This window comes from Solanum stenotomum, chromosome 5, assembly GCF_019186545.1.
Source record: "Solanum stenotomum isolate F172 chromosome 5, ASM1918654v1, whole genome shotgun sequence".
In the NCBI taxonomy this organism is placed as follows: domain Eukaryota; kingdom Viridiplantae; phylum Streptophyta; class Magnoliopsida; order Solanales; family Solanaceae; genus Solanum; species Solanum stenotomum.
Window position 1 is genome coordinate 25627576 of NC_064286.1, and position 72089 is coordinate 25699664.

General features: G+C 36.3%; 1 protein-coding gene across 1 annotated transcript; it reads right to left on the reverse strand.

The window, feature by feature from the left end:
• Nucleotides 1-7265: 7265 nt before the first annotated feature.
• On the reverse strand, nt 7266-40966 carry LOC125864894 (histone acetyltransferase GCN5). Its single transcript, XM_049544992.1, has 13 exons — nt 40290-40966; nt 38234-38298; nt 38065-38145; nt 34595-34666; nt 24567-24735; nt 22708-22751; nt 22359-22458; nt 21461-21529; nt 13409-13463; nt 13117-13223; nt 12716-12809; nt 7840-7981; nt 7266-7755 (listed from the first exon to the last, which is right to left on the reverse strand). Exons 1-13 carry the CDS (start codon nt 40860-40862, stop codon nt 7692-7694), a joined length of 1635 nt encoding a protein of 544 aa, XP_049400949.1. The 5' UTR covers nt 40863-40966; the 3' UTR covers nt 7266-7691.
• Nucleotides 40967-72089: the final 31123 nt, after the last annotated feature.

Below are 72089 nucleotides of genomic sequence, written 5' to 3' on the forward strand. Positions count from 1 at the left end.
ATTTGATTGGGCACGTAACGCTTTTTGAAAAAAAAAAAGATTTTGAAATTTATAGCCATGTTATGTTATTATGAAATATTATCATTATTAATAAAAATAAGACGTTAAAATTAAATTCATTTCAAATTTAGAAAAATAAATATTTTCGAAATAAAATAGAAAGAATGTGCTCGTGGAATAAATTTGAAAGAATGTGCTTGTGGCATTAAAAGACATTTTTATTTTTTCGAATGAGTGATTTTGAAAAATGTCATTTTCTTTTATTAAATTACTAAGAATCATAACAGGGGCGGCTCAACGTAATTGGGGCCTAAAGCGAAATTTCAATTCACGGCCTAAAATATAAATACACTTCATATACGTATTTATTCAAAAAAAAAAAATTACACTATTAAGATGAAAACTATTAGTACTTAATATTGTTTTTTGAGTTACTAGTTTTAGGTAAGATTTTATCAATACAACATTGAAAAACATCCTTTAAGTGAGACAATTATTATATGCATTGTTAACATAATGATATAAGTAATAAGTTGATAAATATTAAATAAAGATAAGAGTTAGAAGTTTAGAATCATAGAATTTGACTCAAAAAGTTGATGACTTGGTATTATCTCATTTTAATATGCTTAGAGTAATGCTTGAAACTAAAATTTAAAAAGAAATAAAAAAGAATTCGTAATTCACTTTGTTCAACACTTTTCACTGTTAATTATTATTTTTAACAAAGTACAAAAGATGTTAAAGTGGATAAAATAATTTATTTTTAAAAAAATTATACTTTTTATCATAAATAATTAATTTTTCTATAAAAATTTTAACACATAATTTATTCTTGACAAAAATTTGGGGCCCCCAAAATTTGGGGCCTAAGGCAAAGGCCTTATTTTTGCAAGCATAGAGCCGGCCTTGAATCATAAGAGATTATTTCGACAGAAGAAAAGTTACATGGTCCTCCTCATAAACAAAAAGTTACTACTTTGATTTCCGCATCAATTATTAAAGTAAATGCCATAGTGGATAAATAGGTTGAGGATGGTTGGATTTTCAAATAAAGCAAAAGGTTAGTTGATCTAACATCAATTGCAAATGGTATCCTATGACTTTTTATGTTTCCCATCTTTTTCTTCTATTTGGATCTGCTCCAGCAATCTGTCCTAATTTAACATATTAATATACATGATCTCTCATGCATATTTAATTTTTGAGAAAAGACATTAAGTGACACCTAAAGTTGTTTCGAATTTTTAAAAAGACACTTTAATTATGCGAGTGTCTTATTACCCCATAAAACTTTTAAATACCTTTGTAAATAGACTATTTTGATCCATTTTCTCCCTATGTTTGTTTTCACGCAAATGAAGCGCGTGAATGAAAAAATTTTACTTCCAAAAATGAATTAAAAAACGCCAAGTGTCAAATTTTTCTATATTATTTAGTTACTTCATCTTTAAATACATCATCTTCACCAATTCTATCTCTTTTTATTCTTTATGTGGCTTAACACTGCCTATGTATTTCTGCAGGTGAGGGGCATCAGCAAACAACAATCCCAATGAGCTCACAAAAAGTTGATGATGAAGTTTTACTTCTACTATAGGTAGATGCATTGTTTTCCGCTCATTCACACGTTTTATTGATGGATGAGTAGCCTTAAGCTCCTAAGGATGATGAAATGTATCCCTTACTAAATTCTTTAATTTTGTACCAAAAACTTATCAAATAAAACAAGTTCCCCACGTCCTAACATACCTAATAGTAAAAGCTCACTCAAAATGGACGAAGGAACCATAATCGGAGAGAATACCGATGATGGAGCTCCGATGAAATCTCCAAGCGATGAGCAATGCTAAAATGAGCACCATAATTAACTTAACACAACACAAAAAAAACCCCAATCGATATGCTTCCTAACAATTCGAATTTGCAAATTAGGGTTAAGAATAAGCAAATTGGGGAAGTCCTAGGTGAAGAAATTCAAATTTAATTTTTGGATAATTCTCAAAAATTGTCCAATCGAAGTTTGAATCAAGTTCATACTATTGAAGTTGCAAGCTCAATATTTCGGGTTGGGTTAAACCCGCATTTTATTAATAGTAAATTAGAATAATTAATTAAAGAGAGTGTGCATCACACACATATTCAAAATTTGAAATTGATGAGAAAATCAGGCAAACTGGTCTATTTATAAAGGTATTTAAAAGTTTTGTGGGTAATAGGACACTCGCATAGTTAAAATGTCTTTTTGAAAATTTTAGACAACTTTAAGTGTCACTTTATGTCTTTTTCTCTTAATTTTTTATACTAATTTAGTGTATGTCCTTTGCATGTGTACATTACATCCATTAATACAAATTTATAAAAAGAACAATATATTTTCAAAAGCTATTAATGTTATAATAAATACAATATTTGTTTAGCTAGTGAAAATGAATGCTACTCCCTCTATCTCTAATTATTTGTCCATATTTCTTTTTTTAGTTGTCCCTAATTACTTGTTCATTTTGACAAATTAAGAAAGGACAATTTTTTTTACCTATTATACCCTCAATTAATTACTTTGAAAAAGATAGAACTTCTTGAAAAAATTAAGTTTTTAATTCATCCACTTCATAATTAATAGGGGTAAAATGGTAAACTCACTATGTCAATTATTGATTTCTTGTCAATTCAAAAGTGGACAAGTAATTAAGGACAGAGAGAGTATTATATTGATACAATGATTGAATTTAATGTTTTTGAACGTGAAAATATAATGGATTTAGGTTGATCATTAATAAATATTTGAAGGTTTCTGTGTTATACTCAGAAACATGTTCAAAAGCAGAGTTTTGAGAAAGAGTATCACTTCTATAATGATCCGTTAGATCATTTTGAGTACTAAAACTACTTCAATCTTTTTCGTAAATTTTATATGAGAATCTTGAACTATTTGTGTAGCTACAGTTTTTTTAGTTGGTGAATATTTATTAAATAATTAATTTTTAGTTGATTGTAAATGGGTCAAGTCTGAAATTTTTTTAATTACCTTATGTCATTTGGCCATGTATAAAAACTGAATTTAAGTTAAAAAGGAGTTGAATATTTGTAAATCATTACGAGGAACAAAAGTAACTTCCCGAAAAGAAGACTATGGTACGACACAACCTAGAGGCGACAATTGCTTCAGGTAAAGGATGCTTTTATATATATATATATATATATATATATATATATATAAAGTTTCAATTCTGTGATGATTTCTAGTATGTAGGGGTGAGAATTATCATTATTACCAGTGAATTTGGTCGCGCTTCGTGCGATTTTTTTGTGAAATAAAGTATTAATAAATTTATGCTCTAATATTTTAGTTAAAATTAATTTGAGAGATAAAAGATGAAGAATCGTGATAATTATTAATATCAACAATAAAAATATGTCTATTAATACCATAATAATAATAATAAAAAAAAAAAAATTAGGCTAGTTGGATGAAAAAATATGAACCTGTTAGCTAGATCATTTTTGTATCCGTAAGATTTTAAATTTTCTTTTTAAATGTTTTTTCTAATAATATAGGTTTAAATTAAATAATACCATTATTATATGTGTTCAATGTAGATTTTCATAAAATTGTATTATAAACTATGATACAAATAGAATATAAAATGTCAAAAAATGCATGAGAATAAGATATTTTATCAATTCCCTGAATGGTCACCCAAGTTTAAGGAATTGCCTTGAAATATCATTTATGTTTCATTTAGGACTAATATCACTCAAGTATCCCTATTTTCCTTCAAATATACTTGACACTTCAAAAGTTTCACTCTCTCCTAGTTGGCATGCCATGTCATTGAAGCTTCTTTTATTTTTTAAGAATAGACTTATTTAATTCATCAAACTCATTTAACTAAAATAATGATCATATTATTTTTTAAAAAGTATATATATTAGTTTATTAAGAATAAATCTTCATACTTAAGAATCTCTTATTATAATTAAACTTTTTATTTTTGTATGTTATGAAGAATAGGTTTTTAAAACGTACTATAATATCATCAATTTTGAATAGTTATAAACATATACATTCAAAAAAAAAATCGATATACATATTACTTATAAATGCTAACTTACATCAATTAATCATAAATTTTACAATAAATCAATAATATTAAATGTCAATTAACTATTACAATAAAATTAATTGTGTATATATTTTGAAATTCATGCTTACAATATTTTTTTCTTGAAAAAAAGTAGAAAGTGAATAATATTATTATTGTTTTTTATCCAAAATAAATAAATACTCTCCTTCTATTTTAGTTGATATGTCATGTTATTAAATCATTATTTTAAAAAATAATAATCCTATTTAATTCATCAAACTTATGTCTCTACAAGGCAAATATATAAATTACATGAGAATTTATGAAGATCATAAAAAAAATTAAAAAAACTAATTCCTTTATATATTTTTTACCAAACAAAATTCAATGAAAAACTTTGTATGCAATTATTACTTGGTAATTTTTAAAATCTGTAAGTAAATTATTTAAAAAATTTAAGCAATATTTTTTTTATAAAAGTATTCAAATAAATTTGTAAGGTTGACAAAAAAGTTGGTAAGAAAGAGAAAATTATTTCTTTTTTGATTTAATTTTTTATTCTTATTCTTGCTATATTATATTATATTATATTTTAACTTATCATAGAATTATACACCAATACATATTTTCATCCCAAATTCATAAAATACAAGTAATAATTAATTGAATTACCTATTTTAATTCAATAATATACATATTATATGAGATTAATATACGGATAAATAAAGATCAAAATTTTATTCTCTAATATAAATATTATACACTTTCTATTTTCTTTTCAAAAAAAGATCTTGTAAGTATGATGGATTTCAAAGTACCCAATTAATTATTTTTAATAGTTAATTGACCTTTAATATTATTGATCCATTATATAATATATGATTAATTGATGTAAATTGACATTCATGAGTGATTTATATATCAATATTTTTTGAATATATGTGTTTATAAGTATTCAAAATTGGTGACATTATAGTAAGTTTTAAAAAACTATTCTTCATAGCATAAAAAAATAAAAAGTAATTATGATAAAAGATTCTTAAGCATAAATATTTCTTCTTAATGAACTAATATATACTTTTTAGAAAATAATAAGATCATTATTTTAGTTAAATGAGTTTGATGAATTAAATAAGTCTATTCTTAAAAAAAAATTAAAAGTTTCAATGACATTACATGCCAACTAGGAGAGAGTGAAGCTTTTGAAGTGTCAAGTATATTTGGAGGAAAATATGGATAGTTGAGTGATATTATGGTCCTAAATGAAACATAAATGATATTTCAAGGCAATTTCCTAAACTTGGATGACCATTTAGGGAATTGGCTCTTATCTTCTTTCTCCACGAGGTAGTGTCAAGGTCTGCGTACACTCTACCCTCCCCAGACCCCACATAGTGGGATTTCACTGGGTATGTTGTTGTTGTTGTTGCTCTTATCTTCTTTGTAATTCACTCACTCCACAGTTCTAATCACAAAAAATAAATAAAAAATCTTCACAACAAAACAAAATCAACTAAAATTAGCATGGAATCACTCAAAAGTTTTTCCCTTCACATTATTTAGGTACAAAAGAAAATAAATTTTAAAAACTATTAAATAAAAATAATCGACCTTCATTCATTCTATAGTCGTTTTCATTATACATGATTTACACAAAAAGTTAAGTAAAAACAAATAAGACAATATAAAATTAGCTAACCTCTATTTCGTTTTCACATGAAATAATTTTGTAGTAATTTTTTTCAATCAAACTTCATGCAAACCGTAATGATGTATGAATTCGATTTTTTATGATAGGCTTCAATGATAATAATTACTACAACAAATATCAATTCAACTTAACAGTAATCTCATATATAAAATAATTCAAGTACAACAAACACACACATTAATCAACCTGCACGACAAAAGAAAAACACAATAAAAAATAATAAAATTAAAAAAAGAAGAAAGGAAACATCATAAATTTATGGACAAATTACTTAACTACACTCCTTTACTTACCTTAATATCCATTTATCCCTACTTATTTCAAAATTTTCAAAAATCCCTTATTTACCTATGTATCCCGCATGTATCCAGTGCACAAGCTATGTATCTCGTTATGTGGAATGTATCAAACGCTATGTATCCCGTGCACAACGCTATGTATCCCGCTAAGTGAAATGTATCAAACCTAATGTATCCCATGCACAACGCTATGTATCTCGCTATGTGGAATGTATCAAATCTAATGTATCCCGTGCACAACGCTATGTATCCCGCAAACATCATTTTTAAGGGGTTTTTGGTAAATAGAAAACTAGAAGAGATAGGATGTTATTTAGTACTTATAATATGTGGTTCCTATAATTTATACTAAATTTATTACTCGTTAATCATAATTCAAGCAATTGAAGCCGAAAAAAGGCTTCAAATATAGTTCAAAAGCATAACCATTCAATTATGAAATCATTTTCAATGAAAAGTAGAAAAGAAATTAAGTAACAATAATAATTGGCACTATAATTTTTAGTTTTTCCAACTGAAAAGGGATTAAATATATACTACAAAAATTCATTATGATTTACTTTATATTTTATGTTTGGATATCTATAATTGATATACTTTTAACTATTGTGTTTTACATTTTACTTGTTATATATTCAAGTTGCTATTATAACTTTGATCATGTTTCTAATTATTGACATAACCGAATCGTTCCGATTGGGTTACACTTTTTCAAAATCAAAAATCGAAAAACCAAATGCACACCCCTAAAATATACAAACGGGCAAACAAAATTTACAAACTGTAGCTTCCATAACACAAAATTTACAAACTATAGCTTCCATAACACAGAACTATAGCTATAGAGCGCAATTATCGAAACTATGTTATAGAGTCTTATTATGTCTATTATCATTGCTATTTATGAAGCTTTCTAAAAAATAAAAGCATATCACTCAACTTGTAACGACATCACAAAAAAAAGAAAAAATTAAGAAAATCACTCAACAAAGAGCAACTTCAAAATAAAATAAAAATCTATAGATGACGACTGTCTACAGACCGTTAATATTATTTGGTTAAATAAAAAAAGTAAACCATTGTATATTTCCATTAAAAAAAATGGTCCTTTTTGACTCCAGAATTCTTTCTACATTACCTTGACCTTCACGTATTTTCACATTTCAATTTAAAGAGCTAAGTGCATATCTGATGCTTCGACTTCATAAGTCAAGTCGGATACAACAGTTGCTAACCAAACAAGTCATACAACCCTAATTGGTTGCATAATTTAACACTAACATAAGAATGCGTCAGTGACAGCTTTTTACAGAATAAACATGTACCACCTTGGGGTTACATATAAGATTACTTTGTGTACCACCAGCCACTGGGACACAACTGGTGTAAAACTCACCACCAGTCTCTGACGCAATGTAACACTGAAGTAACAACTTCTCAATACAATAAATTAACTATTGTACATCTACTTAGTATACAAATTATACAAATACTCTCATAAAACCCCGGGGTCGGATGATATGAAAAGGCACCAATTATGACGGGATTCACTTGAACCAGAATCAACTTCATAAATAGCTAATAATGAACTTCCTACTGAATCTTGATGCTAGACTGTAGACCAGCTTGAACTTTGTTTGAGAAATGTGATTCAAGCCTGTAAGTGGATGCATAAAATGATATAATTAAAAAAATTAAACATGGAAAAAAAGAAGAGAGCATTAAAGAGCAATACACTTGCCTGGTTGAACATTTGTAGTAAATGGTCTCAGGAGAGTTATAGGTGCGAGCATTAGCAAACATCCTTCTCACATCCGCCAAAAACATATCAAATGTCACATAATATAACTCCGACTCAACCCGCTTTGACATTGTTTTTAAATCTGCATTGTACATAACCATAACAAAAAATCACAAATTAATTATCAATGAAACTAAAAGAAGGGTCCAAAGGGGAAAAGAGCATTTAGATTTGAATCTTGATGTAGATCAGCAAAAGTTGCATGGGACAAAGCAGACTCCAAAATCAAAATCAAAGGAACAGTAGTTCATGGACTCTCCATACATGTATTATATCAACACCCCCCCCCCCCNCCCCCCCCCCCCCCCCCCAAACAAGAAAAAAAGAGAGGATGTTTTTTTCATCTCTTAAAAGTTCCAAAGTCTGATTTGGTCTTACCTCTCACATGGTAAAGTACAGAGAAAGAAAAATAGAAAAAGTCATACAGGAAATATCCATTCATAACATGTGTGTATGTGCTGAAGGAATGAAAATAAACTTAGACACAATTGTGTGTCTGACATTTGTCCCCAAGAACCTCCACTGTTATAGGACCTTTTGGAAATCTGTCCATGCTTTAGCAACAACAGAAAGTGTTCAAATTCTTACAAATATTCTAGAATATACATAAATATAATAAGTGGCTTAATTTACTCGTATTGTAATTAGATAGTAACTTTCTTTCCTTTTTAGCACATGCAAATATAGTTATTTAAACCCCAATAATTAGGGTGAATAATCAAGGTTGAATTCTCACTTATTTTCTCTTCCGCTTCACATATCAGATTTTTTGAGGAACGTATCAAGAGAATACAAGGATTTAGCAAGGTACAAAATGTATCGTCAATATTCAATATGATTTCATAACAAATTCTAGCCAACTAAAAGGATCTTATGATCAATCCAGAGATCATTTGGATTCCATTAGTAATGAGGATTCGGAATATCCCACATTGATTAATCAAAGAAAGATTCAACAACGAAAAGAAAGATCGATTGTTCCTTCCTTTCTTCAAACAGAACGAAAAGAGATAGAATCGGACCAATTCACAAAATGCCTAACTGGATACTCCTTAATGTCCCATCTATTCCAGGAACGTGAGAAGCAGATGATTAATCATCTAAATTTGGAAGAAACCTAAGCAAGATCCGTTCTTTCTTTTTTCTCTGATAGATGGTCAGAATTTCATTTGGGTTCGAATCCTATTAAGTGGTCCACTAGAGATCAGAAATTGCTGAAAAAACAACAAAATATTTCTTTTGTCCCTTCCAGCCTTGTTAAGGTCACCAATATATTGGAAGAGAATTTTGTATGAAAATTTTTCAGCAACTTTCACGGCCGTATTAGAATAGGATTGTATCCCGACATGGAAGAGGATTGTAATATGTGGTCTATAAATAAAGCTCAGTGTAATAATTAGTTTACGCATCTTATTAATTAATATGTCTTGAGACTTTATTTCTCACTTGGTAGCAGAGCTACCGTGAGAAATCCCGAGGACAAAAAAGCCAATCACTGCATATTTTTCCGATGACTTTTGGATATGCCCTGTGTCATCTCTCTTGTCGCCAGTATTTTACGATAAGTAACACAACCAAAAGGTGCAGCAACGTCTAGCGACCAAACCCCAAAAAAATCTCCGGCAGAAACCCAGCAATGCACCCTCACGCGCTTGTTAGATATACGACATCGGCGACAAATCTGAAACACACACCGGCGCGTGAGCAGTTTCTGACCACTTTCTAGATCAGTTCTTTTTCCTGTTGGATTCGCCCATTGATTCCAAGCCGAACCGTACTAATTTCTTCCAAGTTCCAACCAATTTTTATTTTTGTGACATGTCCAATAGCTTCTCGGGACAGATCTTGTTACTTGGAAGGTAGCCAATAGCTTCCCGCAGTAGATCTGGTTCCTTGAAGTGTTTCAAGCCAGATTTGCCAGCTTGTAAACTAACGGGGATCAGAACCCTAATCTGGCGACTCCATTGGCCTTCTTCAAGCAATCTCTCTAATTTGTGTCATCTCTACCTAGGTGAACACACTCGTTAAGTATACGATTCTCTGCTACCTAGGTGTAGTTCTTGTAATAGGTTTAGACACACTCGTGCATTATACGATTCTCTACATGGTCGACCACCTAAGAATTCTCATGTTGCTCAGACTAACAATGCAGGTGAATTTATTTATCTGAAGGGTAATATAATGAGTTCCTTTAGTATTGAGCAAGTACACATACATCTCCACAAGTAGCCTCAGTAGCTCAGCATGATACTTCTGTTGATGGTAATTTTTTTGCTTCATAGTCTAATACCCTTGTACCGTGGGTCAAGGATTCCGATGCTTCTGATCATGTTTTTGGTGATAAGAGACTACTCACGTTTGTCAGATAACGTTTATTCACAATCTCTTCTCATTGTTACATAAGCCAATGGGCCCAAAATATAGCAAAGGGAGTTGGACAAGCTAACCCCCTATTCTCAGTCACTCTAAACATTGTTCTTTAGGTTTCAGGTTGTCCTTTAAATAGTGCATCTGTTAGCCGTTTAATGCCCTAAATTGTGCCATAATATTTCTTGATGATTCTTTACTCATACAAGACAGACGATTGGCGCAAGGCATGAATCACAAGGCCTTACTATCTTACTACTAATTATTCCACAGCATCCCATGTTACAACGTTACAGATCATCCAGACCTAATTCATATGCATTTGGGACATCCAAATTTATTCGAGCTACAGAAGATGGCGTTTAGTTAGTCTAGTCTATCGACATTACATTGTAAGTCGTGTCAACTTGAAAAAGACACCTGCACTACCTTTACTATCTTACTACTTCTAATTATTCCACAACATGCCATGTTACAATGTTACAGATCCCAGACCTAATCCGTAAGCATTTGGGACATCTAAATCTATTCAAGCTACAGTCATCAAAAAAAAAATTATTCGGGCTACAGAAGATGGCATTTAGTTAGTCTAGTCTATCCACATTATGTTATGAGTCGTGTCAACTTGAAAAAGACACATGCACTACCATTCCACGTAGTGTTGCGAGTGTGTAGAGTTAGTTTTTTCACTAGTTTATTATGATATTTGGGGTCCTAGTTGAGTTGGTTCAACCTAACGATGTAGTTATTTTGTCAGTTCATTGATGATTAATCAAGATGTACTTAAATTTTCTTAATGAAAGATTGTTCGGAGTTACTTTCTATATTCAGAGTTTTTGTGCTAAAATACAAAATCATTTTTGGTGTTTCTATTCATATTTTTTCATAGTGATATACAATACTTATCCTCCCAGTTTGAGCATCTGTTGACTCACCAAGGAATTAGTCATGAAACGTCTGGTATGTACACCACTCAACAGAAGGGGTAGCAGAGACGAAGAATAGACACCTCATTGAGACTACACACACTCTTCTCATTCAATCTCATGTCCTGCTGCATTTTTGGGGTGATGCAATCCTCACATTTTGCTATTTAATTAATTGAATGCCCTCATCTTCAATTCGGAATCAGATTCCTTGTTCCATATTGTTTCCTTATTCACCTTTATATTCTACCCCCCCTCATGTCTCTAAGAGCACATGTTTTGTTCATAACTTAGCCCCGAAGAAAGATAAATTAGTCTCTCGTGTTCTCAAATGTGTAATTCTTGGTCATTCTCGGGTTCAAAAAGTGTATCGTTGCTACTCACCTGATCTTCGTTGATATTTTGTTAGTCGAAGCCACATTTTTTTGAGTTTCAACCTAACTTTAAATGTTTCAATCATCGTGATGTCTCTAAGGTCTTACCGATACTAACTTTTGAGGAATCTATGGTTACTTCTACATCTCCATCCATAGTGTCACCACTCCTGACTTATCATTGTCGTCCACGTCCACCATTAGGCCCAGTTGATTCATCTCTCAGACCTTGCATCTACTAAGGACTTGCCTTCTTCTAGTCAATCGATGAGGGATGTGCATTGGTCGATTCAATTCGATTTTTATGTTATCGGCTCAATTTATCGGTTTTCGATTTTTAAATACGCTAAACCAATAAGATATTTTTATTAGTTCTCGGTTTTTCGGTTTTTGGTCCTTGCGGTTTGGTTTTCGGTTTAACCAATAAGAAAATGCTCATAAAATAAATATATGACTTCTCCAACAATTTGACACGACTAGACAATAATGTAACTTTACATAATGCCCATAAAATAGAAACACTAGTAACTAACATGAGAAGAACTATATAAGTGCAACACAAATAAAAGAACAAAGAAAATAATGTGGAATTGAAGGCTAAATGGCAAAGGTAGTAACCAATCAGTACCTAATATTTATATAGGGTAAAGTAGTAAATTAGTCTTAATGGGTTATCGATTTACTCAATCACCCAATATTAAAAAACCAAATCCAAACAGATAATAATTTTTTTTTATAAAACCATTAAAAACTCCTTAACCCAATAATAGACTAATGGTAAACCAATAGCATTTTTTCCAGTTCGATTTTTGCACACCCCTACAATCAATTGCACTTCAAAAAGGTATACAATCTACTAGTAATGCTAACAGCCATTATACTTTTTAGAGTTACCACCTTCTATTTATACGGGAGGTCGCTTTATATGGTCTTTGAGCAATCCTCTCGTCTTGAGCTAGTTTTTAGGGTTGACTTAGACTCAAAGTCCATTTAACAGTTCAACTTTTAAATTCATGTAGAAACTGCTTGGTGCATCAAAATTTTGAAATACAAATAACTTTTACGGGAAAAAAAAGAAGAGAAAATTCAATAAAATTTCTAGTAGATTGTCAACAACCACCACTGGAACAAAAGGCAAATATCCATTACCTATTGGATCTTTGATGATGTCATAATAATCAGGAACATCCCGTGCATCAACAGGTTCTTTGAACGGCCAGGAATCGGGATGGTCATGCATTATCTGCACAGGAGGGAAAAACTCAATAAAGATGTGCCTATTTAACTAAAGAAATAGTCAATTAAAGTCGTGCTAGCTGGCCTTTGTGCACCAAAAGCTTAAATAAAGCAAGCAAGAGTTAGAAGCTTGGGTGGTCACTCAACTTTGGTAATTGGCCTTCATAGTCACTCAACTTTGTTTTGTTACCCAACTCACTCAACTTTGCCAAGTTAGCTTCTATAGTCATTATTTCAAAAAATATAATTTATGATACATATTAAATGATGTGGCAACTATAAATTTTTAGAAAAAGGAAAAACAAGAGTTTTACTTTTAGGAGTGAGCGCATGAATGCAGTCAAAGATTTCTGATCTGACAAGGAGTTTACTGTTTTGAAACGAGAATGACCATATTGATCAGGAGTCCATCCAGCCTCTCCTATTAAGATGTCAACAGCAAATTCCCATAAGAAATTTAAGATTATTGGAGTACAAAAAGAATACAGCTTAAGGCAAGCTATAGGGACTCAGATCACACTTATAGAGAGCAGAGTTTAGAAATTCTACATATCCATAAGAAATATAGAAACTAAGAAAAAGGAAATAAAGATAGAAAGAACTTACTCAAGCCAGGGATATCCTCAACCTTGACGGCCTTTTTGGGAATGCCAGCTTCCTTCTAAATAAGTTAGTCAAGATTAGTGAACTTCAAAATCCAACAGTTTCTTCACGATAGCAGCAAAACATAGTATTGCAATATCAGACCAATCCAGTTACAAAGAAAACAATGTCCATATGAGACCATATCTGCAATCGAAAAGAATTTGAACTACCTCTCAAATAAAAGAAGATATCTTCTGAGATACTGTCTTTTGTCCTGGGAAATTTTTTACATAATCTGTTGACTATGTTGCTCGGACTCTTCAAAAATGCCAACGGGTGCGTGTCGGATTCGCCAAAAGTAGTGTATTTTTGAAGAATCCGAGATGGGTGCGGCATCAAAAGCGAAGAGTCCGCGCAACTAAGTCTGTTGACAAGTTAACAAGTCTAAAAGAAACATTTCCCATTAATAAATTTCATTTTGCAAACCAAAAACAAGTCATTTACAGATTGATATTTACAACTTACTAAAACTAGAAAATGATGGCAAAGAAACTATGATTTGTTAGAATATCAATGTATTTAGTGTCCTAAATGGATATGGATTGTATGTAATGTGTAAAATATCGCTGAAAAGCCTGGCGTGGATCGCCAACAGGCTGAAGCTTGTCTTCAAGAAAGTGATGAGCCTCCTGTCTTATGTTTGAGTAAGGGGTTTCATTAATAATAGAGCAAAGATTCTCTTCTTCAAGCATTAAGTTAAGGAGTTTGTCTTGGACAAGGCCCTTTCTCTCCAATACTTGAAGTTCGAAATAGTCTTGATCATAAATCGAGTGAAGGTTCACCCCTCACCCCGGGGGATTGGGGAGTTGAGAGTTCCTTGCTCTTAGGCCCGCTGTAAGGCCAATAAGATTAGGAAGAAGGGGATTGGATTCTGCCTTTTATCCAGACCGACTCTGATCGTGATTTTGACTCTATTATGATACCACTCCACAAATAGGTATTAGTGTGCTCAGTGTAATAATAGAGACACACATCTTAATAAATTTTTTTCCCATGTCTTTACTTCTCACGTGGTATGAGAGCAACAACGAGAACCATCTGGGGAAAAACAAATCCGTAGCCGTGCGTTTTTCCGGTGACTCCTCAGATCTAACTTGCGTCATGTTACTTTCTATTAGAGTTGTGCGAAAACCAATACCATCACAGGCCCCCCCACTCACCAGCGACAAACCCAGTCAACCCTTCTGGTAGACTACCCTACATGTGCTCTCATATACCTCTCGGAGTTCTGACGCCGACAATGCTTTTGACACATGTGCCACCGCATGAAGCCCTTTCCGGCTACTTTTCAAGTTGTTTTCCTTCTAGTGTGTTCTTAAAGTAGAGTTCTGAGAAGTTCCCTCCACTTTAATGTATATTCTAATCGCCTGAACCCTATTCCTGATTTCATCAAGTGCATATCAGGGAAAGCGGGGGGCATCTTTACACCAATTGTGCAGGTCGCTATTTGTACGACAAGGAATTTCGCCACTCAAATATGTGTCTTGCAACCTAATTTGAGCCCTTGTCTAAGTTGGTTGTCCTCCTATTTCTGACCCCACCCACAAGGTTCCGTTGCACATCAGTCAATAGAATAGTGTTTTTCGGGGTTCCAGTGAGTTTTAACCCTTTTTCGCAATCTTTAGATGGTTATTTACTAGATATCTCTTCGATTCAACATGTCTTTCGTGGTCGATATTTTTGGCTCCAAAAATACAGAAATTGAAAATTCAAGTGCTATGATTATGTCAGAACCCTTAGTGGGAAATCCAAACTAGTTAGCTTGGGCTTCCTTGGTTGAGTTTTGGTGCTAGGGTCTAGATGTTCGAGATTACTTAACGAAAAAGGCTAGTTCGGTTCATGAAAAGGACCAAAGCACAGTGGGAGAAGGTTGATGCTTAATTATATAGTATCTTGTGGCGATCTATTGATTCCAAGTTGATGCCCTTGTTTCGTCTATTCAACACATGTTATTTAGTTTCGGAAAAGGCTCACGCTTTATACAGTCATGACATATCTCATTTTTATGACATGATATCTCAGATGACACATTTAAAGAAAAAAAAATTGGATTTGTCTACTTACTTGGGACTGGTACAAGCAAACATGGAGGAATTTGATAGGTTGATATAGTCACAACGAACGTTGAAAAACAACATAAGCTAAGACAGACTTTGTTTCTAGTACTTACACTTGATAGACTTCCTAATGACCTTGATTTTATGTGTGATAAGATTTTGGCTAGTCCAACAGGTCCTACAATTGATGAAATATTCTCTCGATTACTTGGCCTTGTCGCGCCACTCAATCACACCGTGGACTTAATCACCAACCATTGACTCCTCGCTCCACCAATCTCAAATAATAGATAATCAAGCATCCTGATCTATGAAGAATTGACAAGGATCCCATTTTGGAAGATTTTGGCCCAAGTGTAGTTATTGTAATAGGCTTGGATACACTCGTGAAGTAGGTCAACATGTAACAAGAGGTTTACTTTATCTAAAGTGAAGTATAATGAGTTCCTTCATTATCAAGCAAGTAAGAAGACATCACTACAAGTAGTCTCGGTTGCTCAGTCTTGTACTTCAGTTGTTGGTAATTGTTTTTCTTGTGTTTCAAAGTCTAATACCCTAGGACGGTAGATCATGGACTCATGCACTTCTTATCATATGTCCGGTAATATATCACTTTTATCAAATATTATTTATTCACAATTTCTTCCCAATGTTACTTTAGCCTATGGGATCCAAATAAGAGCAAAAAGAGTTAGACAAGCTAATCCTCCATTACTCTAAACTTTGTTCTTTGCCCCTAGAAGTCCTAGTTCTGTATTTGTCATTTGTTTGATGCATGCCCTTAATTGCACCATTATATTTCTTGATGATTCTTTTGTTAAGCAGGACCACAGTACGAGACAGACAATTGGTACAGGGCCCTCAACCTCTCCAACTACAATGTTACAAATCCACCAGACTTATACCACAAACGTTTGGCACCAAAGTTTTTCAAACTACAGAAGATGGTGCCTAGTTTGTTTAGTCTATCACATTAGATTATGAGTCATGTCAACGTGGGCAATACACTTGCACTAACTTTACTCGTAGTGATGAAAGCTGTGGAGCCTGGATTATTCATTGGTACATTCAGATATTTGGGGTCTTGGTAGAGTCGGTTCAACCGTAGAATTTCATTAGTTTATTCATTTTATTGATGATTAATCAAGATGTACTTTGATTTTCTTAATAAAAGATCATTTTATGTTATTTTCTAGATTTAGAGTTTTTGTGCAAAAATATAAATCAATTTGGTGTTTCTACTTATACTTTTCGTAGTGATAATACCTTAGAATACTTATCCTCCTAGTTTTAGCAGTTTATGACTCACCAAGAAATGATTAATTAGACATCTTGTTTGTACACCCCTCAACATAATGGGGGTACTATAAAGAGGTAGAATAAGCACCTCATTGAAACTGCTCGCATTCTTCTTATTCAATCTCATGTTCCGTTGTGTTTGCTGGGGGCAATGTGCTTCTCACATCTTGCAATTTAATAAATCGGAATCTCTTAACTTCCACTAAATATCAGATTCCTTATTCAGTATTGTTTCCTTAATCACCTCTCAACTCTCTTACCCAGTGTCTTTGGGAGAGGATGTTTTGTTCATACCTTAGCTTTTGGGAAAAATAAATTAGACCTTTGTGCTCTAAATTGTATCTTTCTTGACTATTCTTGGGTCCAAAAGGGGTATCGATGCTACTCACCTAATCTTTCTTGGTATCTTATGTCAACTAATGTCACATTTTTTTTAGTCTCAACCTTACTTTACATTTTTTGATTATCTTGATATCTCTGAGGTCTTACTTAAACTAACTTTTGAGGAATCCATGGTTACTTCTACATCTCCAACCATAGTGCCACCACCCTGACTTATCATTGTCGTTCACATCCAACATCAAGCATAGATGATTCACGTCTATTACATACTTGTCTACAAGTGAAGCACTTTCTCATCTAAGATGGCGACAAGCTTGATTAATGTGATGTGTACTTTATATGTGAGTGGTACTTGGGAGATTGTTCCTCTTCTTCAAGTAAATCTATTGTTGATTGTTGTTGGGTTTATTTACTCAAAGTTGGTTCGAAAGGTCAAATTGATAGACTTAAAGTTCGCCTTGTTGCCAAGGGGTATACTTAGATAATTGGGTTTGATTACAGTAATACTCTCTCTCCCGTGGCTAAAATAGCATATGTCCGTCTTTTCAATGCATGGTTGTTGTCTGTCATTGGTCTATTTTCCAGTTGCACATAAAAAATGTTTTTTCTCCACGATGACCATGAGGATAAAGTGGATATGGGCAAGCCACCTGGTTTTGTTGCTTAGGGGGAGTCTAGTAGCCTTGTATGTCGATTGGGTTGGTCACTCTATGGTTTGAAACAATCTCTTCGAGCCTAGTTTAGGAAGCTCAACATACTAATTTAGAAGTTTGTCATGACTCGTTGTGAAGTTATCTAAATTTTGCTCTAAATATGTGGATTTATTTGGTGATATATGCTGATGATATTGTTATCACCGACAATAATCAAGATAGTACACTAAAGACATTGGCAGACTGAAGTATTTTCTGGATATTTTGGTCGCTTAATCCAAATCATGCATCGTTATTTCATAACAAAAGTATGTCGTAGACAACCTTGAGGAGACAACAATGACAGGATGTAGACCCATTGACACTTCTATGGATCTGAATGCTAAACTCCCATCGAGATAGGGGGAGCCATTCAATGATCTTGGAAGATATAGTCGGTTGGTTGGTAAGTTGAACTATATCACAGTGAATAGACATTACTATTCCTATGAAGTGGTGTTTGTCGGTTTATGGTTTCTCCTTGTAAGAATCATTCAGATGTAGTCGTCTACATTCTGCAATATATAAAGTCGGCTCCAAGCAAAGGCCTACTCCTCAAAGATCAAGGCCATGGGCAAATCATTGGATATACACATTGTTAATCGGATAGGATCACTTTCTGAGAGGCGTTCTACTTGTGGATATTGTGTTTTAGTAGGAGGTAATTTGGTGTCCCGAAAGAGACGAAACAAAATGTGGTTGCTTGATCTAGTGCAGAAGCAAAATATCAAGCAATGGTTGTAGCAACTTGTGAGCTATTGTGGATAAAACAGTTGCTTAAAACATTAAGGGGTCGTTTGGTAGGGAGTATTAGGAGAAATAGTCCAAGTATTATGTGTGGTATTATTTAGTACTATGTTTGGTAGGAATTTTGGGTCTCTGTATAATCAATACACGGATTAGTTATACACCCTACATTGTATTATTTTTTGAGAAAGGTAACATTACACCCTACATGGTATTATAGGGTGTATAACTAATACCTTCCATTTGGTGGTATTGGTTCTAATACCATGGGACTAATCTAGGTAAAGACAAAAATACCCCCTCAAATCCTTTTAATCATTTTGTTTATTTTCTTGATTTTATGTTTTATATTTATACTAATAAATTTATTTAAATAAATTAGCTTACAAATTTTATTATTTAGATATAATTTTTTGTTTCTAAAGTATGAGTTATTTAATCTATTTATTATTAATATAAAATATCATAATCCGACTAATATGCTAATGTTGATGTATGAATTTAAGAATAATTCATAAGTCAAATATTGCCTCTTAACGGAAGTCCATTAAACATTACACAAGTAGTCTAAAACAAGAGCATATATATATATATATATATATATATATATATATATAAAACATCTCGAGTATAAAAATAGTTTAATTTATTTTGCTATATTTATTTTTTATTTTTATTTTATTTTATGATAAAGAGTTTTTTTTTAATTTATTGATACAAAACAAAGTTCAATAAATTTTCTCTATAAATTATTATAGTTGTGTGACCTTTTGAGACATTAACTCCAATTTATTAAGATGGCAATTATTTACTCTCAAATAATTTTAAGTGAGAAAATAGTGAACATGACAATAAAATTTTTATTCTCCTAGCTAGTTAAAATGCTATAAAAAAAATAATATTGTCCGTCAATTATCTACCTTGACCCAATTATATAAAATAGAAAATCCCATAATAACTCAAGGGTATAATTGGAAAGAATTTTTTTTGTAGAGTTTTAAACCACCCACAAAACTAGGTAAGAAACAATGAACCAAACACTTGATAAAAATAATCCCTGCATTACTAATCCATGCATTACTAATCTATGCATTACTAATCCCAGCATTATTGATCTTTGTACCAAACGACCCCTAAAAGTTTGGAAAAATCATCAGGAATGTGACAATCATTGGCCCTACACATTGTGGACAAAACTAATATTTCATGAGAAGACTATGAACATGGAGATAGACTGTCACTTTGTTAGAGAAAAGATACTCTCATGAGATACTATTACAAAATTTGTGAAGTCAAATGATCAGCTTACAGATATTTTCACCAGGTCCCTCACTAGTCCTTGCATTAGTTACATCTGTAACATGCTCAGTACATATATGACTTATATGCACCACTTTGAGGGGATGTTAGAATATTAATGTATTTAGTGTCGTAAATGAAAAAAAGATTGTATGTAGTGTGCAGAATATATCTATAAATAGGGTTCAATGCAATAGTGTAGATACACATCTTAATAATTCTTTCTTCCGTGTCTTTACTTCTCACACGATTCAAGACATCAATCATCAAGGTTATCTTCTGAAGCTATATGTTGGGGTAAAGGGTAGCGGAAACCTTTTGCTCAATTAGATCATGATTGTAAAAAGTCTAGATACATTGATAAAGTATTAGTATATTCAAAAAGCTTAAATCTTAATCAAACCCAAAAAATGTTTGAGAATGAAGATATTCCTTTTACTCGATACAACTTACTCGCACTTCTTATGGATAAAGTCATTTCTATCTTACACACCTTTCTCAACACACTTCTCGAGGTTGACTCCTGGAATTGCTTACAAAGTTTGTTTCAGCTAATCTAGTCTTCCTTCTGTCCCCACAAGCCCACCCTAATGATAGCCTTTAATCGGGGCCACAGACTCCTCTCTCTTTCCATAAGCTTATTCTCAATCTTCACAATTGGCATTCTAAACTCTTTCCTTCACCTCACACCTCCTCTCAATACCATCCCTTCACCCCCAAACCACTTTTCTCATTAATAAAGAGGTATGCCACTTACAGATTCATTTCAAAAGGAACTTGTTGGAACCATAACATTAGATCAAGTGTGTTACTTCATGTATACAGATGTGATACAGCTGATACATTTTTACTTTTAAGAAGAACAAAGGTGTCCAAACCACATTGGATGCACCTCGATTATTCCACAGGTGCCCGCATCCTCCGATCAATATTGATACCAAGTAATTCTGTCCACTAGAACTTATACAGATAGTTTGATTCTATTGAAAGTCAAATCCTAGCCTCCTATGATCTTTGTGTCAGTTTCATTAACTGTTAGGCCACATCCTTGATGCACTATCACACATCCATTTGATGTCATAAGACATCCACACATAATATAGATAACTCCATTGGCAAGGACGATGATATAGAAGCCCTATGAAAACCATCGTCAAAATCTCGAGCTAAGGTTGCTGGTGGCTGAAGTACACGCCCAAAAGAGCTGAAAAACATGCCAAATTGGTGAGCATTTTTTTGGTTCTAAAAGTGTCACTGTTTGCCTTATTTCGTTAGGTAGTATTGGGAAGGTGCGACATTAAGTTTACATGTTTTCCTACATTATCTAATAAACAATGATGAAGCATAGTGCAAATCTTATTTCAAACTTAAGCATGATCAAAAGTTCATTAGCTAAGCCGACTTTGCCATTGCATCATATTTTTCTATAAACAGACCCTTGTCCATTGAGGGCTAGAACCCTCTCTCAAGAGATTGAATTAATAAATACAAAAGACAGGAACCACATTCGACCAATGCAGTAATGATTAATCAATATCAAGGATGGAACTTTTTGTTCAGAGATAAAAAGTGCATACCTTTTGAAAATCAATTCCTGGGTAGACAATATGACAATTTGATAGCTCCCTTATCTTTTCATCAATTGCCTAATAACAACAAAAGGAAAATACTGCAAGTCAATAGCCTCTCATTTGGGCAAGAACGATATCTTACTCTACAAAGCTGTAATAAAGGCCCATATAAGACTCCATGTAACTAGTCAATTTCTTGGTCGCATTAAAAGGGAAAATTTACTCCAAACAATATAATTTAACTTCCACATGGTGAGAATAACCAGAGCCAAATTATACTGAACATTCAGCCAGGTTCTTTTCTTTTTTAAAAAAAAAAAAAAAATAAGGCCAAACACCATATTGCTACCAGTCCGTACAGCATGTTAGGGGAGGAAATGTGAGGAACTACCAGAAGTAAATATTAATTATGATACAGTGCATAGAGCTTATCCCATTTTTTATTCTTTAAACCCCATCCATATTACAGACTAACTGTGTTATAATCTCTCTTTTTTTAATCCACGAATTAGCATTATAATTTATATGTATGTCCGGACCACTATCTAAACGACCCAAAGTAGTAGAGAAAATTTTATGCCAGACAAACAAGAAATGGTAGACTAATTTATCTGAATGACTACCAAACAAAAAAAGAAACGATCTAAAGGTCTGTAAGTAAGTCCTCCCTCTCCTCCACTACTTCATTGGCAAAAGCAGGGATGTTGGAGAGCTCATATGCAAAAAGGAGTTGAAGTCTATAAGTGAAACTGCATTAACAATTGAAATACAGATGACACCCTTCAACAATTTTTATCAAAATTTTATACTTACTTCATCAAAAAAAAAGATAAAATTTTACTACTCAAACTTAAGGAAGCCTAGCCAGTGAGAGCAAGCATCATGAAGCTACATTTCAGTCTACCTGCCTTTGACGACGTATCATAGTAGATAAATCCGTGTATGGAAGCTTTGGATCTATTTTGCATTCCATAAGGATTCCACCATCATAATCTTTAATATACCTGGATAAAAAGTTAGCATAAATAGTTGAGAATATAAGGTAATCAAAACATCAAAATGAACTATGAGCCTTTCTCTTTTTGTTTCTTTTCTTTTCTGTTTTCCTTCTCTTTTTTTGATTTGAGGTGGGTTAATAAGGAGATCGGGTGAAATAAGATAATAGAGTACCCTTATAGAAGCATATTGAATTATGCCATAAAAATTATTTCGGTAAATAGCATTTATTCCTTGAAAGCTTAATGTAAACTTACCCTTGCCAACGCTCTTTCTCTAAATAAATCTCTTTCGTGAATCCCTGCAAGGCATTGTAAGAAGTTAAATCATTGGAAAGATAAGACTAAGGAATGATAAAGCTTCTAAGCAATCAAGAAAGAAGATAACAAGTAAATCACCAACTGTTATCCGTGATTATGTTAGATAGTTAATGTACATATGTTTATAGGTAGTGTCCCACATTGGACAAGTGTGTATGTACTTATTGTATTCCATATATAAATAGATAGAAGCACAGGGAGTAGTAGCTATGAACTCTTCTCCTATGCTATATTTCTCACTTCGCATCAGAACTTTGGTGAGAAAATTTATCGTTGCTCAACATACCAGCAACTCTGAGAAGAAGAAATCAGTCACCACACAATCTTTTACAATGACCACAAGGTTGTCAGCTTAAGCATTCTTTTCACTCTGTGTTGTGCAAAAACCAGCACCATCATAAGGTAGATCAGCCTCAGGGAGAGAAAATCTGAAAGAAACTCTCATCACGCATCGTCATGTGCTGCTGATAGTGACGTCTACGGAGAAGCACCCGACACATGTTGGGCGTGTGGAGCAGTTTCCAGCCACCTTCAAAGAAAGTCTCGACTCCTTAGTGTTCGGCCATTCGTTCTGTACCCACCCCCTTGCCATTTTTATCCCGTTTCCGATCACCGAAAACCTAATCCAACGACTCCAATAGCTTTTCCATTTTGGGTTTCGGCTGCAGCTTCTACTCTATCCTTTCAATTTCAGTATTATCCAGCGACTCTCCGACCACTTTCTGCCAGCTAGCAGTTCTCTATCCATTTTCAAGAAAGTTCTCCAGTTTTCTTGGCTATATTGTGTGATTAGAGATCTCCTCAATCCAATCATATCTTTCAATTTGATGCTTATAGTTCCAAATATATGGGAGTTATCTGTAACAAGCACGGTACATGTGACTTGTATGCCCCAGCTTGAGTGGGTGTCTTAGATAGTTGATGTAGATATGTTTATACTTAGTGTCCCATATTAGACAAGTGTATGTACTCATTGTATTCATGTGTGTAAAAAGATAGAAGTGCACGGTGTATTAATTATGCATTCCTCATAAGATCTTTCCCCGTGTTATAGTTCTCACAGATTAGGTAAATAATTAGAAGATAGTAAAACTGCATATTTCCTGATAAGTATGAAAAGACTTCTGATCATAAGAGTGTCATAATTTAAGATTCAATCAACTGAATTTATATACCAACAAAAGAATCCAAGCATAAATAGGACTATGCTTTGGCAAAAGGTGGCATGCTTCAGGTATAATAATATAGATGATTTTTGGCTCTGAGGTGATGCTCTTGTAGACAAAATCTTGAGGCCTTTTTCACCACGAGCCAACCTTATTAACAGCTGTATAAAATTTACACTGGTTGACCCATTTTTCTACCACGTTTCTGATTAAAGGTGTAGCTAGTAAGTCCTCCATTATATATTCATCAAACAGCTCTTTTTAAAAAGTCAACTAGATAAAACATTGATCACAATTTTCTTGAACATTACACAACAACTTGAAGTTCAACTTTTAATGAGCCCATACTGATCTTCATCTGGTTCTTTTGTCCTAGAGTTCTCTTTCAGAATGATGAGTAAAATATTGTAGGCAATTGTTATAATTGTCACTCTTGAATAAAGGAAATATAACATAAAAGATGAAATGGAAACGACGAGTTAGGTAATGCCATTATTTTTAACAACCTCATGAATAATTCATAAGACTCATTAACAGAGAGCATTTGACGTAAACATGAATTTGCTGAACTGACTGGTCAAGTTTGTTACAAATAATCATACCATACTAAAATAAGAACCAGTGAAGTACCTGTTTGACAAAGTAACCAACAGCATTGTTGTCAGCATATGTTAGAAAATGAGTCAGCCCATCCACATCGCGTGCATGCTGCTTTAAGTGATTCATCAGTCTGGTGCCATAGCCCTTAACTTGTTCATCTGCTGTAATTGCACAAAAAGCTATCTCCCCAAACTTCTGGCTACAGCATCAACAAAAAGATTTCCGTCAACAATTTATAGATGAAACAAAATGTCACAACTGAACAAATTACACACTTCTTCCACATACTTTTTTGCTTCAGGAGAAGATGTGAATCATATTGTGGAATTAAAATCTACTTATCACTCCATCCAAAAAAAACATTTTCTTTTGTGTTTCTAAAAGCAGTTGCAAAATACTATCAATTTCTTCTAATGGTAACCCATTTCCTTTCAATATTGAAATCATTTTGGATATTAAACTATTGAGAAGTAATAGAAACATGTTATTATTATGATGTTTTTGTTAGAATTAAAATAGAAATAGGATTGCATCTCTTTTTTTATAATCGTGGTGTTCGGACCAGTCGCACACCTCTACTAATTCTACAGGATACCTGTCATCTTGCACCAGCAATAGGTACCAAATAACTATATCCACATAGGATTGTATATATTACCCTACTTGGTACTTGGAAAAGAATTGTAATGTAGTGTCTATAAATACGGGTCAATGTAATAATGTAGAATACACAATCCAATAATATTTTACTCCTTTATTTTTCACATGGTACAAGAGTTGTGAGATATCTTCGTTGTGCAGTAAACCAGCGAGTCCGGAATAGTCACCATGCCTCTTTCTGGTGATCTTTTTCCAGATAGATTGAGTCACCTAAGGTACTTCCTTTTCAAAAACCGACAACACCATTGTAACACCACGGAATCAAGAAGCCTAGAAAAGGGAGTCAAGTGGGAGGTCACCGGCCCACAACTGAGCCATGGCACCCTTTTCATGGAGCCCTTCACGGGCCGTGAAGGGCAACACGGCTCGTGGTGGTACTCGTGGTGCCTTCCAGAAGCTGGCCAAGAGGGACTCCCCTCCCACGAGCCCCCAGACGGCTTGTGGTGGTGGCCGTGAAGGGCAGGCAGAATTCCCCTAGCCACTGGTCCAGGGTCACGACTACCCTGAGACGGCTCGAGTGGGCCTCCATCTGGAGGTTCACGTCAGCTGTAAGCCAGGGTCTGTTGGGTCTTTTCATAATTATTTTATCTCGATACTATGTCGTTTTTCCCTTACCTAGAACCCCTATATTAGTATTTTTAACCCCAAAATTCCCCAATTAAAATCATTCTCTCAAATTTACAAAAGAAGATCAAGTTTCTTCCTCTCAAATATTTCTCTCCCTAGAAAGCTTGAAGAAGAAGGGTTCAACCTAGGGTTCCAAGTGAAGCCTCCAATTCCTCCCTTGAAGTTGAGCAATTGGCATTGAGGTATGATAATTTTCATCCATGGATTCCTTCCATTCATGGAGTTCCCAAATTCTCCTATTTTCAAAGTTAGAAATCCCCAATTGAGTTAGGGTTTTTCTTCTATGTTATGGGTTCTCTTGATTATTGATTTAATTGATTGAATTATGATCTCTTATGCATGAATTGATGAAATTATATGGTTTTATGATGATTCCCCATGAACCCATGTAATTCCCATGTTTTCCAAGTTATGATGAATATGATGTGGGTTTTGAATTATGAAATTAAGCATGTTCTTATGAAATTTATGTAAATGTTTTAAGGATGCTTTGTTAGTGAAGTATCAATGATGATGATTGTTGTTGTGTTGTTGAAAGGATTTCTCATATACACATGGAAGCATGATTGTGAAAGGTTTTCTCACACACTAAGGGTTCCTAAGGTTGAAAGGTTTTTCTCACCTAAAATGAACCAACGATTAAGGAGTTATGCTAATGTTGAGGCAAGAGGCGATTACCCATGCTCTTTATTGAATGACAAGAGGCGATTACCCATGTCATGTGATGTAAGGACAAAAGGCGATTACCCATGTTCCTTAAGAGCTAAGATGAATACGATTAATAACTACTCCGTGGAAGTTAAGCTTAGTACCGAGTGGACAAGTGGCGATTACCCAAGTCCCATAAACTATGCGCCATCATAGGATGTCTAGATAGACATTAGCTAGTGGATCCACAAAAGCTAGAAGTTAATGGTCCTTACTGTGAGAAATATATACGAAAAATATTATTGAATTGTGTATCTAAATAGTTACATTTAGACCCTATTTATAGACACTACATTGGAATCCTTTTCCAACTAGGATTCCTATTCCTATTCCTATTTTTATTCTAAGTAGGAAATACTTATTTCTATTCTAACACTCCCCCTCAAGCTGGTGCATACAAATCATATGTACCTAGCTTGTTACAGATGTAATTAATACGAGGACATGTGAGGGACTTGGTGAAGATATCTGCAAGCTGATCATTTGACTTCACAAATTTCGTAACAATATCTCCCGAGAGTATCTTTTCTCTGACAAAGTGACAGTCAATCTCAATGTGCTTAGTCTTTTCATGAAACACTGGATTTGATGCGATATGAAGAGCCGCTTGATTATCACACACAAGTTCCATCTGATCAACTTTACCAAATTTTAGTTCTCCCAGCAACGGTTTGATCCAAACTAGCTCACAAGTTGCTGTCGCCATTGCTCGATATTCTGATTCTGCACTAGATCGAGCAACCACATTCTGTTTCTGACTCTTCCACGACACCAAATTACCTCCTACTAAAACACAATATCCGGATGTCGAACGTTTGTCAGAGGGTGATCCTGCCCAATCAGCGTCTGTATATCCAATGATATGCTCATGACCTTGATCCTCAAAGAGTAGTCCTTTACCGGGAGCTGACTTTATATATCGCAGAATACGAACAACTGCTTCCCAATGACTATCACAAGGGGAAGTCATAAACTGACTTACAACACTCACAGGAAAAGAGATGTCAGGTCTAGTCACTATGAGATAATTCAACTTTCCAACAAGCCGTCTATACCTTTCAGGATTACTAAGTGGCTCCCCCTGTCCTGGAAGGAGTTTAACATTCGGATCCATAGGAGTGTCAACAGGTCTACATCCCATCATTCCTTGTCTCCTCAAGAATGTCTAAGGCATACTTGCGTTGAGAAATAACAATACCTGATCTAGACTGAGCAACCTCAATACCTAGAAAATACTTCAATCTGCCAAGGTCTTTAGTTTGGAAGTGCTTAAAGAGATGTTGCTTCAAATCGGTGATACCATCTTGATCATTACCGGTGATAACAATATCATCAACGTAAACAACCAAATAGATACATCGACTTGGTGCAGAATGCCGATAAAACACAGAGTGATCAGCTCCACTACGAGTCATGCCAAACTCCTGAATTACTGTGCTGAACTTCCCAAACCAAGCTCGAGGAGACTGTTTTAGACCATAGAGTGACCTGCGCAATCGACATACAAGGCTACTAGACTCCCCCTGAGCAACAAAACCAGGTGGTTGCTCCATATAGACTTCTTCCTCAAGATCACCATGCAGAAAAGCATTCTTAATGTCCAACTGATGAAGAGGCCAATGACGAACGGCAGCCATAGATAGAAAAAGACGAACAGATGCAATTTTAGCCACAGGAGCGAAAGTGTCACTATAATCTAGCCCAAATATCTGAGTATACCCTTTGGCAACAAGGCGAGCCTTAAGTCGATCAACTTGACCGTCTGGACCAATTTTAACTGCATAAACCCAACGACAACCAACAGTAGATTTACCTGCAGGAAGGGAGACAAGCTCCCAAGTACCACTCTTATGTAAAGCAGACATCTCATCAACCATAGCCTGCCTCCATCCAGAATGAGAAAGTGCTTCACCTGTAGTCTTAGGAATGGAAATAGAGGACAAAGACGACACAAATGCATAATGGGGTGATGATAGACGATGATAACTTAAGAAGGTATAATGTGGGTTAGTATTTCGAGTGGATCGTATACCTTTTTGAAGTGCAAGCGGTTGGCTAGGAGGAGGCAAGTCCGCAGTAGGAGCAGGGTCCGGCGCATGACATGAATCATCTGGGACTAGGGTTGGACGTGGACGGCGATGATAAGTTAGTAGTGGTGGCACTACAACTGGAGATGTAGAAGTAACCGTAGATTCCTCAAAGGTTGGCACAGGTAAAACCTGAGGTATGGGTAAGACCATAGAGACATCAGGATGATCAGAAGATGTATAGTAAGGCTGAGACTCAAAAAATGTAACATCAGCGGACATAAGGTATCGATGAAGATCATGTGAATAACAACGACACCCTTTTTGGACTCGAGAGTAACCAAGAAGACACATTTGAGGGCACGAGGAGCTAATTTATCTTTTCCTGGGGCTAAGTTATGAACAAAGCATGTGCTCCCAAAGACACGAGGAGGGATAGGATAGAGATGTGACTGAGGAAACAATATGGAATGGGGAACCTGATTCTGAATAGAAGAAGAGGGCATTCTATTTATCAAATAACAAGACGTAAGAACTGCATCTCCCCAAAAACGCAGTGGAACATTGGATTCAAGGAGAAGAGTACGAGCGGTCTCAATAAGATGCCGATTTTTTCTTTCAGCTACACCGTTTTGTTGAGGGGTGTATGGACAAGTAGTCTGGTGAATAATGCCTTGGTGAGTCACAAACTCCTGAAATTGAGAGGATAAGTATTCTAAGGCATTATCACTACGAAAAGTACGAATAGAAACACCAAACTGATTTTGTATTTCAGCAAAGAAACTTTTGAAAATAGAAAATAACTCAGAACGATCTTTCATTAAGAAAACCCAAGTACATTTTGAATAATCATCAATGAAACTAACAAAATAACAAAATCCTAAGGTGGAACTGACTCTACTAGGACCCCAAATATCAGAATGAACTAATGAAAAAATAGACTCTGATCGACCCTCAGTACTACGAGAAAACGTAGCAGGAGTGTGTTTCCCAAGTTGACACGACTCACAATCTAATGTGGATAAACTAGACAAACTAGGCACCATCTTTTGCAGTTTGGATAGACTCGGATGTCCCAAACGTTTGTGAATTAGATCTGGGGAATCTGTAACGGAGCATGCTGCTAAGGAATTTGAAGAGGTAAGATAGTAAAGGCCTTGTGATTCATGTCCTGTTCCAATCATCTGTCCCGTACTGCGGTCCTGTATGAGAAAAAAATCATCGAAAAAAGTTATGCTACAATGTAGGGCTTTCGTCAAACGACTAACAGATGCTAGATTAAAAGGAGAACCAAGGACATAAAGAACAGAGTCTAGGGTGACAGAAGATAGGGGTTTGGCTTTTCCAATCCCTTTTGGTTTTGTTTGGATCCCATTGGCTAAAGTAATAGCTGGAAGAGATTGTGAATAAACAATATCGGATAAAAGTGATTTATTACCAGAGATATGATCAGAAGCCCCAGAGTCCATGACCCATGTTCCAAGAGTACTAGATTGCGACACGCAAGCAAAAGAATTACCCGCAACAGAGACATCAGGTTGTGCAATCGAAACTACTTGTGGAGACGTTTGCTTATTTGCACGATACTGAAGGAACTCATCATATTCTGTCTGAGCAATATGAGCATTATTGGATGGTTGATTAGGTTGAGCACCATATGCTACTGGTGGAGATGTCTGTTTACTTGCGCGATTTCGAAGGAACTCATTATATTCCTTTAGAACAATAGGATCATAACTGGGTGGTGGACCATGCAAAATATAACATATATCACGAGTGTGTCCAGGCTTATGACAATGACTACACTTGGATCGAGGTTTCCCAAAACGCCCTCCCCCTCGCCGATTCTCCATAGATTGATATGTACGCTTTTCAAAGGTTTGAGATGCGAGATAGATGAGTCAACAGTGGGTGATGAAACTACCTTGTGACTGGGAGGTGCCGCAAGATGAAGGAGACGAGAGAATAATTCATCGATTATAGGAACTGTAGGGCTAGCTAAAATCTGATCACGTACAGAATCATGATCAGGAGGAAGTCCAGCAAGAGTAAGAACTAGAAACAATGTTTGTCTGTGTTCTTGTTGTTTTTCCACATTCGTAGTAACTGGCATCAATGTGTCAAATTCCTCCATGACTGCCTGTAGCTGTCCCAAGTAAGTAGACATATCGGATTCTTATTTCTTTAAGTTGGTCAATCGAGATATCACATCATAGAATCGAGATATGTCATTAGTGTATAAAGCACGAGCCTTTTCCCAAACTGTATAACACGTCTAGAATGGGCGAAACAAGGGCATCAACTTGGAATCAATAGAACGCCATAGGAGACTACATAATTGAGCATCTACTTTCTCCCATTGTGCTTTGGCTTTTGCATCTTCCTCACTAGTCTTTGCCTTTACATCTACCTCATAAGCCTTGTTCGTTAAGTGATCTTGGACACCTTGACTGTTGCACCATAGCTCAACTGAGGAAGCCCAAGATAAATAGTTTGAACTTCCCAATAAAAGTTCTGAAGTGATTATAGGGCTAGAACTTCCAATCCCCATATATTTGGAACCAAAAACATCACACCCAAAAGACATTATGCTAAATTTGTCTTGGAAACAATGAAAAAAAAACTTGATTATTGAGATCTGATTGTCGGAAAATTCAAATCTCAAAGAAAAGTCGCCGGAAACTGCCTGGAAATAGCCGGAACCCTAATTCCGGCGATCAGATCTGGTCAAAAACAGTATGGGCCTGGTCGGAATGGCTGGACGACCCCAACTGTCGAAAAAAATCTCAAAAAATATGATCAGAAAAGCCCTCACGCGCCGGCGCGTGAGACAGATCTCGCCGGAAACTACCACCTCTGATCGGCGCGTGAGAGCGCGTGGGGTGATGTTTTCTCGTGGTTTTGGCTGGGGTTTGGTCGCGGGGCTTTCCGAGCCTCGTGGTGGTGTTGGTTTTCGCACAACACCCATAGAAAGAAAAAAGAATAACAAAATCAGACCCAACAATCACCGAAAATTGACATAGACATACGGTGACTTGTTTGTTCTCACCAATGCTCTGATACCATGTGAGAAATATATACGAAAAATATTATTGAATTGTGTATCTAAATAGTTACATTGAGACCCTATTTATAGACACTACATTGGAATCCTTTTCCAACTAGGATTCCTATTCTTATTCCTATTCCTATTCCTATTTCTATTCTAAGTAGGAAATACTTATTTCTATTCTAACACTTACCTTGGCAAGTAGGACAACTCTTTTCGGTGTGGGAGACACCGGATTCCATGTTGATAGCTCGCATGGTCTTATATGTCGATTAAGGCTACTTCCCACAAGCAAGCTATGATGAACTAAGATTACTTCAAGAAGTATCGTAAGTATGTTTTAAGATGATGTTCACTTGCATTGATCATGTTTTATGACCTATGTTTTCTAACTCACAAGATTGATGTTTTAGCTTGATCATTGCTTACTCATGAAAATGTCCCGTTTTAGCATGTTTTAAATGTTTTTATGCATGGCTATCATACTTGGTACATGTTTGTACTAACGCATACTCTTGCCTACATTTCCCCAAATGTAGGGACCGACAGTCAGGGTTCTCACTTTCGTGGCTAGAGGTTGATTTGAGAGATTCCGAGCTTTGGTGAGTCCTCATGCTTTGAGGACCGAACTTTCATTGTTTTTAGTTCTTTCCTTATTTTTAGTTTTGGACATGATGTATGGGTTAGGCCCAATTTCATTCTTATGTACTAGATGGCTTTGAGATGATGTTTAGATTTCCGCTTTGCTTTATAAAACTTTGTTACATTGAAAGTGTCTTTTTAAATCTTGTTATTCTATTATCTTGTATTATGAAAGCTAAGTGGCTTGTATGTGGCCTCTCGGGGTCTTGTACGCCATGTTACACCTAGGGGCTACCTTGGGTCGTGACAACCACATGGTAGGGGATACTCCGGCTACAAAACCCCATCAGAACACTCGAGTAGACTCTCTGGCGCGCACTAGCAAAACTAGCATCTCTGACAACGCGTCTACTACACGTGTTGGATCTTTCTTCGGTAGGTTCATCCAACTATCCTGAGTCACCGAGATATTTCTCTGAAGATCTCAACAACCAAAACCCTAATCTGGCCACTCAAGTCAGTTTTTCGGGAAGATTCAAACCTTTTTTAGCTTCTAGTTAGTTTCAAGACTTCAAATTCTCAGAAAATTGGTGATTTCTTCTTTGGTCAGATTGCCTTGAAGTTTTGAGCCATGTCTTTCGGATTTGATGTTTTAAATTCCAAAAATACGAGAATCTGAAGTTCAAGTCCTATAATTACTCCTGAACCGTTAATGGGAAGTTCAAATTATTTAGCTTGGGCTTCCTTGGTTGAGTTGTGGTGAAAAGAGCAAGACGTCCAAAATTACTTAACGAAAAAGGATAGTGAAATAGAGAAGAAGACCATAGCACAGTGAGAGAAGATTGACACTCAATTATGTAGTATCTTGTGGTGATCTAACGCTAGTGGTACTTCGGAGCTTGTTTATCTTCCTTTAAGTAAATCTCCTATTGGTTGTCGTTGGGTTTATGACTTTGGTCGGAATGGTCAAGTTGGTCAGTTTAAGGTTCACCTTGTTGCCAAAAGTGTATACTAAAATATTTGGGCTCGATTATAGGGATAGTTTTCACCCGTGGCTAAAATAGCATGTGACCTCCTTTCTTATCCATGGTTATTGTTCGTCATTGAATTATCTCATATTGACTAAACCTAACATTTCTTTTCTTGTGAGTGTTATACGGCAATTTATGGGTTCTTTTCGTGATAGTTATTAGGATGCAATTGTCCACATTCTGTGATATATAAAGTCAATCCAGGTAAAGGACTACTCTTCAAGAACTGAACCTATGAGCACTCGGGCAAGATTGCCTTTAGGTAGACGTTTTACATCTAGAAATTGTGTTTTAGTAGGACGTAGTTTCGTGTCCTACAAGAGTAAGAAACAAAGCGTGGTTGCTCAAACTAGTGTAGAAGCAAAATATCGAGCAATGGTTGCAGCAACTTGTGAGCTAGCTTGGATTAAACAATTGCTTAGAGAATAAAAATATGGAGAAATCAGTCATGGAACTTCTGTGTAATAACAAGCGATCCTTCATATCGCATCAAATCTGATATTTCATGAGAAGACCAATCATATTGAGATTGACCGTCACTTTTAGAGAAAAGATACTTTCAGGAGATCTTGTTGCGAAATTTGTGAAGTCAAGTGATCAACTTGCAAATATTTTCACCAAGTCTCTCACTGATCCTCGTATTGACTATTTGTTACATCTGTAACAAACTTGGTACATATGGCTTGTATGCGCCAATTTGAGGAGTGCTAGAATTAGAATAGTAATTAAGATTGTATATATTGTCCACTGAAAAAAGGATTGTAATGTAGTGGCTATAAAGAGGGCTCAATGTAATAATGTAGAATACACAATCCAATAATTCTTTCTTTTATTTTCACAGTTTTAAACTAATCAAAAATCACATTTAACTCAACTCTCGGGTCCCGTTATCTTCTTCAACTCCACCCTCAACTCCCGTGTGTAGTCACATAAAGACAGTATATTGGTACACGGGGATTTAGAGGTATTAGCTGCATGATTAACTTGAATTCATATTAAGCATTGAATCCAATAAGATATAATGGACTTAAACCCACTTTATGCAACTGTCCAATAAGGATTGCCAAGTCATCACTTATCAAAAGAAAAGTACTGGTCAGTCATCTAAAAAGTAGTTATAAATGCAACTGGGAGTAAAATAAACTGCATATTGATGAATATGAATCCACTTCCTGAAGGGAGAGAACATGAAAACACTAATGATTGGATGAAAAGAAGTTCAGTATTTAATTACTAGCTTTAAGTAGAAAAGTGGAAAACCATTTTTAGTTTTTTACAATCAGCAAAAGCACATTCTGTTGGATGATACGAATCAGACAATGACTCCAACCTCTTGCTGTATGAGTAGAATAATAAAAAGAACTAGACAATTACCTGGTATATGGACGATATGTTATACCACCAACCACCAGATTGCGTCTGACGACCATTACAGACTTATGGTTTCTGTAACAAGCAGAAACGAAAAAGAGACTAAGAATAATTTACAAACACTACAGATCACAAGCTATTAGCCATCAAGAAAAGCCGTAGAAGGTCACCATGTTTTTGTTTCTCTTTCTTTTTCTTTTTTGGGTAATAAAGAAAATACTTAATGAATGCAGGTCAATGACCCCTAAGTAGAAATGGCATACAAACAGAAAAGAGCCTAGCCTGAAATATCATTATCAATAAAGACTAAAGAGTAGCAATCATCTACAATATCCAGGATTCGCTAGTACTCTAAAATTATATACCCAAAACACAAGATGACACTCTGATATGCCCAAAGAAGTTTTCGACATACTTAACTTTACTCCTGACTCTGACAGAATATCCTTGAATTCTTAATATAAAAAGGTTATTTGGTGAAACTCCATAATTCCTTTCTCTCCACATTTTCCATATGATTATCAAAGGAGCGACTCCAACCTCTACTCCTCTTCTTCCTTCCAATTGCAAAACTTAAATTAAAATCTTACCATGCCAGCACTACCACTTAATACCAAATAGGTTCCAAACTCTACTCCACAATGATGTGCAACCTTGGAGTGATGTCGCAAGTGATTCACGTCTTCACTAAATCTCCTACATATGTAGCATATACAGAAGATACAAGTATTAGTGATTCGCGTCTTCATCAAACCTTGTATGTATGTAGCACATACATAAGATACGAGCATTCTTCCTCTTTCACGTGTTCTTGCAACAAGGATGGCCAATACATGGCCAGCAGACCAAAAGAAGCAGAATTTTCCAGGGTAGAACCAACTATCATGCGCAGAAGACATGATCTTAGACATGATATGACACTTTCATGGACAAAAGAGCATATCTTTAAGAATCAAATAGGAGGTCATTTATGGTTTAAGAGGGAGAAATTCAAATTTAAGTTCACATTAGAGGGGAAAAGAAGGAGATAGTAGTCTATACCTAACTGATGAAGATGATGATGACACAATGAAGAATTAGATATTTTGACGATCTTGTAGAAGAATAGGATGTTGATCTATTTACATTTTTTTATTTTGCTTGTCCCAGGGAATTTTGTGCTATCTACTTTTTGGTTTTTAAATTGAACATTTGTTTATATACATTGTCTTTGAGCAAATTTATTTGTCTTCTAAAAATTGCACTTCACTTTGATGAAGTGAGCACTACACCGCACTTCAAGTGAAGCTGGGTTTTGTCGCTTCACGCTCTCAAAAACACTGTGATCGAGGCACCCAACAACAAGCCAAGGTAGACAGTAAATAGGGCTCCTACCTTACAATTTGGCACTTGTGCTGAACATTCACTGTTTTTTGCCTCGCCTATTAGTATGATTTTGCATTTCCTGAGATTGATCTAAAGTTTTGACACCACTTCAAAACGTATAAGAATTTGTCTAATGAATGTCAATTGAGACACATCTGCATCACAGAACAGCAATGTGTCATCAACTATAGAAGATGCAACCCTAACGTTGCTTTGCCCATAATTGAGACAGTTAAACCCCTCCAGTACCATACTGACACATCTCATTCCATCATTTCACTCTCAGCTTCCATAACCAAAATGAATAACATAGAGATAACGGTTCTCCCTGTTGCAAGCCACTAGAGCTGTAGAAAAATTCACTGGAGTTCCATTCAGCGGGATCAAGAATCTTCATCTGTTGATACAAAATTTGATCCATTTCCTTCACTTCTCTCAAAATCCATCTTCTTCTTTTTTAATAGGGTAATTAATTTTATCAAAAATTGAGGGAAACCCTGTATACAAGTCATATACCAAAAGAGAACCTACACCATGATATGGTTCTCAACAAAAGAAATCCAATCCTCTATGCAAATAGGGACTCATAATTACACCAACAAGAATCTAAAGATAAAACACTACTTCACATGATGAATCCAGGAATACCCACTTCCCATGGTCGTAGCCCTTCTCTATGTCCAATTCACATAGAACCTCCAGCTTCCCTTCTTCCTTCTAGAGTTGACCGCTCCATTTTCCATAAGATCCATTCCACAAGTGTGTTCTAAGAGGTAGACATTGTATCGTTCAACACCTTTTTAGTTTGTTGGAGAGCACCACGAAAATTATCTTATAAATGCTCTTGTCCACACTAATAGGCCTATATTTGTTGATGCTCGTTGCTCCCTACCTTTTTAGCATAATGGTAATGAATTATGATTAATGTTTGTTCATACTCTCCAGCTTTTTGAAATATAATTATGGCTTCCATCGCGACACTCTTAATTATGATCTACCATTTTTGGAGAAACGCCAGCATGACAACATTTGGTCTGAGGGCCATGTCTACCGCACAACTCTTCATTGCCTCTTACACCTCCTCTTCCCCAATAGCCCTCAACACTCCCTCTTTTCCTCTCCTATTTGATTTAACACCCTCTCCCATCTTAGGTTTCCAACTCACCTCCTCCCTACACAAATGTTCATAAAACACGCAACCGCTCCTTTTACCTCCTCAGCCTTAAAATCATTGCATTCACCTCCATTGACTCTATAAAGTTCATGCTCTAATTTGCAATTGTTACCTTATGAGAAGATAAAATATTTGATTCTCCTCTTTCAACCACAACTTCGACGATTTTTCCCTCCAAGTGATGTCTTGAGCTATTGCTTATGTCGCTAACTCCCTCTTCAACTCCCTCTCTTGTTCCCTTTCCTCCAACTCCTTCAGTCCTCCTGCTCTCTCCATCTTCCCGTAGCAGTAGCTTGATCGTAGAGTGCACGATCATGACAGGACTTGAGGAAGAAGCCCCGGCTAACTCCGTGCCAGCAGCCGCAATAAGATAGGGGGGCAAGTGTTCTTCGGAATGACTGGGCGTAAAGGGCACGTAGGCGGTGAATCGAGTTGAAAGTGAAAGCAGCCAAAAGCTGACGGAATGCTCATAATTTAAATCTAACGTATATTTGACCCCATAAGCAGGACCAACCATGTTGCCTCCAAAAGCAGAACCCCGTATTTCTTCTAGAGAATCTCCTAATTGTTCTAGAGCAACTAGAAAGAGATTCTTTAACCAGAAAGAACTCGTATTTCTTCTAAAGAATCTCTTAATTGTTCCAGAGCAACTAGAAAGAGATTCTTTAACGACAAAGAATTCGATTCAGATGTAGGATTACTTATCCAGAAGTTTTTGCAACTCAATCATAGATGATGAAATCATCAAAGATTTAACCCTTTCAAACTCTATTTATAACTCACTAGAGGACCGGGAAACAAAGAGAAGATGTGTCCGAACGAGATGAAGAGAAAATTGAGTATTCACATATACCGTTATTTCAAAATACAACCTTAGCCATGTCAAGAGAAATAAAATGATATAACTACTAAAAGAACATTTCAAGATCCACACCTGTCCATCACAAGACGAACAATATATTCCTTAGGCATGTTTGGTAGTTGCCTTGCAAATATATTCTTCAATCCTACTAACCTGCAAAGAACATATAGCAATTATTGGTTGCCAGGATAGATCGCATGTGTAAAAACTATGTGTAACAACGTAAGATAAATATTGATACCAAATCATATGCTCATCAACACCATCGTTTGAAACACATACAAACTTGAGTCTTCCTGATTCCTCCTGCAAAATGTTAAAAGTTACTTTGATAGTAAATGAATGGAAACAAGTCTACAAATAAAGATTTGAATGTACTGACAATCTGTAAAACCCTTACAGGTTCAGACTTTTAGTTACAAAAATTTGGAAAGTCAATCCTATAAATAACCTCAACTTATGCAAAAACAAAAAGTCCCTAAAAGAAAAGAGAACAGAATAAAATATCTCTCTCAATCCAATTCTTACCATAAAGGCATAAAAAATTGGATCTTGGATCTAACTTAACCTTAAAAACTAGTTCAAGAAAGGAGGATTGTCCAAAGCCATATAAAGAGACCACCCATCCCTTTTTCATCCGATAAGGGACACTCCAACACCCCACCTGACGCCCAAGGCTGGACATCTGGAGTGTGAGCAATTTAATATAGGCACCAAACATCGGGAAATAAAAATGGAGATGGATCTTGCTATGATACCTTGTAGAGAAATGAACAGACCTAACTAAACACCAAAAATTAGCTCAAGATGGGAGAATTGCCCAAGACCATATAATGAGACCACCCATCCCTTTTTCATCCAGTGTGGGACTCTTCAACAGTCCCCTCACATGGTCTTGGGCAATCCTCCCATCTTAAGTTAAATTTTGGTATTGAGTTAGGTCCAAGGTCCATTACTCTAACAGCTACCACCATGATAGAACAATTTGCTTTAGTACATCACCTAGAGTTGGTTAGAGAGATCTAATCATTTTATTCCATGCTAGAAATTGACATATTTTTAAATCACGTGGCTTCTTTCTCAACACCACCACCTCCATGATAGTAATATCACCTTTTGTTTATGTAGTCCCTAATAAGCTATCTTTTTTTATAATTTATTTTTCTTGTCACAGGAATTGAACATATTGCATTGTTTCCAATTTAGTATAACCCACTTGACCTTTTTCTTTATAGTTTGTTTTCTCTTTGCTAAAAGAATGTTTGAATTTACTCATTTACATTACTCACTACTCAATGCAAAATTAATTCTTTTTGCCTTCTTCCATCGCTTTACTTCTCTTTTCTGTTTTTTTCCTTTTCAACAAGTTAATTTTCTCTAGTTTTACAGCAAACCAAGGAATATTGGGTTCTTTGACATCTCAAGTTAGTTGAAGCAGAAAGTTGAAGGTGGGCTAGTACCTATCTTGACTTGAAATGTCAAAGTCCTAGTGGGACCAAATAGACAAGGATATCAATCGTGTACGCCAAGAAGAAAAAGATACATGTAATGGAACCAAAAAGTTACAAAAAGTTGAACAAAATACAAGTGCATAATTTTAGAAACAACCATCAGAGGTAGTAGCCACTTAAGTATAATGTTAGAGCAAGAGAGGAAAAAATTCATGATTTACAGTATGTGATTGAACCTCTCCCTCTTAGCCGAACTGGAAGAACAACAAAGTAATACCAAGGAAATATCTTACATTATCAAAATACGAAGAAAAAAAAAAGTTAACACCAAGGAAATACGAAGCTACATTACTTCAAAGACACTAGGTGTGGAAAATAAAAGGATGTCAATACAATTAGGGAAGTTATAGGAAGGGGAAACGAAATTCTTAAAACCGCAATTGGTCATAAACCTTTGAACGTCTAAAGAGGGGTACACATACAAATCCCATTGGAGACTTCCAAAAGGTTTGATGCCTAAATTTAGTTTCTAGTTTCTTATTCATAATAAACAGTCTTCAAGAGCTATTCACATTATCTCAAACACAATGCATCCTTTGCATTCTATCTGCTCAATATATCCTACAGAAAGTGGCAGGAATCATTTCACAATTCAACAAACAGGACACAGAAGCTACTTAAAGATACTCATATACTTCAATTTTCCATGGAAAATTATTCATTTAGAGGATCATTTACCCGTGTTTGAAAACTATTTTACTTAAATAACACATTTTCAGAAAACATTTTCCACCATAACAAATATTATCCATTGGAAAAAAGTTTGTCATAGCTGAAAACTATTACCTCCCTCTTTAAGCTCTCTTCCCTTGCTGTATAAGCACCACTAGTCTGTAAATTGTCAGTAAAAATATTCTTCATACTCTCATCCTTCACTACCGCCCCTGAAACAGAACCAGTGGCAGTAGGTGGCGCAACATTACCGGAACAACCAGTGCCAGCTTCTTTCGCTATCTCGGAAGACTCAATTTTCACTGAATTATCACTCTTAAGCTTAGTATTCCTCCCTGAGGGTACCATAGCCACGCTAGTCTCCAACCGCGAGGCAGTGAAATTGCGCATGGAAGAAGCATCATAATCTTCTTCGTCATCATTAACTACCTCTTCGGAGTCATCTTCGGAGTCGGAATCAGCACCGCCTCCGCGGGCGCTGATACTCTCTAAGTCATCGTTGGAGGTAAGAGCGCCGTCGCGCGTGTCAGAGAAAGAGGACGGGAAAGGCGGCGCGTGGTCATCAGATGCCATCTTGCGTTTGTGGATCGACGAGGTTGCTGAGGCCGACGCAGAATGTGAGGGTGACGGAGATTGTGAACTCCGGGATCGGCCCGGCGCCGTCAAGTGCGATGAGAGAGCGTCCATTTGAAACAATGATTCGGTTCGAAATTTTTGAAATTCAGGATTTATGAGCGGGGCAGGGTGGGGTAGTTGCGGATCAAAACCACGAAAGATTTCAATTTGCCCTGCCACACCTAGAAATTTATTATTTTTAATTTCCCCTGTTATACATAAACTAAACTAATATATGTATTATCGCGCTTGCGCGGTTAGTTGATAAATATAATTGTAAATATTGATTTAGTGAAAATTTTTAAGTTTAACTTATTATATAATGATATAGTAGAATTTATTTGAGAGAATGTTAATATTTAGCACATTGATCTGTGATAGTAGAATATTTATGTAAATAAATTAATAATATGTGCTTAATTCAGTGTTTAGAGTTTTTTTTTTTTTTTTGGTTAAAATGTCTAGAGTTGACATTAATGATTTTTAGCATTATTTAATTTATTTATTAAATAATTAATAATATGTGCTTAATTCAGTGTTTAGAGTTTTTTTTTTTTTTTGGTTAAAATGTCTAGAGTTCTTAACTTAAATGTTTCCAAGTAAAGATTTTCGAATTCAAACCTCATTTTCGGAATTAAATTTTTGAGTTGGTTGACCCATTTTTCCAAAATGTATGAATTGGGAGTTGTTAATTCTGTTATCTTATTGTGGCGACTTGAATGCAATAGATTGTGTGGCTTTGGATGTTGTTCGGAAAGGGAACACTGAAGTATTAGATTGACCATTTGATTGTATTGAGGCAAGTAATCTCTTAAACTTTGTAATCTAGTAGAAACGTATATTTCCCTACGTTGTGTGTATTGGGGAATAATGAGAATGAGGTGATGGGTTCATTGTTCCACTTGATTAATCTTAATGAATAAAAAGGGGATTAATGAAAAGGCAACGTGTCGATCCTAATGCTTTGTGAATTGCCTTGTTGTGAACCCTATTTGATCGATTGATGAAATGCTTTAATGGCATTAATGTAATCGCTTGAATTGTTGTCTCTTCTTTATGGTGTGAAATTGTTTATTTGCATTGGATATTATTGTGCACTGTGACGAGACATGTGATGTTATGCTGAAGGGAAATGGTTCCGGCAAGTGACATGATATAAAATCAAAGATAAATGATTTCGGCTAGTGTGATAAAAAGCCAAAGGAAAATGGTTCTGGCAAGTAATGTGAAATAAAACCGAAGAGAAATGGTTTTGGCAAATGATATGATATAAAGACGAAAGGAAATGGTTCCGACTTGTGATATTATGCCGAAGAAAAACGGTTCCGGCAAAAGTTGACTATTGGGACTTGATGCATTTTGATACTTGTGATTGATCTACTTGTTACTTGTGATTGAACTACTTGATACCTATGAGTGACCTATTTGGTACTTGTGCGTAATTACTTGATACTTGTGATTTGACACACTTAATACTTGTTGATTGTTGAAATGCGACTATTGGACTGTGATTATTGAGCCTTCTGAACTGTGCATTGTAGAACTGTTAGGTTGAACTGATTTATATGTAGGTTGTAGTTTGAGGAGGTTCGATTGGGATGAAAGGAGTACTCGTTTTCTAGGTAGTTTGCCTTGTTTATTTGGTTACTTGTTGAGTATTGTGTTGGTTGGTACTCACTCCTTGCTTCTACACTTGTGTAGGTTCCGAGCCCTGTACTATGTGATTGTTCTTCTTTGTCACGCCCCGAACCTACACCCTGAACGTGGCCGGCACTCAAGAATCATTGTTGGTCTCCAAGCGAACCCTTGACCTGGCTCATTACTCAGCGGAAGACTTACTTGATAATATAAGAACTCAATTACAACATTAACTCATAAGGTCTCAATAAAAGACTAACTTAATAGAAGTATGAAAGTATATAATTAAACATAAACGGTTTACTTCAAGTCTCAAAACATCACAAGGGAAGATAGGGAAAAGACTCCTCAAAATTGTTGTCTATGAAGCCTCTAAAATACTATGATGGAAGTCGGGACAAGATCCACGACATCCTAACAAAACTGAAATCTAAATATGAAGCCTTCAGGAAAACAAAAAAGATTCATTGATAACGCTCAACTACACTTCATCTGATTCTAAGTGTAGGCAGTCGCTAACAAGTATAAACCAAACAAAGAATTGGAGTCGATCCCAGAGGGAGTGATACGTAAAGAATTCGATTACGAAGTGAAATGGTGTTCTAATCGTTTGTAGATGTAGACATGTTCGCAAAAATTAATCAAATTACAAAGTTTTGACAATTAATGTTAGATGGGGGAGTTTGGGTAACCAACAACTACAAAAAGTTGGGAGTAAACAAGTAGAGAGGGTTTCTTTGAATTGTGATGAATTGGATGCCAATTTCGCAAAATAGGTGATTATTAATTACTAAAAATCATTGAATCTCAGTGGGTAGACTAGGTCTTGGGTGCAATATATAGTCATTTCTCAATCAACTATCACGAATCAAGCGAGTTCTTCGAACCTCGACAAGCACAACATAGATGAACAACCCATAACCTTAATCTATCTACTCTTTCAAGCTAGATTTGCAAGATTGGATTCAGCCCCACTTTCTCAAGCTAAATCCGCAACAACACAATCACTACAGTCATCAACTAACAATTTAACTCTAACACTTGTTTCTCAAGCAAGGATAGAGTACTAAGCTTGAATTGCATTTGCAACTACAACTACTCAAATAAAACACAAACTATTAACTGAACCCACATCAAATCAACAATAAAATCAGCAATTAACTACACCCATTAGCTAATTAGTGCATCGAACTACATAATCATACCCCCAAGAATGGGAATTTTAGCCAAACATAATAAAGAACTATAAATTGTTACCAACTATGTTTTCCATCAGGTTGGGCAACAATCCACAAGTCTCCAAATGCTCAAATTGAAGCTAAAAATCAAACAAAACCTAAATATCTACTTCAAAGTGTAAAACCAATGTCTTAGATTGTTTAAGATAAAAAACCCAGAACTAGACAATGTGGGAACTCCTTTTCTTCTTTTAAAAATTGCATTTATGCGTTCCCAAAAGTTCAACAGCGGAGTCACTCAGCGAAGTAAGTCGGACTTCGCCGACCTGGTCGGTGATACGCCGAGTGCCCTCTTGCTCTCCCTTTTTGTCTTGTCTTTTCACCAATTACTTTGTAACTTTTGGCGAAGTAAGTCGGACTCGTCGACCTAATCAGTGACACGCCAAATGCTCTTCTTCTCTCCTTCTTGACATGGCCTTGCACTCTATAACTTTTGGCGAGCTAAATTGACATCGCCAAACACTTCGGCGAATCGCTGAAATTCTTATCCTATCAGATCACCAAGTTTGTTTTACCCATGGGCTGACCTGCTAGAGCTTTAGGCGAGCTGAAGGTCCACTCGTCGACTCATCGAGTGGCTTTGGCGAGTACCAACCTTTCTTTCCTTTAACATCTTCAGCTTTTTCGCTCCTTTTTGCCTCGTAATGACCTTGTCTTGCTCTTTTGCCTTCATTACTGCAAATCAAAAATTTTAACATCAGTTGTGAGCATAAAATAGGCATTAAGGACACTAATTTCTTAAATATTGAGCCCTAAATGAGTTGAAATCCCCGACTCATCAACACCCCTAACTTAAACTTTTGTTTGTCCTCAAGTAAAACCTAAGATCAACCAGGCCAACAGGGATGTCTACAAATAGTGCTACTTGAGACTCAACATGAATGCACATGAGGTTTAATCTACCCAAGCAATGTTCAATTGTGCACTACAACTTTCAAACTGTGACTAGTGATCATCAAATAGAAGTCAAGCTCACAACGCTTGCTTCAAATGCAAATTCAAGTTCAACAAGAGTATTTGAATGCCCTCACATCAAGAATGATTTCATGTCCACACAAAGCTCATCAAAATTTAAGACTTAAGGAATCAAGATCAACTCTCACACTCTCAAAGATAAACACATGCATGATTCTACCCATATGCTTGTCTGCATTTTCCCATCAATATGTCAGTCGACTCAATCAAGATTACCAAGGTCTTTCAAGGCTTATAACGGGGCTGAGGGTAAAAATATGGTTATTTTGGCTTAGTGACTTCTACCTTAATGAAGCATGATTTGCATTTCATTTTTTTTATCATTCTTACCATCCACCCTAAGTTCTTTCAAGTACAAAGATTCTTAGATGACTCATTGGACACCCCTCTTTCTTTTATCCATGCACGAATTGCATTGCAACACTTTTTTCAATCTTTTTCTTCTTTTGCTTTTCTCTTTTCTCTTTTTCTCCCATTTTTTTTTTTATATATAAAGGGGTTCCATATTTTTTAACACAATCCCTCAAGGGTGAATTTCATAAACTTCTTGACTTTCCTCATTTTTCACCACACCCCCAACTTAGGCTTTTAACCTAAGTTGGCTATTCAAACGGACCAATGCCTCGTGAAGGTTTAAGGTGGGGAGGAAAGAGGTCAAATGTGTTCATGTTTTATCCAAAGAAAAGGTTAAGCTCAAATGGTGCCAAGCTAGGTTCACACTCTCACAAGGTGGTCACAAAAAGGGTATAATAGCAATTTGGTTCACTCTCCAAGATTTTTACGTAAGATCATTTCTTTCATTAGCCTACATTAGTCAAATGGACCAACGAGGCAAGTTCTAGGTATCGCCAAGCACATGTTTCAAGGAGATCTCACCAAATAAGTCATTCAACACAATCATCGATCAAGACTCTACAAATCTAGCTCGCGTGCAACGATTATCACAAAAGTCATTTCAACAATCGGCTAGTCACAATGAGATGCTAAGAGTTCACATATGACTTATGCAACTCCAATTTGCCTCATTGTAATTGCAAAAACATATTGTTCAATCAAGAGCACTACTCAAGTTATCAGGATCACAACCGATACTCAAATATGAAAGAGAACAACTATAACAATGAAGAGACCTTCACACATACCCCCCCCCCCCCCAAGAAAGGCAGAGCAGTGCCCTTATTGCAAATACAACAAATGTAGCGAACAAGACGGGCAAGGAAGGATCACTGAATGAAAATATTAGAGTAGAAGAGACTCTTCACTTCACGCCCAGTCGGCAAGCCGGTGCCAGATACGACAAACCACTCGGCGAGTCACCGAGCTGAAGTTAGCTCGCCGAACTTTACAGAATCATGGCCCTCTAGTTGGAACAAAAAGGCGAGCTCACTCGGGCTCGCCAACTGTTTCCACGATGCGCCGCAAAATCATGCAACTCTCCAAATTTTCCAGAACAAATCTCATAGCTGGGCCCTAAAATGGGCGGTGCATTTGGGTGAAAAGATGGGTTGGTTGGTGATTCGCCGAAAGGGTCGGTCACCGCCCACTCACCATTCTTTAAAAAATGAGGGCTTTAACCTACACATTCAACAAATGTTATTCAAAACAACTAAAAATTTGGTTGCCTCCCAAGAAACGCCTTATTTTATGTCGTGGCACGATGTGGAAATGCTCTCAAGCATCTTCCAAATATACCACATCAATCATCGAGAAATCTAGACATTCTCCAAAATAAAGATCCAAGCGTTACCCATTTACTTTAAATGCCGATCCTTCTTTGCCTTCAACCTCAATTGCCCTATTGTTGAACACTCAAGTGACCTTCAACGAGCCTGACCATTTTGATTTAAGTTTACTCGGGAAGAGTCTCAAATGAGAGTTATAAAGCAAAACAAGATCGCCAACTCTCAACTCTCGTCGAAGGATTTTGGCATCATGCCACTTCTTCATTTTCTCCTAGGGCTGAACTCTCATACGCCCTCAACCAAAACTCCTCCAACTCATGGAGTTGATTGATTCTACCTTTTGAAGCTTCTCCCCAATTCAATTTAACGCCTTTAATGCCCATAATGCCTTGTGTTCAAGCTCGATTGGTAGGTGACAAGATTTTCCAAATACCAATTGGTATGGTGACATGCCAATTGGTGTTTTGAAAGCGGTGCGGTATTCCCAGAGACCATCATCCAACTTCCGAGACCTTTCAGTCCGATTTGCATTGAGTGTTTTTCCCAGAATTCCCTTAATTTCTCGATTTGATACTTCAACTTGGCCACTTGTATGCGGATGATAAGGGGTTACAACTTTATTCTTAACTCCATATTTTCTTAACAATGAAGTAAGCAACCGGTTGCAAAAATGAGACCCTTCATCACCGATAATTGCACGTAGCGTACCAAACCTTGTGAAAATGCATTGCTTCAAGAATTGCACAACACTCTTCCCTTCATTATTGGGCAATGCTACAAGTTCTACCCATTTAGAAATGTAATCAAATGCCTCCAAGATATACTTATTTCTAAAAGAGCTCACAAATGATCCCATGAAGTCGATTCCCTAGACATCAAACAACTTTACCTCTAGAATAGGATGAAGAGGTCATGCTTTCTCGATACAACCATTTGCTTTTGACATTGAATACATTACTTAACGAGAGAATGATTATCTTGGTATAATGATAGCCAATAATAGCCACTTTGAAGTACTTTGGTGGTTGTGCGCACCCCGCTATGATGTCTACCAACAGGTGATGCATGGCATGCATCAAGAATTGCATTTACTTCTACTTCTGGTACGCACCTTCTAATTATGTGGTATGCGCATTCCCTAAATAGGTACGGTTCATCCCATAAGTACTTCTTTACATCGAACAAGAACTTTTTTTGTTGATAAAAATTCAGTCCCTCGGGCATAATCCCACACATTACATATTTTGAGAAGTCAGCATACCAGGGTAAGTTCCCATGGGTCATCTTCATCACTATTTTGTCGGGGAATGCTTCCTCAATGTACCTTTCATCGGGATTAACAATACTGGTTTCCAGCCGAGACAAGTGATCCTCCACTTGGTGCTCACACCCTTTTCGATCTTTGACCTCGAAATCAAACTCTTGCAACAACAACACCCACCGAATCAATCTTGGCTTTGCATCTTTCTTAGCCATCAAATATCGAGTTACAACATGATTCATGTGCACAACCAATTTAGTACCCAACAAATATGCTCTAAATTTCTCAAAAGCATACACCACCGCTAGCAATTCTTGTTCAGTGATGGTATAATTATTTTGAGCTACATTCAAAGTCTTACTCACATAATAAACCGGGTGAAATAACTTGTCTTTTCATTGACCAACAACAGCTCCGAAAGCTACATAACTAGCATCACACATGAGTTAGAACAGGATACTCCAATGGGGGGAACAATGATCGGAGGCGACACTAGTTTTTATTTTAAGCACAACAAATCTTTTAGACAAGCTCCATCAAAGTTGAAAGTGGATTCTTTTTATAGTAATTTGCAAAGGGGGTGAGCTACCTTGGAAAAATCCTTTATAAACTGCATATAGAAACCTGCATGATGTAGGAAATTCCGGACGCCTTTCACCGAAATAGGCGGGGTAGTTTAGCAATGATTTCGACTATAGCTTGATCTACTTGAATTCCTTCTCCAAAAATTTTATGCCCCAAGACAATAACTTCTCCCAATTTAGAACAAGATTTTTCAACGCATCTTTGTAGTACCTTCCCAAGGTGTTCAAGACATGCATCAAATGAATCACCAACAACCGAAAAATCATCCTTAAAAACCTCCGTTGAGTTTTCAACCATATCAGCAAAAATAGAAAACATATATCGTTGGAATGTTGTCGGGGAATTGCATAACCCAAAAGACATTCTTTAAAAGCAAATGTCCAATAGGGACATGTAAAATTTGTTTTCTCTTGATCCTTTGGTGTAATGGAAATCTAGTTGTACTTGGAATAACCATCTAAAAAGAAATACCATCCATGCCTCGCGAGCCTATCAAGCATTTGGTCCATAAATGGCATAGGAAAATGATCTTTTTCTCGGTCCATGCGTTTAATTTTCGGTAGTTCATGCACACACGCCACCCGGTAACCTGTCTCATAGTCACAAGTTCTCATTTTTTTCAATTTGGAACTACCATGATGCCTCATTTCTTTGGTACAAATTGCACGGGACTCACCCATTTGCTATCCACAGTAGGGTATACCCACCCGCGTTGAGCCCTTGATGATTTCTTTCTTCACCACTTTTTGCATCGGTGGGTTTAGCCTCCATTGGTGTTTAACACTTGGTTTACATTCACTATCCAATTAGATTTTATGGGTGCAAATTCCGAAGGGAATCCCACAATATCAACAATTTTCTATCTGATGACTTTAATGTATCATTTCAATACATTGACAAGTAATTTTACTTGCCATTCAAGTAGATCTACGACAATAATAACGGGCAAGGTGTTGTTTGCTCCCAAAAATATGTCCGAAGGTGGGATGGGAGCACCTTCATCTCAAGCTTTGGTGGCTTTTCGGTGGATGATTTAGCGGCGGGACTTTCTCAATTTTTCAAATCGATGTCAAACTTCAATGGATTTTTAGAATGAGAACCTAAGCCAGATAAAGCAGCGACCACTTCATTGTAATCCTTAATTTCTTCCTCATCATAATTATAAAGGACAACAGCTAAGGGCTCACCCACACAAAACACTTCACTCACACTCGCCATCGCTTTATCAATCACATCAATGGTTGAGACCACATGGATGTCACTAGGTTGCTTCATTGATTTGCACACATTGAAAGTAACCTCCTCATCATTTACCCAAAATTTCAACTCACCACTTTTGACATCCATAAGGGCTCTACCGGTAGCCAAGAACGGTCTACCTAAAATAATAGGTACCTCAACGTCAATCTCGCAGTCCAAGATAAAAAAAATCAGCCAGAAATATGAACCTATCCACTTTCACTAAAATATCATAAAGTATGCCAATGGGATGTTTAATAGATCGATTGGCCATGAGAAGACGCATTGTTGTAGACTTAGGTTCGCCCAACCCAAGTTGTTTGAAAATGGCATACAACATCAAATTAATACTTGCCCCCAAATCACACAATGCTTTGGAAAATTGAAGCATCCCAATAGTGCATGGAATAGTAAGCTCCCAGATCAGCTTTCTTGTTAATCACATTGCTTGTCATGATGGCACTACAACTATGAGACACCTCCACAGTTTCAAAATCCATACTTCTCTTCTCGGTGACTAGTTCTTTCATGAACTTCTCATTGCCTGGCATTTCCAACAATACTTCCACTAAAGGAAGATTTATAGACAAATACTTGAAAATAGATAGGAACTTTTGAAACTTTGCATCTTTATCCCTCTTTTTAGCCTTTGAGGGAATAGTGGGTTAACTTTGAGCAACGATTTTGTGGCTTTCGAAGAAGAAGCAGCCCCCTCATGTGATGTTTGCAATTCCTAGGTAATGAGTTGTCTTGGAATTTCATCAACCTCTTTGGGGTGTCATTTTCCGGTTCTTGGTCAGACCTCTCTACATCAATGGCATCATTTTCTTTTTCATTGGTGTTTGCCTCACCATTCACTTTCACGTTACCACCTACTGCTTTTATGCTCCTAGTCAACACCGCCAAGCATTTATCATGATTAACCTCTGAAGTCACCATCATATCATTGGTAAAAATCCCTTGCGGTTTAGACTCTAATTGGGTTGAAAGTTGACTCATTTGACATTCAAGTTTCTTGATGGAATCCGAATGAGAATTTACCTTTTTATTCAAGGATGCGAAATTTGCCTTCATTTCTTTAAGAACTTCTTCAGATCCTTCTACCTTATTTAGAATACGAGACAACACATCATCTATCTGAAAGCTCCCAGAACTCTCTAGATCTTGGACTATTACCCATGAGTACGGAATAGACGTCGTCATCATCTTCTCTCCTCTAAAACTTACTTTGGTCAGCCCAATCTCGATTGTAACCTTTCCATTCATCCTCACTAGACATGTTCCAACCTTGATTTCCGCCTTGCCTTGGAGAGCTCGGACGTAAACCCTTCTCTAATCTTGACACTTGTTGCACCTCTTTGTTTTCAACTATCACTTCAGCTGGATTCATAACTTCGTAACCATTCCCCGTGACGTGCTTTTTTAATAGGTCCATTTGGGTAATCATTTTGGCCAGGTTTTGATCTAGATCTTGGTTCTTCTCCATTTGTTCCTTTGTCATCCCAAAGTTCAACGGAGACACCTGATCTTCTCTAGTGTACCAAGCTCAATCGATTTATTTTTGTCATCTCATCAAGAAGGGTAGATGCTATGTCAAACAGTTGTTGCACGATTCCTCCTCGAACGAGCTAGTCTGCCACACCCTTATTGACTGAGTCGATGCTCCGATTAAAATATTGTAGCAACATATTGTTCGGTAGTCCGTGAGTTGGACATTGGAGCAACAACTTCTGAAACCTCAACCATGTCTCGTGAATAATTTCACCGTCCACTCGCTTAAAGTTCTAAATACTATCTCTCAACTTCACCATCTTCAAGGGAGGGAAAAACCTTACAGAAAATGCATCAGTGAGCTCCTCCCAAGAAGTAATTGATTCCTTTGGTAAATCGGTCAACCACTTCGTTGCCTCCCCCATTAAAGAAAAGGGAAACAAAAAATTTGCCTTCAAGGATGAGAAATTTGCCTTCATTTCTTTAAGAACTTCATTAGATCCTTCTACCTTATTTAGAATGTGAAACAACAAATCATCTATTTGGAAGCTCCTAGAGCTCTCCCTAGATCTTGGACTATTACCCATGAGTATGGAATAGACGTCATCGTCATCTTCTCTCCTCTAAAACTTACTTTGGTCAGCCCAATCTCGATTGTAACCTTTCCATCCTTCCTCACTAGACATGTTCCAACCTTGATTTCCGCCTGGCCTTGGAGAGCTCGGACGTAAACCCTTCTCTAATCTTGACACTTGTTGCACTTCTTTGTTTTCAACTATCACTTCAGCTGGATTCATAACTTCGTAACCATTCCCCGTGACATGCTTTTTCAATAGGTCCATTTGGGCAATTATTTTGGCCAGGTTTTGATCTAGATCTTGGTTCTTCTCCATTTGTTCCTTTGTCATCCCAAAGTTCAACGGAGACACCTGATCTTCTCTAGTGTACCAAGCTCGATCGATTTATTTTTGTCATCTCATCAAGAAGAGTAGATGCTATGTCAAACAGTTGTTGCACGATTCCTCCTCGAACGAGCTAGTCTGCCACACCCTTATTGACTGAGTCGATGCTTCGATTAAAATATTGTAGCAACACATTGTTCGGTAGTCCGTGAGTTGGACATTGGAGCAACAACTTCTGAAACCTCAACCATGTCTCGTGAATAATTTCACCGTCCACTCGCTTAAAGTTCTAAATATTATCTCTCAACTTCACCATCTTCAAGGGAGGGAAAAACCTTACAGAAAATGCATCAGTGAGCTCCTCCCAAGAAGTAATTGATTCCCTTGGTAAATCGGTCAACCACTTCGTTGCCTCCCCCATTAAAGAAAAGGGAAACAAAAAATTTGCCTTCAAGGATGAGAAATTTGTCTTCATTTCTTTAAGAACTTCGTTAGATCCTTCTACCTTATTTAGAATGTGAAACAACAAATCATCTATTTGAAAGCTCCTAGCACTCTCCCTAGATCTTGGACTATTACCCATGAGTATGGAATAGACGTCATCGTCATCTTCTCTCCTCTAAAACTTACTTTGGTCAGCCCAATCTCGATTGTAACCTTTCCATCCTTCCTCACTAGACATGTTCCAACCTTGATTTCCGCCCGGCCTTAGAGAGCTCGAACGTAAGCCCTTCTCTAGTCTTGACACTTGCTGCACAACTTTGTTTTCAACTATCGCTTCAACTGGATTCTCTCATGACCTAGGGTACCCCCTAGACATAACATGGCACATGGAACCCCGAAAGGCCCCATGTAAGCCACTTAACATTCCATAACATAAAGCATTAGAACAATACAGAATAAAACACATTTCAAGTCTTAAATTTTTTTTCATAAAAGCAAAACGGAAGTCTAGACTTGTCTCAATATAGCCATCTATTACAATACTTGAATCCAATAGGGACACAACCCATACAACTTAGTCCAAAAAGGAAATACGAGAATGAAACTACTAAGTAAGATCATCCATCCTCGAATCATGAGGACTCACCAACAAGCTAGGAGAAATGATCAAATCCAAGCTTTAGCCACAATGGGGACCACCTTGAGAACCGGACCCTACACTTGGGGAAAATGTAGAAAAATATGGGTTAGTACAAAAATGCACTAAGTATGATAGCCATGCATAAAAAACCTTGAAAACATGCTAAAAGAGACACTTTAGTTGAATGCATGCACTTTGCTAAGTTAAATCATTAGTTTGAAGATAGTTGAAAAACATAAGTCATAAGCATAAGAGATATCATAATAAGACATATGCTATAACATAGTAGACCATAATCATAACTAGTGAGCATAAGATATAACATCATAGATATAGACATAGTCAATGCAATCTAATTTTAGCATTACATAAGAGAAACACTTCATGAGCCACCTCAAGGCAAGCTTGTGCAATGCATGGATAAGACCCCATAATCCCACCCATGCTTAAGTAAGTCACTTTAGGTCCTCATTCATGTTTACCATCTTTTGATCATTCTTAGCTTATTTCTTATAGACAAGGGAACATTCGTCTTTAGTCAATCATATCAAGGAAAGCAACTTATAGTAACAATCCAAGTTAGATACATCATTACAAGTAGTCTTCACATCAAATGCACTTGCTATATAGTCATAAGCATAATCATTACATACATCATTATAACATAAGAGGAACACACCATAACTACCCTCAAAGCATACTTGTGCAATGCATGAATAAGATCCCATACTCTCACCCATACTAAGTAAAGCTTCTTAAGTAGCCATAGTTCATACTAGACTTGACCTTGTGGGAATTAGCCTTAACCGACATAGACCATGTGAGCTTAACATGGAATCCGGTGATGCCCACACCAAAAAGCGTTGTCCTACTTGCCTAAGGTAGAACCATTACTTTAGCTCAGGTGGATCCAATAGCTAATTAACCTACGAGGGCACGTAGTTATGGGATAAGGAGATTTCTACTAGATACCCGAGCTCAACTCTCGGGAGGGCATCCATCTCAAGAGATTGCTCTTAGAAGCCTGGGCTCAACTCACGTGAGGGCTTCCATCTCATATCAATATCCACTCAGTGCTAAGCCTAATTCCCACGGAATACTTTATTAAATCATAACTTACTTCATGTCTTATGGAAGGATGTACTTGACAATCAATCCAAAAGAGTTTATTAGGATAGCTTTTAGATCATGCGTGAGAATAACCTTTCACCGTCCATGTCTTCATTTAGATTCAATTAGGTGAGAATAGCCTTTCAACCATAGAATCATCATTTTGTGAGAAAACCTTTCACATCATGTTCATTATGTGTTCATGAGAATAGCCTTTCAATCATCACACCATCATGATCATAATCATACATAAGTGTGTAAATGAGAATATCCTTTCAACCTTACACAACAAGATTATAATCACTTTACTCTCAAAGTGTTCTTAAAACATATACATAAATCTCATAATCATGCATAATTCTCATACTTTACCCTTCAAGGATAAAAGATCATATTCAATTAACACATCTAGAATTACTACATTAGACATGTATAATGACATGATTCAAATAGTTCAATTACTACAAGCATAATCTAATAACATTCATCTTTCTACAATTCACCCATATCACAAGGTCATAAATTGGGAATATGGAGATTTTATCATAAAACTATAATAAATCATCAATTCAGTCATAATATAAAGTAATTAAATCCATAGAATCGTTTTTGAAAGGAATCCATGACTTAGAGTAAAACCCTAGCTTTTGGGGAATTACTAGTTTTGAAATTGAGTTTGGAGAGACTCCATGGATGAAAACTATCCATGAATGAAGGACTACCATACCTTAGCTATGAATCTCCAAAGAAATTGAGTAGAAAAGCTTGCTACTTCAAACCCTAGCTCCAACTTCCTTCTTCTTCTTCCTTGAAGTTCTAGAGAGAGATTTTTTGGGAAAGTTGGTTTTGATTTGGGATTTTGGAGTTATGAGGGAGATGACTTAATTTAGAGGTCTTAAATCATTATATAGTTAATCTAATTTAGTATAAAATGACATCACTTAATAACTAATTAATTCTAGAAAGTTCAACATTAGCCCTCACTTAACCGTCTCAAGGTTGACCACTGCCTCACCCATGAGACCACGCCCACGAGCCTTGGGTGGACCCACGGGGCATGCTATCAACCATGGGTGGTGGTCTGCAGGTTTCCATCTTAGTCTAGGGACCTACGACCCCATCCACGAGGCGTGGACCCATCCACGGGGCGTGGGTCCAACCCGTGGACACTGCCTTAGGCAGATTTCAAGAAGGCCTCACCCACACTGCCCACCTATAGGGCGTGGCTCAATCCACGGGGAGTGGATGGCATCATGGGTGGCACTGTTTTAGTCAGTCCTAGGGTCCTCCTCAAGGACCCTTGGTTGGTTCTTGGGGAGTTGTACCTTGACGTTCTAACCCAAAATCCTTCAATTTAAGTACGGGAAGTTATATCTATGACTCTAATCCTCACGTCAAGCTCTAGTTTTGCCTACTAGTTTCCGGGGTGTTACAGACTCATAGTTTTGTAACCATTCCCTATGATATGTTCTTTCAATAGGTCTATTTGGGTCATTATTTTGGACACGTTTTCATCTCGCTCTTGGTTCTTATCTATTTGCTCCTTTGTCATCCCAAAGTTCAATGGAGACACCTGATCTTCTCTAGTGTACCAAGCTCGATTTATTTTTGTCATATAATCAAGAAGGGTAGATGTTATGTCAAACGGTTGTTACATGATTCCTCCTCGAACGAGCTGGTCTGTCACACCCTTGTTGAGTGAGTCAATGCTTCGATTAAAATATTGTAGCAACACATTGTTCGGTAGTCCGTGAGTTGGACATTGGAGGAACCACTTTTAACACTTCAACCATGTCTCGGCTTCACCATCCACTCATTTAAAGTTCTAAATATTATCTCTAAACTTCACCATCTTCGAAGGAGGGAAGAACCTTACATAAAATGCATCATGAGCTCCTCCCAAGAAATAATTGATTCCCTTGGTCAATCGGCCAACCATTTCGTTGCCTCCCCTATTAAAGAAAAGGGAAACAACTATAGTCGTACTGCTCCTGAGTGATGTTCTTGAAAGAAAATGGCCCACATACATCCACAAAATTTCAGATGTGGTCATGAGGGTCCTCATGAGCAAGGCCTCCAAAGAAACCTTTCATTTGCAACAATTGCAACATAGTGCTAGTCACATGAAACACCGCATTGCCCACAGTCAGAGGCAATCAAATAGAACCTAAACATCCCAGCTAATCTTCATTGACTTTGTGCAAATTATCGGTGTCATCATTGTTCCCAAGTCGGCTAGCATTTCTCCCGTTGACACTCATCTCTTCACTTGTTTTAAAGCAACCAACAAAGAACACAAATAAGTTGATTCAACTACAACAAAATCAGTTCACGACTAAACTTCAATAAAAGAATTCTAAACACCACTACTTGGCAGCAACACCATTTTTTCTAACGCTCAACTACACTTCATCTGATTCTAAGTGTAGGCGGTCGCTAATAAGTATAAAACTAACTAAGAGTTGGGGTTGATCCCACATGGAGTGATACAATAAAAAATTCGATTACGAAGTGAAATGGTGTTCTAATCGTTTGTAGATGTAGACATGTTCACAAAAATTAATTAAATCACAAAGTTTTGACAAGTAATGTCAAATGGGGGAGTTTGAGTAACCAATTAAAGAGTAAACAAGTAGAGAGGTTTTCTTGGAAGTGTGATGAATTGGATGCCAATTTCATAAAATGGGTGATTATTAATTACTAAAAGTCTTTGAATCTCAGTGGGTAGGCTAGGTCTTGGGTGAAATAGTCATTTCTCAATCAACTATCACGAATCAAGCGAGTTCTTTCGAACCTCGACAAGCACAACATCGATAAACAACCCATAACCTTAATATATCTACTCTTTCAAGCTAGATTTACAAGATTAAATTCATACCCACTTTCTCAAGCTAAATCCGTAACAACATAATCACTATAGTCATCAACTAACAATTTAACTCTTAACACTTCTTTCTCAAGCAAGGATAGAGTACTAAGCTAGAATTGCATTTGCAACTACAATTACTCAATTAAAACACAAACTATTAATTGAACCCACTTCAAATCAATAATAAAATCAGCAATTAACTACACCATTAGCTAATTAGTGCATCCAACTACATAATCACACCCCCTAAGAATGGGGTTTTTAGCCAAACATAATAAAGAGCAAGAAGTTGTACCAACTATGTTTTCCATCAGGTTGGGCAACAATCCACAAGTCTCCAAATGCTCAAATTGAAGCTAAAAATCAAATAAAACCTAAATCTCTACTTCAAAAGTGTAAAAACAATGTCTTAGAATGTTTAAGATCAAAAACCCAGAACTGGACAATGTGGGAACTCCTTTCTTCTTTTGAAAATTGCTTTTATACGATCCAAAAATTTTAGCATCGGAGTCACTTGGTGAAGTGAATCTGGCTTTGCCGAACTGGTCGGTGATACGCCGAGTGCCCTCTTTCTCTCCCTTTTGGTTTGTCTTGTCACCAATTACTCTGTAACTTTTATTGAAGTAAGTCAGGCTCACCAACCTAATCAGCAACGTGCCAAATGCTTCTTTTCTCGCCTTCTTGACATGGCCTCGCACCATCTCATTTCTGTAACTTTTGGCGAGCTAAATTGGCATCGCCGAACACTTCAACAAATCGCCGAACACTTCGACGAATCGTCGAAATTCTTATTCTATCGCCAAGTTTGTTTTGCCAATGGGCTGACTTGCTGGAACTTTAGGTGAGCTAAAGGTCCACTCGGCGACTCGCTGAGTGGCTTTGGCAAGTACCTGCCTTTCTTTCCTTCAACTTCTTTAGCTTTTTTGCTCTGTTTAGCCTCGTTATGTCCTTGCCTTGTTGTTTTGCGTTCATTGCTGCAAATTAACATTTAAACATGAGTTGTGAGCATAAAATAAGCATTGAGGACACTAATTCCTTAAATATTAATCCCTAAATGAGTCGAAATCCCCGACTCATCACTCATCGGAGCTAGCTAGAATGCGACTGGATCAATGGAGAGCCGGTTGATGCTTTTGAACACCTATATTTGTATTATGAAATGATGCAAGCCAAATGACATCAGTACTTTGAATGTACGAGCATGTAAGGGGAACACTGAAACATAACATATAGCTAGAACTGATAGAAAGGAAGACATACTCACCTCATCTTAACTCAAATCAACTCAACTCAATATAAATGCAATAGTAAACGATGCAATAAGTATAAAGCTTTTAAAACAGTAGATAATAACTCATTGTATATAAAAATACAACAATAAACTCTTTACTCTTATTTGGGAGATTCTCTAACTAACAACCATCACTATGAGTAACGTGATGATATAACGTCTCACCCACGCTGCCTGAACTGTCCAATACCTTTCTAGAGTATAGAAAATCCTCAACTAAGTGGATCCACTAAGCTATGCTTAAAAGAGATAAGGAATTATCTAAAAAGTATGATCCTTTACCCATGTTGGCATACATGGTTTATGAGAATTTTGAGTTGTCTGAACTCATCCCCATATTGGCGCTCAATAATACTCCCAATAATATATAGCTCATGCTCAAATGTTTAAAAACATAACTCCTCCTCAATTGAGATAACTGCTCAAAAGATTCTCTTAAAAGAGATAATACTCAAAAACTCCTCATGAACTTATTTGGAAATCAAGGTTTCCTCTTGTTTTAAATGTAAAAGTGTTTACACTTGGGAATAATTAATTCCATTATACTGATTTTGAAATTTAAAACTCAACTCTCCTCATCCTCATACTCATTTACTAAAGTCTTAAAACAAGTTATAGAAGATTGTAAAAGACTTCTCAAACGACTCAAAAGACTTTCTCGAACTCTACTCTTATTCTTTACTTTAATTTGAAACAAAGATTTAAGGGTTATGATTAAGATATTTATGATCTCAAGTATTAATGAAGATTTTAAGTGTGGATATCAAGTAGTAAACCTAGGTATGATTCGAGGGAACACAAACAGAAAAAAGGACAGAAGGGTAGGGACTTGGCGACCCTAGCCACTGAGTGGCACGGGGCGCCAGCCCCAAAACTATTGAAGGTGGTTTGGGGTGCAGTAAGTGGCGGTGCGCCATGCACCAAATTAACAGTAGTTTGGGCGCTATACTGCCGTAGTGCCCCACCCCTCTACCCATATTTTGAAATTTTTTCTTCTCAATTCCAAGGCGTAACTCATCTAGAATCGAATGAATTCCTTAAAACTCCTTTGGAAATATAAACCCAAAACAATTACTATGAAATCCACAAAAAACTCGTTAAGAACAACACTTATTCGCGAGACCCTCACCTCAAGAAACTCAACAAGACTCCATTGTTAAAGAATGAAGCAAAACCTCAAGAACTCAAATCAATCAACCTCAAGAACACATTTTTGGATGAAAATTACATGATTGGAGTGAGGGTGAACAAACCCATCACTATGAAACTTACATACCTCGAAAGAACTCAGTTCTTGGCATTTTCCCCAAAATCTTGAAGAACTTCTTGAAACCTCATCTTTTCTCCTCTTAAAGTTTGCCCTAACTTTCTTGAACGCTTTAGAATGAATCCCAATTCACTTAATCGGATTATACCCCTTAAGTTAGGTGGGAAAAACGTTTTAGGCTAGTGGGGTAAGGAAAGGATCAAAATACCCCTCCTTAAAATGGATGAATTTCCTTTAACTAGACAAGTTGCACTCAAACGACCATATCTCCTTCATCTGAATTCAAAATTTAGCAAACTTAGCGGCACTGGAAAGAGGACTCAATGACTTCAATTTGATATCTCATGGGCCACCTAAATCATCCTGTGCTGAAAGTTACGATCGTTTGAAGTTGACCCAAAACTCACAATTGAAGAGTAACTTGTACCAATCTCAATTTAGCCCTTTGTAATTTAGTTCTTTCTAAATTTAGCTCTTTCTAAGACCAGTGTGTTACATTATTCGTCTTTTATTTCCTGGACTTGTCAAAGGACTTTTTAGAGGTAGTTGCTTGTCATTCTAGTGGGCCCTCTTGCTTCTTTTAGCATTGTGGGTTGGTTCATGCATCAATGCCAACACTAGTGGGTGGGCAGACAACTCCAGGATCCTATGCTTCTGGACGAGGTGGCCATGATAGCTCATCTGGTTTGCACCAACAATTATTCGTGCCGAGATCTTGGTATGGTTTTGTGGATCCAAGTCATATGATTCGGCATTGTCATCTACAAACTCACTCAAGACCACGACGCACTTATTATGTCGCTCCAGCTAGAGATACAGCATCCCCGACCAGGGGTCGAGGTAGAGATCAGTCTTTTAAAGGTGGCATAAATTTTGGTAGGGGTTCTACAATAGTGTAGAGTTGAGGTCGGGGTTCTACTCAGACTGTAGAGGGTTAGAGGGAAAATGTTATGCTTTTCCAGGGATGCTTGAAGCCGAGACTTTTGATATTATGATTACATGTGTCATCCCAGTTTGTCATTGACCTGCGTTTGTATTTCTTGATGTGGGGTATACTTTCTCGTATGTGTCTACTTATTTTGTTGTTGGATTTGATATGATGTCTGATATTATGCATGTGCCTATTCATGCTTCTATACTAGTGGGTGAGTCCTTAGTGGTGGATCTAGTGTATCGATCTTATCTTGATTATTTGGTTGGGTATGATACTTTGGTAGACTTGATCATTTTGGGGATGGTAGACTTTGATATTATCTTGGGTATAGATTGTCTCTCCCCGCATCATTTTATTCTTAATTGTTATGCTAAGACTGTGACCTTAGCGATGTCGGGTGTCCTAATAGTTGAGTGGATAGGTGTTAGTGGTTCTTACCCTAGCAAAATTATCTCTTTTATTCGAGCTTAGAGATTGGTTGACATAAGGTGTTTGTCCTATTTGGCTTTCATTCAGGATACTAGTTTTAAGCTACCTCCCATGGATTCTATAGTCATGGTTTGAGAGTTTTCAGATGTTTTTCCTACGCACTGATCTTCCAGGTGTTCCTCCAGATAAAGATTTTGATTTTTCTATTGACTTGGAGACAGGTACCAAGCCCATCTCTATTCCTCCTTATCACATGGCTCCAACACAGTTGAAGGGTTCATTTGTCCCAGTGTTTCTCCATAGGATGCTCCTGTTTTGTTTGTGAGAAAGAAGGATTGTACCATGAGGATGCGTATTGACTACCGATAGTTGAACAAGGTGACAATGAAGAACAAGTATGCTCTTTCTCATATTGATTACTTATTTGATCAGCTTCAAGGGGAATCTTTATTTTCTAAGATTGATTTGAGAGTCGTCTATCATTAGCTAAAAATTAGGGTATCGAATATCCCTAAGACAACTTTTAGGACTCATTATGGGCACTATGAGTATCTTGTGATTTTTTCAGTTTGACTTATTCCCCTGCAGTGTTCATGAAGGGTATGAACGAGGTGTTCTGGCCTTATTTGGATTCTTTTGTGTTAGTCTTCATTGATGTCATCTTGGTGTACCCCAAGAATGAAGAGGATCATGATCGACATTTGAGAATTATGCTCCAGAGATTGGGGGAAGAGAAGTTATATGCCAAATTCTTGAAGTGTGAGTTTTGGCTTGATTCTGTTGCATTTTTGGGACATGTGGTATCCAATGAGGGAATTTCGGTGGCTCTAGCCAAGATTGAGGCAGTTAGATGTTGGACTAGACCCACTTCAGTTATCAAGATTCGAGTTTTGTGGGACTTGCAGGCTATTACATGTGATTTGTTCAGAGCTTCTCCACTATTGCATTTTCTTTGTCTAGATTGACTTGACAGAGTGTGAGCTTCTAGTAGTCTTATGAGTGTGAGGAGAGCTTTCAAAATCTCAAAACCTTGTTGACTTCCGCTCCTATTTTGACTTTACCCGAGGAGGGTGTAGACTTCACTATTTATTGTGATGCTTCTGGAGTCGGGTTAGGTGGTGTTCTGATGTAGAATAGGAAGGTGATCGTATATGCTTCTAGATAGTTGAAGACTCATGAGAAGAACTACCCTAGTCATGACTTGGAATTGACAATCGTCTTCTTTGTACTTAAGCTATGGCGACATTTGTGAGGTCTTCATTAACTATCAGAGTCTTTAGTACATTTTCAGCCAGAGGTATCTGAACTTGAGGCAGTGTAGATGACTTAAGGTATGGAGGGACTATGGCAATACCATATCGTATCATTCGGGGAAGGACAGTGTGTTGGTTGTTGCTTTGAGTATATGGCTTCTAGTTTGGGAAGTCTTGTAACTATTAATAATGCGGAAAGATCATTGGCTTGAATGTTTTAGAGGTTAGTCAACAATCTCATTCGGTTACAGAATTCTGAGGAGATTGGGGGTTTGATTACTTTCATAGAGGCCCGATTTTCCTTAGTTGAGCAGATCCGTGAGCACCAATTCTATAATGAGAAGTTGTTACTCATTCGAGACAAAGTGTTGAGAGGGGAAACCAAGGAGGCTGTCATTGATACTGATGGTGTCTTAAGGATCAGAGGCAAGATTTGTGTGTTCAAGACGGGCAAGTTGATTAGATTGATTCTTGAGGAGGACTATTATTCTCTATATTACATCCATTTGGGAGCGGCGAAGATGTATCATGATCTAAACCAGCATTACTGGTGGTGTCGTATGAAAAAGGATATTCCAGACTGCGTTTCTAGGTGTTTGACTTGCCAAAAGGTCAAGTGTGAGCGCCACCGGCCCGAAGGTTTTTCTTAGAGGATGCCTATTCCTACTTGGAAGTGGGAATGAATCACTATAGACGTTATTGTGGGTTTTCCTACCACAATGGGTGGTTGCTGACAGGCTGACCAAGTCTACCCACTTCATTCTGGTTCATGTGAAGTATACTGCGGAGAAGTTAACTCAACTTTATATCAATCAGATTGTGCCACTCCATGGAGTTCTTATTTCTATTGTCTCTAACTAAGGTTCATGGTGCATTTCCCATTTTTGGAAGGCTTTAAAGCATGGTTTGGGTACTGAGTTAGATAGTAGCACTCCTTTACACCATCAGGCAGATGGTTAGTCTGAGAAGACGATTCAAGTGTAGAAGGATATGCTCTGAGATTGTGTGATTGATTTAGCTGCTAGATGGGATCAACATTTTCCCTTAGCAGAGTTTCCTTACTAATACACCCAAATTAAACTTTCCTAAAGAAGTATAAGTGGTCATTGTTCAAATAAATAACCTAATAGAAGTTAAGGTCGATCCCACGAGAAATGTGGTCTAGACTTAGGCTAATTGGTTGCTAATTGTACTCTGTCTGATTATTTATGTATAATGAGGGGTTTGTAAAATAAAAGTTTAATTGATTGAATTCGCAATAAAGTAACCAAGTAAACATGATTAAATATTTTGTAGAATCAGTAAAAGATAAAACTAGGGTATATGTGTTCTCCAAGAGTCCTTAACGCAGTAAACCTTATAGTAGTAACCTTGTGTAGTGTTCAACATGCAAAGTCGGTAAGTTATGTATCTCCTAAGTGATTAGCTGTCCAAATAGGGAATTTCACCATGCAACTTGATCGGTCCATGGGTATGTGCTTTACCAACCCTTACCCTTGACCCTAGATCAACTCTCACAGAGGTGGTTTAAGTTATTAGATAACAGTTGTAGTAGTTAAATCTTCGTTGTTTAATCTCTTTTCCAATTTATTACTTCCTTGGTTAGACAAGTAGGACTAAGGTGGGTTCTAACGTTGACGACCGTTAAAATGTAATTTAAACAAAATATTAACAATACATGCATAAATACTATTCAAGAATTATTAATTATTAGGTATATGCTGTTAATTTCTCATGGTTCCCACAACCCTAATTGTGGATTAGGCTACTTACTTGAGTTCTTACAATTCATAATAAGTTTTTGGAAATAAATCTTGAACTTCCAATTAGAGTAATTGAAATCCGGAATCGTGAATTGATGAACAAAAACTATATTATAAACCAATGCTTCATGAATTAAATTGTACAAATTGTTCACCAAAATAATTCTCAAAGCCAAAAATGAAGTATCAAATTGTCTAACACTTAAAAACAAGAACTAAACGGTTATTTATAGCCATATAATCCTAAAGAAACTACAAAAAAGAAATATAGAAAAATTTGGGTTCGACAGTCACTTCTACGGTTTGGTACAGATCATAGGAATTCCTACGGCTCGTAGAGACCTTGCGTCAAAACATCATCTTCACTTTAACTTCTGGAATTTTCTGCGGGTATGTTCTACAACCCGTAGAACTTTGCACAACCCATATTTGCATCTCATAGTTCAAGTATTGGAGCTTAAAATCTCTGATCTTTTCTATGACTTGTATCTAGGACTCGTATAAGTTCCTACGTCTCATAGTATCATACTTAGCTCCAAAAATCAGTGCTCGAGTATACGACTCATTCTTACGGCCCGTAGAAAATTCTATGGCTCGTAGGTGGAATCATCAAAACTCCAAAAGGCTTTTGTTTCATCTTTTTCATCTCAATTCGTCAAACACCCATTTTTCTGCAAAATACAAGTAAAATACCATCAAATCTACTAATAAATAGTTAAAACACACGCAAAACTCTGAGTTTAAAGCATGATAAGTACCGTAAATCTGCGGTACATCAACACCCTCAACATAAAATCATTGTTTGTTCTCAAGCAACACTACTAACACAAAATGACACGATGCAAAAGTAAACCTAGAACTCAAGCAATCACATAGCATTTTCCCAATAAATAATCCTCCATTTTCATTTTTTAGCATAGTGCAATCATTAAGTTTAACAACAAGCCAAAAAATTCATGACATAGACATTCTAATAGATACATTCACATATACAGATAACAATTACCAAGATACCAACTTTTCGACAATGCAACTTGTCCCCTTATTGCAAAGAAATCCCATTGCTCACACAAATATCGATATTTATTTCCAGTTTGGGGTCTCACTATACACTCACTCTCACAATTGAATTTAGTACAATACATGCACAATACCATAGGTTTGCCCTTATTTTCTACACTTACACTCTCAAATCGTTAAATTAAGATCACTATAGGACTCTCTTAGCTTGTAATGTAGGTCAGGTGTGGTGTATTTATATTTTAAGTGACTTATCTATCCTCCATGACATTACAATGGCTATTTTTCTCTTTTACAACCAATTCATGTTCACCTTTATTTTTTGTTCTCCTCATCTTTTCATCTAAGCTCGGGTGTGGCTTTGAGTTGCTTTTCTTTTCCATTTCAACTTTTCTTTAGCTTTTCATTCTTTTATCTCCTTAGTTTTTTCTGCCACACCATCTTAATCATTTTTTGTTTTCTCAATACACAACTCTTTTTATACCCCTTTCTTTTGTTGCTTTTCTCTATAGTAGCCACCCTCAACTTAGGCTTTTAGCCTGAGTTGAGGTGCACAATGTCCAAGGAGGGAGCAAGGCCAAAACAAAGGTTAACAATCATCACGGGGAAGGTGAATTGGGTAAATCAAAAGAATTGTCTAATTTAGGCTCAACAATTTGGATCAAAGGGAACATTTTCATTTGGTTGGTTGTTTTTAGGCCTAGTGGACTCAATTTCAACAATGAACTATGATCCTTTCCTAATTAGCAGTTTAATCATCCTAGCAAGACTAACAGAGCAAGTTCTAGATTGACACATACGGTATGAATGAACAAATTATCTCACACATATATGACACATCGTGTCACTATCAAATTATCAATGTATGTGGTTCATGATTCACCTTAAGTCATGTTATCCTATCAGTCCTATCATGTCATATAAAGATCCTACCCAGTTGACTTATCAATCACACAAATATAACACAAAGCACACAAAAAATTAGAGGGATATCAATTTCATGCAATGCTGCCATCATTCTTTTGTTTCTAGTCTACTCTTACAATCAACATCCTACACATGCCAATTCAACAAAAAATAAAATACTCATTGGGGAAAAAGAACACATGCAAGAAAACCCCAAGGCATGATCCAACTGTTTGGGCTATTCAGACTTCACCTTTTACACTCTAAACAGATTCACCCCACCCTTACATTAAATTTTGTGCAATTTCCCAAATGCACTAAAAATAAGGAATAGAAAGGTGAAGACAAACTTGTGGCGCTTAAGCGTCGAAGAACTAGAGAGAGGCATGTGGGTCCACTGGTGGGGACCACTGTGCATTAATATGCGCCTTCCTAGAAAACTATGTGACACCATCATCAACATTATGTAGAACAATATGAGAGGCACCATCAGTAGTTCTCCCCATGCCGATGCTTTGACTATTTGCTACCGGACTCTCTCCAATCTAAACTCTTCATCAAATCTAGATTATTGCCGAGCTGCCTCATTTTCACGCCACTCTTTTTTTATCGTGCACTCCTCAACATCCTTATCAATACCACCCTCAACCTGTGTGCATTTCCCTATTGCACGAGTAGTGTCTGCCTCGCCAAATAATTCCAATAATACCTCATTGCCAGCCTCTACGGTTGAAGGAACAAGTGGTGCAGTGGAAGATGTAGAAGCTATTGCATGAACAACAGTTCAGAGTCTACCCAACTCTGTACGAAATCCCTCATGATCTGTACTCGGCGTAGACTGGGGTCGACTAACATCTGAAACTCAAATTCCATCTATCCTTTATTGGGTTGCCTAAGTCCATTTTCACAATATTCATCCTCCTCTCAAATTTCTCAACAAAAATCTGAAGACAGGGTCGAAGGTGGTGCCACAATTGAGCCATCTGAGTTTCTAGTTGCTAAAGTCTGGCGACAAGCACATTGCATAGACTGGATATAGTAGAAACATATGGTGTGCTATCGTCCAGTGTGAATGTTGGTGGAGGGGTAGTCCGAATAGTCTCAATAGTGGTGTTTAGAATATCTCCCTCTACAAGATGATCTTGTGTAGGTACTTCACTCATAGCCGGCATGTCAAACTGGATGCCACGCCTCGATATAGATGGATTAGCCTCATCTCAAATCAGTACGACGTCCACAATCTTGATTACCTAAACTAATATATACACCACAATTAGTGGGATTGTAACTTCTCTGCACATGCGGAAGATTAGGTACTGGAATGGAAGAGTAGTAGTCTTCCTAAATGCTCTCTCATGGATCTCAACAATAAGGATGTAGGCGAAACCAATCTCATACTGAGCCGTCATGCATGCCTATTCTCAGCCTGTTCCAATGTCAAATAACTATCCTTCATAGTAGGAGGTAGTCAGACATAGATAATGGACCACCAAAACTTTGTAGCAAAATTAAAGGAAGCCTTCTTGATAGGGGCCAAAAACTCACAAACCCACTCGCCTTCGACACCATGATCAACAATTTACCTCACTGCCCATCTCAACAAGTCCTCTTTCTGGGTCACACCCCTCATGGTTGCTTTGTTCCAAACTAACTTCATCTGGTAGTCAAACTCCACAGCAGAGATGGACTGCTTATGTGGTGGGCCATAAATAAAACGACAGACTGTGCACTCAGACTAATATATGAAAATGTCTTGTAGCAAAGTGATCAGAAGTGGGGGCTGAGCTAGCTCTTTGGATTTCGGCGATAAGGTATTCTTCAGCGTTGCCGCATATGAGGCATAAAACTCCCGAACTGTGATAGAACTACATTTTCCCAGTGGGTTAGCCATCCACTCATACCTGTGCCACTTGAATAATTTATGTATAGCCGGTGTGTTGTGAAGACTCCCGGTAAGTACTCGTGGCTCTTTCGTGATATGCCGAAGGCTCTTTTGCTGCACATTTTGGCAGATGACAGCCAAATAGATATCGAACATGCCCATGACGCACCATTGGTTTAGCTCGCCAACAACTCAAAATGGCTTAGAAGGTCTCGTAGGTGGTGCATCATCTTTGTCACCGAACTAAGAAAAGCCATAATTAGACTCTCAACTAATTTTGATCCAGATCCTAACTCAAAATGCGAATTGGATGCCGACCCTGCCTATGAAGTAACCTCCTAGATAGAAGCTTTAGCTCCCTCTTCAGACTAGAGAACTGATCCTAGTTGGGATCCAACTATGACGACTGCATTTGGAATCACCTCTAGTTGTTTGGTGTGTTTCCATGTGGTTCAGATTTATTTGGGTGAGCCCTCTCCCACACCAGGATTATATTCAGAACACTTTGTTCATCCTTAGAGGTCTCGTCCCTCAATTAATATTTAGAAACAGCCCCACCATGGCGGTGGTCTTAACCCCCTTTCCTCAGATTTCCTTTTAGTGGCATTGTACATGTGGAAGACTTGTTAGTACCTTAGAAATGCTAAAAGAAAAGTAGGAAAATTGAAAACCCGTAGTTCCTAACTTAGGCTACTGGTTTGTACCTTTTAGAAATTTATACGAATCGTAGACAGGCTTCATAGTCCCTAAATTAGATCCTTAAATATGTCGGTGCTTGCACGATTCCTATCTACGATCCATAAAAGTTCCTATAACCTGTAGATAGAATTCATACAAGTCTTGGTGGGAAAAGGGTAACATTGCCTTGTTATGCTTGTCTACGAGGGGCAATTACGAATTATAGAAATTTCTACGGTCTGTAGAAGACCCTCATAGGTCTCAAAAACAAAGATCAGTGTGCCATTCCACCCAAACAAGTTAACATCTTAAATTCTACCAGTCCCAACCTAATCATGCTTTTAATAATTCACATTCATATTAACAACCAAACAATTAACCATCATCCCTTGGGTTTTCGCAAGAATTAGACTAACATTTAACCCTAGGTCAAGTTTTAATTCAATTTAATTTATTCAAAGTCTATGACACATGTGCAACCAATCAAAAATACTCACAATACCATCATCCCAAGGTTTGATTTACATGATTAACTCACCAATAACAACATCACAACCCTAGGTCAAGTTTCAACTTCAAACATCAACCGAATTGAATCAAGTATGGGTGAAATTTATACCTTTTAGATTGAAGTTGAAGTTGTGTGAGTGTGTTCGATTTGAGACGACTTGAATTCCTTAACACTTACTACCTGTGACCTGCGACTTTTTGATTTATTGAAATTGGAATTTTTTGGGGAAGACAAGGGAGGACGGAAAGAAATGGGGAAGAAGAAGAAGAAGAAAATGGGTTTGTGGTGGTCATCTAAGAGTGGGTTGATGAGAAGGTGAGAAATTAGAGGGTTGTAACGGTTGATTTTGGGGAGATGAATGTGGGAATGGGCAGATGAATTTAAATTTTGGACGTTTATATTAAGGGATCGTGGTTGGGTTTGTTGATTTAATTAGACTAGGTTTGATGAAATCCCATCTACGGACCATAGGAATTCCTACCTACTGTAGAAGTCTTTCATAGTTTGACTCAACAATTAGTAAAATTTAGAAACATACCTAGAGTCTATGAGTATAGACTACAAACTATAGAAACTTCTATGAATCGTATTGTGCACTCGTAGACCTAAAGCTGCAGCGGTACTGGACTTAAATTCTACGGTGATCATCTACGGTTCGTTGATTAAATTATGACTCGTAGATGTTTTTAACACCCAATTTTGACCCTCAATTTATTTTAATTTATTATTTTGGAGCTTCTAAATTAATAATGTATCAATTTTTTTCATAACTATTCTTACTACAACAACTATTTATCATTACTATTGTTATCATTATGTCACAATTCTATAATTACTACCAAAATTGTATGTTTTATTATTAAAATTATATTATCAATTGTTACATCTCTTTTCTTATATAATCAATTGTCCACATCTTATTTCAAGTTACGTATTTATCATATTAATTATAAATTCATATTCTTGTATCTATATTTTACATTAGCGTAAAGTCGTGGTAATAATATTTTTGTTTTGTAAATTTTTAGTTGTCATCATATCATACTATATATTTTATTATTTATTAGGTTAGAAGCCCAAGATAATATAAAAGGAAGAAATGAAACGACCAAGAGTTCAATAAAGATCCATTTTTTCATCCCAACAAATAACAATAACAATCTAGTAGTCTAGTCCATGTAAAAAATTAAGTCCAATGCTACCTCTTTTAACCCTTCTTTTCAGCACTGCGTCCCTTCACTCCCTTTATCCATTTTTTATCAGATTTCAACTTCTCTTTCTTGCGTACAAATATTTGTATCTCCAATCTTGTACAACTCTTAGCATCTTTTCATAAGCTCCTACCCTTTTTCCTTGATTTGATTCTCGCATTTGAACTTTAAGACAATCAAGACCAAGCTATGCCCTTTTAAGAATAGTCATTATCAAAGAATCAGAAGAGTTTTTGAGTGGGACGAAAAATCGGAATCCAATCCAAGACTCCCTCTACTATTCCTTTTGATTTTTTTTTGAATATCAAAATTGAAACCCTAGTTTTTCTGCTATTATAAATTCTAGCATTTGGAGTCCAGTCCATAAAGGGGGAACAAAAACATTTTGGGGAAACAACTGCACGTCACTCTTTAACTTTTTTGTTTTATATTTCTATTGTGATTTTCATATTTGAATTCACTTAATCTTGTTGTTCATGTTCAAGCATAGACCTTCGACCAAAGCACCCAATTTCACTGGCCTGCAACAGGTGATTTTCGCCTTTTTTTTCTCCGTTTTGTCCCGGTGAAATAATATGTGTGTTCTAAGAAGTTGTGTGTTGAGATTGATTTCTTCTTAGTTTAGTTATAATGATGAAAGTAAACGCTAAAAATGTATTTTAGATTTGAAATCGTGTTCCCTTCATATTTTAGACAACACACACTTGAAGAATGATTCATGTTAAAATTACAAATTTGCAGGGAAGCAATTTATTTATTTATTTTACTTATTCATTCTAAGTTGATATTCATTTGGTATCTTTATGTGATAAGAAAATTTTAGTTCATATATGCAGATTTTGTGTTCTTAACGCAAATTGCTTAGTTAGAAATGTTATGCAAAATCATGTATTTTTCTCTAAAAAAATTATGCAAGCAAATCAATGATCCTAAACATGCTCTGTAGCTTCATTCTTTATCTCCATCCTATATATATTTTTTCATTTCTTTCTTGATCTGTTAGAAGAGTTCTCTTTTGGCAATGTAAAAGAACAACAATGATTGTAGGCATCGGTTGAAGCTTTTTTACAGGTACACAATTATGAGTTTAAGTTCTATACTCTTTTGTTGGTTGAATTTAATGTGTAAATTTTCTTCTTTTTTAGTGATAGCAGAAGTATGTATAAATCTGAAGGTTATATATGGCTTAAGTGTCACTTATTAGTTCCATTATTGCTTAGCTTAAACGTGTTTGGAACTTGAGTTTATCTTATTGTTTAAAGATGTGTAGTGTGAATTAGCCTCTTTAGTTTGGTTTGAAAATCTTCAATTGCAAATGAATGTTTTATACAATGTTTGTATATTTATTGTTTTGGATAGTATCTTGGCTCCATGATTTTACTTAGTTCTATATCTAACATATTTAAAACTTTGTTTAAAGTTGATTCGTCTTACTAATCTCTCTTTACTCTTTCTTTATTTGCATAAACACTTTCTGAGCTAATAATTGGAGTCTTCATAAAAGACTCTCACTATGCAAGAAGTCTCATTGTGGGACTCATTACCACTTCTAGATTTGAAAATGTGCATCAGCTCTTTCACCTTGCGCCTCTCGCTTCCTCGAGACTCATCCCGAAGCAAGAAAATCTGGAAATCACACCTTTCTAATTTTAGTCATTTCTATTATGTTTGCTTTTACTGATATTTGTGATTTGTGAACATGTATTATGTGACGTTTCTTTTTTTTTTTTCTTTTTGTTGTTGCTCTTTGATTGCTTATTTTCTTTTCTTGGGTTTAAATATCATTTTTTGTTAATAGTTAACTATTTTAAGTTTTTCTTAGTTCTTATATTTCAGTTATTTTAAAAAAAAATCTTTTAACTATAACAAATGTATACTTTAAGCATTTTAATTTTCTTTGTTAAAATTGCTTTGCTTCTTGCACTGATTTTTTTTTTATTTAAAAATATCTTAAAAGAGCTTTCAATAATTAACTTTGTTGAAAGTTGTTAATTCTTTTCAAAATGTGTTTCAAAACTTGTTTTCAAACTAGACTTGGCTAATAAGTGAACAAAGTGATCAGATTCTTATTTTATTTGCT

Bases quoted from the DNA above. Each gene is read 5' to 3' on its own strand.
- LOC125864894 (XM_049544992.1), bottom strand. From the start codon at position 40,862: ATGGACGCTCTCTCATCGCACTTGACGGCGCCGGGCCGATCCCGGAGT. The intron at 24,736-34,594 runs GTAATTGTCTAG...TTGATGCTGTAG, and splicing joins ACATATCGTCCATATACCAG to CCAGAAGTTTGGGGAGATAG. The intron at 7,982-12,715 runs GTAATGGATATT...TGTACAATGCAG, and splicing joins CATCATCAAAGATCCAATAG to ATTTAAAAACAATGTCAAAG.